This window comes from Eschrichtius robustus, chromosome 5, assembly GCF_028021215.1.
Source record: "Eschrichtius robustus isolate mEscRob2 chromosome 5, mEscRob2.pri, whole genome shotgun sequence".
NCBI classification, from domain to species: Eukaryota; Metazoa; Chordata; class Mammalia; order Artiodactyla; family Eschrichtiidae; genus Eschrichtius; species Eschrichtius robustus.
Window position 1 is genome coordinate 66691422 of NC_090828.1, and position 72089 is coordinate 66763510.

Sequence of the window (72089 nt, forward strand, 5' to 3'; positions counted from 1 at the left end):
CTTCCCTAGCAGTGATTTTGTGTGTGTGGCTGCAAATGTCAGCTGCTTGTCAGGGACTCCTATTCTTGAAGCTTTGCAGAGGGGGGGAGTGGGCTGTGGTCTGTCTGCTGTGGTCTGTCTGCTGACTCCCTTGGGAATAGAGAACAGGTACATTCTTATTCTGTGATTAGATGTAGAGAAGGAGCAAATGACTTTTCTGTTAATCAACTAAAAACAAAGCCACTGAAAAATATAATTTCCTTCAAAGTTTTCCTTCTAGTATGCATGAAAAGTCAATATTTCTCTCTTTAACTTAATTACAATGATGCTTTTTCTTTTGGTATAATCCCTTAGACCTATTATGCTGAAAGAGCATCCCTGTCTTCTATGATTTAAGTTATTTAACAAATTTCATAACCTATTTGGCAATAAATGATACCACGCCCAGGTAGTGTCTCTCCCCAATTCTCCCTTCATGATACTGGAGTGAGGAGAGGGTAGGGACCAAGGGAGGAGGGTAGTTTATTTTATGCCATTGCACTGGAATTTAAAAGTATCAAGGTGATTTGGGCTGACCTTGGAGGCTCTGTAGGAGACTAGGGTCCTCAGCTGGGCTAAAGAGGTTTTGGAGAAGTGAAGAGAGGGAAGAATATTGTATCAAAAGATATATGGATTTTCAGAGGTGGGAAGCTGAGTGTGGCATGATCAGGAGATGGTAAAAGATCTGACTTTTCTAAAATAAGGGGGCACTCTACTTCCATATTTCTGAAGTAATAAGGTTTTAATCATAATGAACATCCTTTACATAAAGGTTTGGTAACTAAGATTCTTAGAAATAGAAAATGCTAAATTGTTTATTTTTTTACTGTTTGTCTTTGTGATATGATTCTTCTAGTGATATCATCATTGTTTAGGATCTTGAATGATTGATACAAAGTGGCTTAATAAAAGTCAGAAGGAAATCATTACAAATGGTTCAACAGATGAAGAGCTTGATCATCACAGGATGGTTTGCAATAGCAAAATTTGGAGACAATCTTTATTATCCATAATAAATGACTGATTAAACACATCTATACAAAAAGAAACCATGCAGTAATTTAAAAATAATCTGTAAAAAAGTGAATTTATTGATGTGGAAATATATGTTAAGTAGAAAACTTTGGATACAAAACAAGACCCCCCAATGATATACTTTTTATTTTAAAAACATGTCTCTATCTCCCTTCATATCTCACGTTCTGCTCCCCCAACTTTTTCCAATAAAAAAAGATATCTGGAAAGATATATAACAGAAAAGGGTCTGGTAGTTAGTACTGCTTTATCCTCATGGGAGAAATTTTGGATGTTTCAAAATTCGTCTGCATTTTCTGATTTTTCTATAATGAACATGAATAGCTTTACAGTTTAAACAATCATTTTACAGAAAATAGATAAGTTGAGGAAAAAAGTGAGTCAGGGATACCTGGAGTACTTCTCTGAGGTCAACATCATGCAGGACTGTCCCCATCTTTTCCCACAGAATATCCTTTGGTGCCACTATCAGAATTTAGAGCTGGCTAGATTGAATATAGCCTGACTCAGCATAGTTTTGTTTTTTTTTTTGCTCTTATGCTAATGCTTAAAAGCTTGAAAGTCTGCACTCTACTCAATACATTTCATCAAATATTTATTGAGCACCTACTATGTGCCAAGCATTAAGGATACAAGATTAACAAGACATAATTCTGTTGCAATTTAAGTCAATAAGTGCTGTCATAGAAATTTGTACATCTTGGAAAGTCCCAGATGGTTGTTCTGATGATAGCCTACAGGGGAAAAAAATCATAAGCAAACCTCATACAAGACAATGTCCAAGAGAGTTCATACTAAAAATAATCAATCCATGTTTTCACTCATAATATTTTAAGCACAATGTAGAATTATGCTGACTCATTATTTTAAAAAAATACCCACATATTTGTGGCTCTTCATTATGATACCAGCATCATTCTCCTTTTAAATCAATAGCCTTTCAATTCTTTTAGTAGAAATTATTTCAATCTGTTTAGTCTTTGAGCCAAAACTCTCAATTTGACTTTGAGATCCTGAACTGGAGACTCCAGTTCCCACATAAGGCAAAATTGTTTTTAAAAGTTAAATCAGGCAGTACGTTTCAAACTAAAGTTGCTAAACCCTGGGTAACCATAAATTAAACAATTAACAAATCCAAAACATTTAAAGTTGGACTTAGTGAATCTGAACAATTTCACTAGTTACATTATATATTATAATTTTTTGAATTAAAATTTCAATCTTAGTTAAGTAATTTACATATCCTCATATTTGTTTTCCATTGCTATTCCTTTATCTAGAGGACTTTTTTTTTCCCCCTGACAATTATCATGGCATTTACATGATTCAGTGTGTAAAGGAATTGGCAATCACATTATACCATTATCTTATTTTGTGGAATAGAAAATGTAAGCCCAGAAGTAACTCACAGGAGTGTTAAGTTTCTTTGCATAGCGCCTTATGAAACATAAGTATATGATAACTGGTAACTACTGTTATTAGAAGCTTGTCCCTCAGATTCCTAGTCCATTACTCTTACTTGCCCAGATTATTTCTCCATGTTGTTTAAAGTATTAGACTTGTACTCTGCTCAAGACACTCTGCATTATTGGTTTTTTCATGGTATTTAATGGATCTATTTATTCATTTAACAAATATTTATTGACTACCTACTAAGTGTCAGATACTGGTCTTGGCATTAATTTACATGTTAACAGAAACGATTAAACAGTGAGTATTATTTTAAACCCATATAAACGAGCATTTGTGGTTAGTCCTCTGTGTGTGTGTGTGTGTGTGTGTGTGTGTGTGTGTTTTCCTGCGGGGGGCTGGGGGGAGAGAGAATGTCTGTCTTCCTTCCTGTATAAAATCTGTATGGTTTTCTATCTTAACTGCCATTTTATGCCAAGCATGTAGTATTAAAATAAGCTTGTTTCTAAGAAGCATGTCTACACTAAGTCTCCTGGGTTTTATTTTATGATGAAATACTAATTTCCCCTTTATAAAACAAATTCTTTATTCCATAATTTTGAATAGGATGATACTTTCAACTGATTGCATTTAGTACATTAAACATTTCAGCATGACAATATTTTTCTCTGGGCCTGCAGCATTTTAATTTTATTATTAAGTAAATAACTTTCATTAATTTTAAGACTTTGCTTTCAGAATGAAATGAAATAGTACACGTAACGCTAATAGGTATGCCAGACACAGAAATATTGTTTTCCTTATTTAAATTATCTGTCTTCATCATAAAACTGACAGTCAATTTTTAGTAATTTCTGATTTTTATATTTTTCCTGTTTTTTTTTCACTCATGCAGCATTTTGGTCCTATTTGCTTGTTCTCTCTTTTTATAGGTCTCCCCTAGCTTCTCGTTTCAGTTATTATTTGGCTTTACTAGTCTTGCTGTCAATGCATTTCAGTCCTTGGATTCCAGATTGCTATTCTATATTCATCTGCTCTGTTCTGCTTTGTCAGTGAAAATTCTGGCTCTTTGCTTGGTGGGACATCAAAAATGTGATAGGCTTTGGCTCCTGCTTCATTTAGGGATGAGTAGTACAAAACAAGAGATACAGATACTCCTTGATTATACATTTAGGATTTCTCCCAAATTTCCCAAAGACTAACACTCTAATCTCCATTTAAAAGCAAACAACAAAGAAAGTGGCAGAATTTTTTTAAGAAAGAGGAGGGTGGTGTGGAATTTAGGTAGTGTTTTTAGCTACGGCTCTACGGACAAATATTATCCAGTTGGTATGGTAATGCACATAAGTAGCTCCTGAACTTTTGGGGGGAAGAGAGGGAGAGCTTAAAAATTGCAGGTAAGTACTGATATTAAAATGTCATAAAGATATAATAGTTCCTTGATGCTTGCAAAGTAACCATAATATACAAACAACTGACTAAAGTTTTAAATCCAATTCATGAGTGTAATATAAAATAGTACTGTGGATGCTAAAACCAATGTCAGACTAGCTGAGTCCTAAAGCTACACCTGTTGATACTGTACTAACCAGTATTTCCAAGCCTCAACTTTAGGTCACACATAACACTAATATACCAATAAATGGGAACCATAAGAGTATGTGTCAAAATACAGAAGGAAGGCCACAGGCAAACTTTACGGAAAATCTGCCAACATGTAATTAAGCATGCCACTAAAACATTTGCAGCTCTTTTCGTATTTATATTCCTGTGAACATTGAAGATAGAGCCAAATAAATTAATAAGTTCATAGGAAAGTAGAAAGGTCATTTTAAGTCCTGGTTCCGGGTGTGTCAATGTTTGTTCAGAACGGCAGAAGGAAGACAAACAGAAAGGAATTAAATTTTTTTTTGTCTTAGAAACAACGGCAAACCCCACCATCTCCCTAGAGTCTGCGTTCTCACCTTCCCAATAGATGTTGGGTTTAAGCACACCAGCAGGAGAAGCAAGCCCTCTCTAGGAAACCACAGTGTCTTTTCAAACAAGGACCGCGGGTTTTTCTCTATTGTCGCTGCTTTCCCTCTCATCTGGGAATTGGTTTGCCTTTCGATAGCAACTCAGGAAGGGGTGGTGCCCCCCAAATTCGCGAGGCTCTGCCAAATACCAGAGGCTCTTCTTTGGACGAGGGAGGCTCCTCCTTTGGACGTGAGGCGCCCCTACCAGAGCGCGCGCTTGCAGAAACGGAAACCACTAGCTGCGCTGAAGTGAGTCAAGTGATGAAATCAAGACTGCATGGGAAGGAGGCTCACCCAATAGCTCACGAACCTAAGTGGTGACAGACGCTGCTGAACCCTGCTCGTGGAAACCCTACGAGCCAACCACTGCTGCCGTCATGAGGTGGTCCTCGGAGGCACGGGGCCCCCGGATCTCCGGGCAGCGCACCCCTTCATCTTGGCAAAACGCAGAGGAAGGGAAGTGTGTGTGAAGGAAATCTAGACCCTCTGGTTCCCTAAGGACCCAGACCGTGTTCTGGTTACAAGGTGACCCCTACCACCAGGTCAGCGCAGGACTCCCCCGGGCAGACGGGCTGAGGCTCGCCTCGCGCCGAGAACCAGCCTCGCCTCCCGCGGAGAGAGGAGCCGCGCAGCGGCCGCGCCCGGCCCGGGACGGCGCCCTTGCCCCGCGCGCGGTCCTCGGTCCTCACCTGGAGCGCTCAGGTAGGGCTTGGGCGGGGCGGGAGGCCGGCGCGCAGGCGCGGGACGGGGGCCTCGCCCCTGCCGACGTCGCAGGCTGGAGCTCACCTGGGAGACTCCGAGAGGAAGTCGAGCCTCGGTTCGGCCTCTCCCTGGCAACGCCGGAGGCCCAGCGGGAAGGCAGGAGGCGGCGGCGGAGGAGGAGGAGCTGGACTAATCGGCAACTGTAGCGACAGACACCGGAGCCGCCGCCGCCACCTGCACCTGGCGCCCGGCCCACGTCCAGCGCCCGCCCGGCCGCCACTTCCCGCCGCCTTGCCCTGCCCACCCGCCAGGTAACTCGGCGGGCCGGCGCTCGGGTCGGGGCGGGGGACCCGTTGCCCCTGGGCAGCGTCGGAGGTGTGTGTGTGTGTGTCGGGGGGGGTGTCGGACAGACGCGGAGGCTCACGTGGCGGAGAGACAGGGAAGGTCCCGGTGGCCGGTTGGAGATGGTCTCGAGAGCGATGTTTCAGTTGCCCCTCGGGAGAAGCCGAAAGGGACTCCCGAGACCGGGGAGGAGGTGGCGCTCCGGGGGTTGCCCTGTCCTGCCTGTCACTCGCAGTGCCCCCTGTCGGTCTCTGTAAGGAGGCTTCAGAAAAGCCGGACCCGGGCCGAAGTCCTGGGGGCCCCGAGCTGGTCCCTGCGAGGGTGGCCGAGGTGGGGGTGGGGGGGTGGGAGGGGCAGGGCCGGGCGCGAGGCTGCGGGCTTCCTCTCGGGCTCACAGGTTGCTGGTCTCCTGCCGCCCCGGTGCGGGGGCCGGAGGGGCGAGCCCGCGGCGAGAAGGGCACGGCTTGGCCAGGCAACTTTCCCAGCCGGACCCCAGACCGTCCTAGGCTGGAAACCGCGGCCGCCCGAGTCGTTCAAATGGTTTCCGAGTGGTTCGGAAGGCGCTCTGCGGTCGGGACGCGGACATCCTTCTCTCTCTCTCTTTTTTTTTTTCTGGTCTCTGTACTTTTCCGGGTGCGCTCCCTAAGACAGAGCTGCGCCCACTTTCCGGTTTGATCGAGAAGTTATTTTCTTCGTGGCAGGAGGAAATCTAACTGCCACTCACCAACCGCACACCATCTCGTTGAAGGACCTGTTGACTAAACGCCCTGCCTATCGCGGCTTTGGTCTGCCTGTGGCATATGAGTCAAAGGTTCAAAAAAACTGTTTCAGAAACCTGCCACGTCTGAACCTGGGTGTGCCAGGCCCAAATTCCTTTCCCTGCCTAATTAGGCTTTTCTGAAGCCTAAGAATTGAGGGTGAAACTGGTGCTTACCTTAGACTTTATTTCCTTTTCTTTCAAAGCCCATCAAAGCACTTCCTTCTCTCTCAAATATTCATCCAAACACCTCACTTCAAATTTATCAAATAACTATTTCTGTTTTTAGAACTCCATGGAGCTACCAATTTTTCTGGTTTTCAGAAAACCTTATTAAGTGAACATAACTTGCTGTAAAAGTTATACCACATAATGAAGACACTTAAATTCAAATTGTATTGTTAAAAAAATCATTTATTTGAGAATTTCTGGTTGTGGGAAAATCTGTTGCTTCTTTTACTGTATATTTTTCTTTGAGTTTGTGTCTAAAATACATGAGGTTAAAGTCATACCCTACAAATAGACTTCTTTAAACTTAACTCTTAATATCTGAAGTCTAGCATACATATTAGTTAAAACATTCTGAAGAGCTTGTACCAAGCAGCTTTCTTTTTGCATTGCTTTAACTAACATTTTTACATCGAAATTTTAATAATAAATGGCAATCTCACTGCCTATATTTGTTTAGTACTACCTTTGCTAATTTTTAAAAATATATTTTAAATTGCACACTTAACATAAAATGCCTTAGGAAACACATATAGTTGTTTTTTTTAAAGGTGCAATCAAAGTTAAAAAGTCAACTGCAGCACAATAGGACATAATTATTTATGATACCTTTAACCAGTGCTTTCTGTTTTTCTGAAAAGAGCCTCACCTGTCCTCTTAATCTTGTCTCCATACGGAGAGATATATGTGCTAAATACTATTTAAAAATTAGATGTAGGTATTGCTCTCTGAGTGTAGGGTATTAATTTAATCTTCACTGATTATTGGGCCAGATGTTATTAGATTACCCTTAATTTTAGGGAGAAGTGTAAATGTAACATATTTGCGTTAGCTAGAGTAACAGGGTGTCTCAGTTAAACTATCTGTAAAATAGGAAAAATAATACTTCCCTAGATTAAGATAATGAGGACTTAAATCAGGAATCTCTTCTAGCCCTAGCCTTCTTAGGATCCCCTTCTCACTTTGGATATCTAATCAACCCATCCAGTTTGCGATAAACTGAAGCTGAGAGAGATATTCTAACTTCAGTTCACCCAGCAACTTAGTGGTAGACATGGCATTATTATTTGAGTGGCTTGACTCATGACTCATGTTATCTGTACTTTTCACCACCTACATTCTCATTTATCATAAGATGTTTACCTTGTTGTCTTTCATATAGTTTGTAAGGCCTTTGTAATTACAGAATAGTCAATTGTTCTTTGTCCAGCTCTGATTTACCCTAATTTCTACTGTCCAGATGATGCCTGACTCCAGGGAGACTGAGTGAGGCCATCATTCTTCACCTGTCACTGTGGATCACACGTGTATAGAAGATGCCATGTGGACTGAGATTTTTAATCCTTTCTTGGTATTTCAGAGCCACAGTTAAATTTTTGAGTCAACTCGGACAACATAATTTAGTCTTCTGATCTTTTATTATATTGGCTTAAAATATATTTTATGAGGCAGCAACCCAGGGTCATCCTTCCATTTGCAACACTCTAGATTTTTGGTTGGCAAGCACACTTCCTTAACATCAGTGTTTTTTAAACTTTTTTTTTTTTTGGACTGCAATCCTCAGAAATGCATTCTATTCCTCAACACAATACACTCAAGTATGTGTGTATATAAATGAAACAAGGTTTACAAAACAATACTTAATCCTACAGCATGGATGTTCTCTATTATTTACTTTTAAAAAACGTTGGTCTTAAAACACTACATTGATTTTCATCGATTTTCTGACCACAATGGGCTGGAACCTACAATAAAAATAGCGATATCCTATTGAATTTACATTTTTTTTAAGGCTGATTTTTCTGCCAGTTTACTGTGTCTTACACACACACACACACACATCCATGCATTCACAGGATAGAAAATCAAACTGTACTTTAAAAAATATATAAAATTATATTATAATCCTTATTAAACATTTATTGGAGGGCTTGAGACTCTAGGATCTGGTGCTAGACTAAAACTCTCAAACATTAAGAACTGTGTGAAATCTTATTGTACATTATTGTATCTTAAATGGGTTCTCAGCATATTGTAGTATGTTTGGGGATAGGAAAAACTGAAAAGGTTTTTCTGAAGGGATTTTGATGGTAACTATTGAAGTTACCAAGTATAATCTTGATAAAACCAAATATTATCAAGTGAAAGTTTGAGAGAGAAAAAGAATTCTGTCCAGCTCTATTATAAGTTCTAAATTTTATGGCTGAGTTATAATGCTGGGTGGAGTCTGAAAAAAATCATTAAACAGGCAAGTTTATTACTTGGTTTGTAGTCTGTTAATATTTATTTTTCTTTCACTATGAGACAAATATGAGACATATTGTGGGAATCATACCACTCACCCCCCAAAAATGATTGAGAAATTAAGAAATTAGATCCCTAGGACCTGTAGGGATGTAGGCTTGGAAGCTCTGATTGGATGATTAAGCCTTCCATAGAAGCTTTTAATTTTAACATGCCTTCAGATTCCTGGTGAAAGGAATTTTTCTCCAAAAGAAAATATTGATGTATTTAATATTTTGGAAATGATCAATGCCCAAATCATCTTCAGACATATTCAATTTTCTGGTCCATAAAGTGTAAAAATACATTTGGTATGCCAGATCTTTTATGATTATAAAATCTGATTGAGAAGGAAGTATTTTTAATCCCCTATCTAATTATGCATCTAGTTAGTATCAGAATAATTAGTTTTATATGATTTGGGTAATCTTAACACAATTAATATACTGCCAATAGCAACAATGAATTCAAATCAATGCCAGCAAAGGCAAAAGACCAAAGTGCATTAACTTATGGCAAAGCAGAGACAAGTAGGACTCCGAATTCTAGGTCATTAGTGACTACTGGCAATTAGATGAAGTCTCCTTCAGTCATTCTCTGGGTTGGGCTCATATTTTTTGGCACTAAATAGAGATTATTTTCCCAGCTACACTTTTTTCCCTATAATTGTTTCAAACTGCCCAAACTAGTTTGCTCATCTCATCTATCCCATTGCCTGCTGGACATCTTTAAGATGTCATAATTACCTGAGATTTTACATGTGTAAACCAGAAACTTTATCCCATCAAAACAGCAACAACAACAACAAAAAACAATGTTTTACTTCCTGTATTTTATTTATGAGTATTAGTACATTTACCGTTTCTTATCCACAATTCCAAAACCAAAAAATCTCTGACAGCAAAAATTTTTTTGGTTAACTCATTTTTCAGCAAAACTTGAATGCATTTGCTGTAAAACCTGAGAGAACTGTCAGGAAGCTATTTATCGTCTACTCTGCTTGGAGGATGTGTCTTGCTGCAGAAATAGTTCTGTGTTTGATTACATGGTACCGTCCCAGGCCCTGCTGGGGGGTACACTGTTATATTGGGTGTGTAAACCATATCTCCTTTCTAACATCCAAAATATTCTGAATTTTGAAACACATTAGGCTCCTGGGATGTTGGAGAATGGGTAATGGATCTGTACTACCATCCAGGTGTCATGCCAGAAATCCAGAGGTCATTTTTTACTCTTAACTTCCACAACTATCAGATCACCGGGTCTGCTCAAGGTTTTCTACCTATTTTCACAAATTCCTCTCCTACTTCTACTGCCTTAGTTCAGGGTTTCGTCAACTTTTGACTTTGGTACCACAGTCACCTGCTACCTGACATCTCAGTGGATAGTGTTAAGCTTAAATCCATCCTCAGCAGAACCCCTGAGGTGATGGATCTCTTTAAAAATGTAAACCTGAACTTCTCTCTCCTCTGCTTCAAGTCATGTAGTGACTTTTCATAGCTCACAGAATAGAGAACCTATGGCCCTTAAAATGGTCCCACAGTATATGACCCTTGTTTAACTGCGGATTTATACTCCGTAAACCAAAATTTTTTATTCCAGCAACAGATTTCATTGTTTTTTTCTATTGTTGTTGTTGTTACTCTCCACCGCTGAGAGCTCCTTTCCTCTTATCTTTATAACTTTTTCCGGTTCTTAAGAGTCAACTGAGGTCTCACCTCATTGAGGGCACTGCACAACCCAACCAACATTCCTCCACATACACCTGAGCTGGGTGAGGTATCCTTTTATCATGTGACTTACATATGTGATATAATACAGTCTGCTTTTTCACCTGTGTACACATACACAACTTATAGATTATTTGCGGAGCATATAAAATTTCTCTTTCCTCTAAGGCTATTGTAGAGTAAAAATATTAGAGTAAAAGTGGCACAGGAAGGGGAGAGGCATTGGGCAGCAGCATATTTGCCTTTTTTATGGGCAGCAACTGCAGAAACTGGGAAGTAGGAGACTTGTTTCACGGTACTTAATTAATTAGGCTATTTAATTTAGGTTGCTGTTACTTCCATCTCATTCCTTTGTGATGTTATTTTTGTGCCTCTGTTCCAAGATCTGGGTTTTACCATTTAGAAGTGAAAAGTTAACTTTGTGATTGAAATGTCTTACAGCTTTTGTTTGCAAATATTCTACAATTGAGTACATTAGTATTGGTGAGAAGTTTAGGAGGTCAGCTTTTACCTGAAGAATATAATTTAATTAGACTAGACCAAAAAAAAAAAAAAAAAAAAAGGCAAAAGATTCCTTCCTAGGAGTCTCCCTTCTCCAAGTTCTGTCAGTTTTACCTCTTAATTAGTATTTCTCAAATCCATTTACTTTTCTCTATTCCTAGCTCTATCATCATCTTTTGCCTGGACTTTCGCAAGGTCCTCCCTGTTGCCTATCTGAACTTCTTTCTAATTGATTCTTCACACTGCACCCAGAGGGATCTTCTCAAAATATTTGGTCTTGTTACCCCCTGCTTAACAGGATAAGTCAAACCCCTTAACGTGGCCTGAAGGCCTGGCATGATTTAGTTCCTGCCCAGAGCACACCTCTCGCATCATCACTCTCTGTTCTAGTTCTATTAGCCTTTTTTTTTTACTGCCAAGTTCCTCCTGCCTCTAGGTCTCTGTAAGCGTCATTCTCCCTGCCTGGAACTCTCTTCCCTCCCATTTTGGCCGATCTAACTAAAATTTATCTTCAGATTCCAATTTAAGCTCTTACTATGACTGGAGTTTTTCATGGGTCTTCTCCCCCTTCCAACTATGGATTAAAGTGAAGATTGTAGCCTAAAGAAATAAAGTCCTACTTAGTACCTGGGAGTATTAACTTAAAAAAAAAAAAAAGTTTCCTCACAAAAGGAGCAGACTTTAATATGTGGCTCATATGTTTAAAAAATATTTTAGTTATTAACACCTTTATATTTTTATCAAGTAACAGTAGTTAATATTTATTGTCTTAAGAAGTATTAGTCCTTAGTTACTGTTTTACTACTGAGCAGTTATGTGCCAGGCATATTTTAAGCAACTTACATGAATTAATCATTTAATTTTCAAAGCTGCTCTATGAGGTGCATATTATTTTCCCCCTACTTTAGAGATAGGAAAATTGAAAGAGTAAGTAATTTGCCTCTATCTACAAGGCTAGTGAAATGTCAGAGCCAAGATTCAAATCTAAGCAGTCTCATTCCAAATACTGTACTTCCCCCTGACTTATATGTAAATAAAATTAAGTAAGACTATTAAACATTTTACAACAGCAACAGAAATCCACTCAACCCTCATCTCCCCCAGTCCTGCTACGTAAAGGCAACCACTTTCACCTCTTTTAGATGTTTCTTTCCATATTTACCTTTTGAAATAATATGCTTATACTGCTATTTCTTAAAGTATCAATATTTGACATTACCTACTGACTGTCCATTATGGTAGATAAATATTAAGCTTTTTCACACACATACCCCTTGCCCTCCCTTTCTTCACCTCCCAATAGATGTTGCAATATAATTCTCACATTCCGTTTGCATTTTAGTATGTATTTATTATTGTGTAAATCTTGTTCGCTGCTGAGCCAAGCACGTGTATTATGAATATGGTTCCTTACTTGTAGAATTTTTTAAAATCGTGGAGTTAATAATAAACTCACTTAAGAAAAAAGAATGTGCTTAGTTTTTCCATATATGAATTTCTATTTCTATATAATCCATCTCTTTCTCAGTAAGATTTTTCCACATAATCAGACCTATCAGATTTATGGATCCCTTCCTGGAGCTCTCTGTCCTCTTGTTTCTATTTGAACTGTTGCTTTCTAGTCCTGTTCCACAGCAATTGTTTGGGATTTTTCTTTGCTGACATTTCTGACGGAGTTCGTATTTCTTAGATACGTTGACTTCTGGTGTTTATTTACTCCCTAATGTGTATGGAACACCCCCCCCCCCGCCCCCGCCACCGCCCCCAGTAGCCCTTTTCCTTTCGCTGTTGCCCTCTGATACACCGTTTTCCTCTCTGGAGGCAGCCAATTTTTTTTTTTTAACAAAAACAATATGTATATATTTTCTCTGTTTTTGAAATGCAAATAAAGCTTGCTTTTTAAAATTTAATTATTATGGAATTAACACCATATCAGCATATAAAGTTGCTTCTTTGTTTTTAACTTGGCATACTATTCCATCATAGGACTCTATCATAATTTATTTATCTGGTTCCCTTTTGGTAGATTTGTAGGCTGTTTCAACCTACAAATGATGTTAACAAAAAGTGCTTTAATGTGCAAGCTTACACGTTGTCATTTCACTTGAGTACTAGCATATCAGTGGGATAAATTTCTAGAAGTTATTCTCATACCTGATTGATACCTTGACAGAGACTGGAGTAGTGTGAGACCTTGCATGTTTGATAATTCTGCGTCAAATGGGATAAGAGTAAAGGGTAAAAGAACACCTGGTAGTAAGTGGGCCCTTCTGGAGGACAATTAATAGTGCAGAGAGGGTTTCTAATGCAAATTGTTGTCTTTGAGCTTTTGACCATGACCTTTGTTTTTTCAATAATGACCCATCTTTTTGAACTTTGTCATCACCTCCTTTAGTGTTCATGGCTTCTTGCTCCATTATTTTAGCTCCAGGTCTACCTCTGCAGATAATCCAGAGTAGAGAGCATGTCATTAGCTGGTCTTTTTCAACAAGTCAAGAACCCATATTTAACACACTTTATAATTTAACAGCATTCCCAGCCTCCACATTGATTTATTTGTTGAGTTCAGCTAACTCTACCTTCCGAATCCTATCCCAAGCCTCCACACCCCTTCTACTCGTCTCTCACCTGGATTGCTCTTAATAGTTTCCTAATCGCCTCTAGCCTCCTCTCTGGTCTTCCCACCCCCCTCCCCCCAGAAAAAAAAATCCATATTCAGCACAGCTTCAAGAACAATCATTCTAAATTTCAGTTCTCATTAGGTCATCACCCTGCTTAAAATCCATTAAGGCCTCTCCCCTTTGCCTAAAGAATTAAGTACAAATCCCACAGAATTAGGTACCCCTCCCTTCCCTGTGTGGAGCTTGGCATTCAGCGTGTGTCTCATAGGCCTCAGTGTGTGGTAATTGTCTAGGTATGGTCCTGATGAAAATTATCCTACTTGAGGCTGGCTGTTGAAAGAAAAATTAAAGAGCCTGACATTGGTTTATTTCCAACTGAAACATATATTAAAAGGGTCTTTTCATACTTTAACCATGAGGAGTGGGTAATGCAGAAATTTCAGATGGTAACTGGATCAGTGGCGGGATATTGTGTGCTTCAAATTAGGCGCATGTCTACCCTAATCTGAAAGGCAGACATTGCTTTTGTGCATAAATAAAAAAAATAATGTTATGGGTGGAGAATATATTTTGTTCTTTTACATCTGGGGATGTGGCAGCTAATGGAGAAGGGATAAGTAAGGGAAATATATAAATGTTGAGATGGGAGTCTTTTTGAATTTCTAGACTGGGGGATTGGCAACTACAGCCCTTGGGCCAAATTCAGTCTACCACCTGTTTTTGTAAACAAAATTTTATTAGAACCAGCTATGCCTTTTCATTTATGTATTGTCTATAGCTGCTTTTGCACCACAAAAATAGAGTTGAGCAGTTGCAATAGAGACCATATGGCCCATAGAGCAAAAAATATTTACTATTTGGCTCTTTACAGAAAGTTTGCTGACACTTTCTAGAGGGGAATGCAAGTTGAGAGGTGGAGAATGAGCATTTACTCAATGAGCTCTGCATAAACCTATAGAAAGGTGAATGCAAAGTGATAGCAATTTGAGCAAGCAATCTTACTCCCCTGCTCCCCTATCCCTTAATGCTATGAGGCCTCAAAAGGAGAATAAGTGGGCAGACATTGTCTACTACTAGTGAGTTTTGGGACTCCTTCAAAAAAGGAATGTTTGACTGGATTTATTGTATGCAACTTGCACACCCATCTTCCAACTATATTCCATGACAAGGCCCAGTACACACTTCCTTCATTAAAGTATTGAGAAAAAACAATGAGGGAGCCCCTGCATTGGTGAAAAAATTCTGTAGCTGCTCTCCTTGGTAGCCCATTGAGATTGGCTCCCTGATTTCAGTGGAGATGGTGGGATCCCATAGTAGCAGAAACCAAGTGGCAGCACTCAACTAACACAGATGAAGTAGGTTACCTGTACAATAATGGAAAGCAGGGACATAGGTGTAATCAGAAGGCATTGGCCCACAGATGGTTCTGTGGGTAAAGTCTAAGGTAAATTCATCAGCAGACTTCTCGTGGCAGGTAATGAATGAAATAGATGGCAGTCTCCAGTGTCACTTTGTGTATATAACAGGAAAAAGTCTAGGTCTGGTAGCAAAAATGTTGACTTTAGTTGCCACAGTTGAGAGTCATGACCTTTCATCCAGTTTCCAAACCCAAGTCAGTTCACAGATCCAGAGCCATTTGATTGAAGTGGAGGCCTGTTCCCCTTGAGGAAGAACACTGAATCACTGCCTCAAGCATACACCATAAACCCTCCTTTAAGCCTTCCCCAAAGGGACCTGTAGCCATTTGTTAGATTGCACTTTGGGGAAAAGGAAATAATCAGACCTTTCATACTTTATTCCTGAGGACCCAAAATATCCTTGTGGTCCACCAGTCAAAATGGGGACTTAGAGTGGCCAAGGAATAGATGGAGTCTTAGCTCAAGCCTGACTCACAGTGTGCCCAGGTGGTCAGAAGATCCACTCTGTGCTTATTTCCCCAGTTCCTTAAAGTATAATTGGAATAGACATACAAGATAACTGGCAGAATCCCTATATTTGCTCTCTAAATCATGGATCTAGGACCATTGTGGAAGCAGAGCTAAGTGGAAGACCTTAGAACTTCTCCCTTCTAAGACAGTAGATCAGAAGTAATGCCATATCCTGGAGGGAATTGATGAGATTAATGCCACCATCAAAGATTTGAAATAAGACTTGTGATGTTTGTCATTCCTCCATTTACCTCACTTATTTGGCCTGTGTAGAAGTTGGATGGATCTTAGAGAATGACTGGACTATCATAAACCTAATCATTGGCTGATTCCAAATACTATACAGCTGACCTTTGAACAATGTGGGGATTAGGGGCACCAACCCTCCGAGCAGTTGAAAATCTGAATATAATTTATAGTTGGCCCTCCAACTATGTAGTTTCCCTGTATTGGCAGTTCTGCATCTGCAGATTCAACCAAACTCACATCACATAATACTGTAGTATTTACTATTGAAAAAATACACGTGTAAGTGGACTCATGTAGTTCAAAGCCATGTTGTCCAAGGATCAACTGTAGTTGCTGACCCAGATACAATGTCTTTACTTGATCAAGTCAGCACAGCCCCTGGCTTTTGGTGTGCGGCTATTGACTTCATGAATTTACCAGGACTACCAAAAGCAATTTGCCTTTTTAAAAAATTAATTATTATTGGAGTATAGTTGCTTTACAATGTTGTGTTAGTTTTTGCTGTACAACAAAAAGTGAATCAGTTACACGTATACATATATCCCCTCTTTAAAAGCAATTTGCTTTTATTTAGCAGGGCCAACCATATATTGTCACAGTTTTGCCTCAGGGTTAGTTAGTTAGTTAGTTAGTTAGTTCTTCTGTTCTAGAAATCTTAATCATCCCAACATTCCACAAAACATCACACTGGTCTACTACTGATGATATCATGTTGATTGTCTCCAATGAGCAGAAAGTAGCAAGTACTTTAGATGTCTTAGTAAAGCATATGAGAACCAAAGGGTAATAATCCAGCCCCACAAAAATTCAAGAGCACTTCAGTAACATTTCTGGATATTCAGGGGTCCCTATGCTCAAAAAGCCCTTTTGGATTTTGGAGGTGACGTATACCACATTTGAACATGCCCCTTCAACCTATCTACAGCGTAACCCATAGGGCTGCTAGTTTTGAATGATGATCAGAGCAAGAGAAGGCTGTGCAGCAAGTCCAGGACACAGTACCTGCTGTGCTACCAATTTGGCTCTAAGATATAGCAGATTCAATGATTCTCTAAGTGTCTGTAGCAAATAGTGAGGCTGCACAGAGCCTCTGGCAAGAACCAATAGCAGAATCACAATGCAGATCTCTGAGATATTGAAGAAAATCTCTAACTTCTTCAGCTAACTATTCACCCTTTGACAAACTGCTTTTGGCTTGCTACCAGGTAGATCCTGAATACATGACCATGGGGTGTCAGTTTATCATGTGGACCAGGCTTCTCATCATTAACTGGGTGTTGTCTGACCTACCTGGCCACAAGGTTGGCCATGCCCAGCAGCAGTCTGCCAACAAGTGGACATGGTATTGTTGGGGAGGGGGAAATATCCCCCTCTACTCCTCTTGAGTTCTGTGGCTGGACTAATAATAAAACTGACACGAGAGAGATTAACAGGAATAAAAGAAACACATTTTAATTCGTGTGCCTGGAGTTCTCATAGCAAATGGGACCTAAGAAGTGGCCAGAGCAGGCAGCTTTTATACTTTTTAGACAAACAATAAATTTGTGAGGAATTGACAGGACAAAGAAACTTAGGCTTTGGGTGCTTAGTTAGTGAAGAATCTAAACAGAGTTTGGGCTTGGAGTAGTAAATTAAAGAAGTAATAGAGTGTTTGTTTTTTTTTTTTAAATACAGGCTTCTTGGCCCCAATTTCCCTGTCTCTGGCGATAAAGGTGTCCTTCTACCTCCAGATGCAGGGAGTGCGCTGTTCACATGAGAGATTTATTTCCTGCTTTCTGGGAGACAGGAAGGTCAAAGTGTCCTTCTTGCATCGGATGTATGCCATTGAGGCATATTTTAGGGGAGGCCTGCCCTGGGCCCCAGTAGTATGTAAGAGACAGAGCTTGGGCAGCTCTGGAAAGAAAGTACAAGTAAGTCATACGAGCAAATGACTCAGACTCCTTTGATAGCAACTCCTGTTGTATTGCCTCTTTTCCTCCAACCCATGCCTTTGGCCTCTTGAGGATTTCCTTAGTCTAGTTGATAGAAGAAGAAAAACCTCAAGCCTGGTTTACAGAGGAGTCTACAGGTTATGCTGGTACCATTCAAGAGTGGACAGCTGCAACACTGTAGCCCTACTCATGAGCAATTGTGAAGGACAGTGAAGGAAAATTCTACCAGTCAGCAGAATTTTGAATAGTAGATATGATTTGTATACAATATCTGGAATGAGAGAGGGCCAGAAGTAAAGATATATAATGGTCCATGGGCAGTTCCTAATGGTTTGACTGTATGGTCAGGGACTTGGGAGGAACAGGGTTGGAAGATTGGTGACAAGGAATTTTGAGGAAGAGGTATGAGGATGGACCCTTCAAAAAGAGTAGACCCTGAAGAAATTCATGTCCCATCTTAATGCCTACCATAAGACATCTACTGCTCTTAATAATCAAGTGGGCAAAATTACACACTCTGTGGATGTCAGTCAGCCTTTCTTCCGGCCACTCCAATACTTATTCAGGGAGCCCACGAATAGTGGCCATGGTGGCAGAAATGGAGGCTATGTGTGCATGGGTTAAGCAACGTGGACTTCTTCTTTCTAAAGTTGACCTTGCTAGCACTACTGCTGAGTTCCTCCTAGTCAATGAGAAGCCAACATTGAGTGCCTACAGGCACCAGCCAGCCACTGGGTGGCAGGTTGATTATATATGACATTTTCCATCATTGAGGGAGCAGATTTTTCCTCATTAAAATAGACAAATATTCTAGATATGGATTTGCCTTTTCTGCCAACGTCAACAGCACGGAATGCCTGAGGACAGGGTAAATTCAGAATGCGTAGTGGAAGAAGGAAGACATAGATATCAGTTATGGCCTTGTGGCCAATTAGATAAATGAGGATTGTAGTAGCTTTGCACATTTTTCCTTTGCTTTTTATATGTATGTGTTTATTTGTATATGCTACTAATTTTATTCTTTTCTTCCCATTTTCTTTCTTTTTTTTTTGGCTGCACGGGGTCTTTGTTGCTGCACGCAGGCTTTCTCTAGTTGTGGCAAGCAGGGGCTACTCTTCGTTGCGGTGCACAGGCTTCTCATTGAGGTGGCTTCTCTTGTTGCGAGCACGTGCTCTAGGCGCGCAGGCTTCAGTAGTTGCAGTTCGCAGGCTCTAGAGCACGGACTCAGAAGTTGTGGCGCACGGGCTTAGTTGCCCCGCGACATGTGGAATCTTCCTGGACCAGGGCTCAAACCCATGTCCCCTGCATTGGCAGGCGGATTCTTAACCACTGGACCACCAGGGAAGTCCCCCTATTTTCTTTTTAAAAAAATATTACATAGAAGTTGTTAGAGGTTACAGTTTAGTCTTTAGGTGACAGAATATTAGGTGGGACTGTGACAGAATTTGAGAAGTAATTCACATAGTCACAACAATGCATACAATGGCTGTTGGCGCTCTGTGTCTCCTCATTTTGAGGTCTCCCCTTCACTGGTGAGAAGGATGCTTGCGTCTTGTTAGGTGGAATATAAATTCATTCATAGGTGTAGATGCGGCAGGAGATAGTAAATAACAATTACTTTCTTATTGTCCAGGAGTTCAGATGTGTGGCAGAGAGGCTGAGTCATCAAAAGGGCAGACTGTGCTGCTTATCAATTTATTTTCTCTCAGCTCCAAAGTCATTCTGTTTGCCTGCTTGTAATGATGGAGCTGGGCCCTGTAAATATTTCTCCTGAGCCTTTTCAGTAGAGGACACTGGAGGGACACTGAAGGTAGAAGGAGCTTCTCTTCCTGGTTTCAGGGTGGCTCACTAGCCAGGTTCTTGCTGGGCATACTTTTCCTCTACTGCCCCACATGGTTTTCTCCAGTGCTAGGTAACTGCATGGCACAGCTTTCTCTGGAGTTGGCACCTTCTTGCCCCCTGCACTTTCTCCAGAGATTGACTTGTGTACTGGCTGGAGCCACAGACATCATGGACCTATTCCCAGCCGAGGTCACCGCTCCCCATACTCTTTCTTTAGCCCTACGCATGTACGCACTGGGAGCCCCACAGCACTGGGTGTCTAGGGAGCCCGCTGCCCAGCTTTTATCTCAGGTACCAGCCTGGAGCTACACTGGCCCAAGATGCACATGAAAGTGCACTAGACTCCTACAGAGGACAGCTTTTCAACTCCATCAGCAGCCAGCAGTTTTCCTCAGCACCTAGCAAGTTCCAGGGTTTGACACCTCTCTCTGAATGGCTTCTTCCAGGATCCAGAGGGAGTATCACCAGTGAGGCATCTCTGTGACTCTTCCACCATCAGGGAGCCAGTGCTCTGCCATCTCCATTAAGATCTCTGGATCTCAGCCCTCAAGAGGGGATGGTTCTTCCTTGGGTCTTCATCTCAGCCTTAGGGGTGGCGGTTGCCCCTTACATCTACCACTCCTGTGTTCTTTAGCATTCCTGTTAACTCTTACTAGCCAATGCCCTGTTACTCCAGTCCTCTCTTAATAGTAGATAAAACTTTCCTTGTTCAAATCACTATGTAGTTTCTTGGGGATGGCTAATCCCAAAGCCATCAACTATGTTTCAAGGTAAATAGTTAGACGGACAGATCTTTCAAAATGCAGTGCTTCTGCCTGGGGGAAAAATCAGTTAAGTGGACAATCTGTGGAACCCCTGGAATCACTCCAGTAGAGGAAAAATTCCTCTACCCTCTAGTATGCTGTAAATAATATAGTATATCTTTTATGTGTTATGTGAAATTCATTCATAGGTGCAGATGTGGCAGGAGATAGTATGTGAGCCTCCCTCCCCACCTACCCTGTTACCCCCATGGGTAAGTGTAGCTCTGTAATTACTTGTTTGTTCCAAACTGTAAAGATAGATTGGCTGGTCCACAAATCAAGATCCTGTCTACAGCCTTTCACCTAAGATAAAGTTAATGGAGATATTTATCTGACCAGGTGTGGCCGAGAAGTTGGATGTCAGACCATGCCCTTTTCCTTATTAACCTGTGCCTTACAGTTGCTGGAAGTCAAATCTGTCACTAGACTTTTTGTCTCATAACCTGAAGATACCTAGGTTCAGAAGTCATCCTACTTTATGACAAAAGTCATCCTACTTTATGACAATTTCATGCATTTAGTTGGCTGCTGGTGGCATTTTCCAGCCACCCAGAGCAGCTTTACTTGATCTTTAGCTGGGATCTTTGAGGTATGTCCGCTGCATGTGGCTTTCTCAATGCGGTTTGCCTTGCATCAGTGTCTGTCACTTGTCATACATCCGGAAGTTACTTCCTCTCAGAATTGTTGGCGAGGATGTGAACGTGGACTAAAACATTATCAAAACTAACAAACCACAGTAGCAAATCACCATGAAATTTGGTCCCACCAATAAATACAAACAGAAATGACTTCCTACCACTGCTCCATTCCCTAACATTTTCACCAGCAGATGAGGGGCACTTAAAATTTCTGCCCAAGCACTTAAGGGTTTATTATCAGGGCAAGTTTTGTTTTGTTTTGTCTTTAAGTTCAGTTAGAAAATCCAGATGATAATACATAGGAAAGACCCAATGAGTATTAATTCACAGTAGTGTACTTTTGTTAATCTACAATCTACACTGTGATTTGAGGGTGTAGTTTTGTAATTTCTTGCTTTGTGTAGTTATTCTTAACTCTTTACAGCATGCTTTAACGCAAGTTGTAAACAAGTCTCACATAACAATTAGGCTTTGTGCCAATTAAATTCAACTGGAACCAGACCTTAAATCCCTGGAGTTGTAAAGGTTTATTGTCACAAACACAGAAACAAGAAATGGAGAGAACCACTGTCCGCTTATTTTAGTAAATGTTACTCTCATGTGCAGTTATTAAGTTCTACGTTTCACTGCTTTAGAAGATTTTTTTAGGTGGAATTTAAAAATTAAAGTAACAACTAATCTTGCAGTGTGTGCTTTTTCACGTGAAGGGACAATCATGACTATAATGATGGATGATGGATCTTATCTTGATGTTTTCCCACCTGAATCTTCATTTAAACAATATCCCCAGATGATTTATTGCCACATCATAGTTTAAGAAGCCATGGTCCAGATACCTGGAAGCACAGTTTTGTAGTTATATTATTTTAATTTATGAGATTTTGTTTTTTTTCTGTTCAGATGGAAGCATATTTTTACTCCTGAGAACAATTCACTGATTTTAACCCAGTCTCACAGACTGTTAGAATTGTGCATATTGTTTTAACCTTTCAAAGTATCATTTTGTGGATATCTTTATTTATTATTAATGCCTTTTTGTAATGTCTACGTATATACTAAGATATAGATTAATATTTTTTAAGACCAGAAGTTCTCTGAATTTTAATTTTTTTCTAACATTAGACATTTATAGGGATTTGGAATTTAGAAAATCTCCGAATTTTAATTTTTTTTTCTAGTTTTAAACAACTATTTCATGGTATTCCCTTCTCTTCTTCTGCGAATGTGATCTTTTATAATTAGCAATTGACCATTTTGGATAGGTGTGTTTAAAGATTTTAGAAAGAGTACAAGAGGAACAAACCCTTTGTCTGCTAATCATTTCTAATGTGCAAATACAACATTTCTAATGTGCAAATATCCTGAGCTTGCTGTTGTGCTGAGTTTTTTCTTTTAATTCTCAAACTTAATAATCCAATTAGAAGTTGGTTTTGGAGAGATTTGCTTTGTTTCGCTGGCTGTTTTTTTTTCTTCTTTTTAACATCTTTATTGGAGTATAATTGCTTTACAATGGTGTGTTAGTTTCTGCTTTATAACAAAGTGAATCAGCTATACATATACATATATCCCCATATCTCTTCCCCCTTGCGTCTCCCTCCCTCCAACCCTCCCTATCCCACCCCTCTAGGTGGTCACAAAGCACCGAGCTGATCTCCCTGTGCTATGTGGCTGCTTCCCACTAGCTATCGGTTTTACATTTGGTAGTGTATATATGTCCATGCCACTCTCTCACTTTGTCCCAGCTTACCCTTCCCCCTCCCCGTGTCCTCAAGTCCATTCTCTAGTAGGTCTGTGTCTTTATTCCCATCCTGCCCCTAGGTTCTTCATGTCCATTTTTTTTTTTAGATTCATATATATGTGTTAGCATATGGTATTTGTTTTTCTCTTTCTGCTGTTTTTATATTGGTCTTCAAGTTTGGCAAGTAGTGTGGTCTAGGAACATGGTATTATTCCCAGGAATAGAAATAAAGAATCCTAGTTAATTAATTAGGATTATCTCATTAATTAATTAGTTCGGATTATGTCTTTTATTGTTCAGAGTCTCAGTTTTTCCATGTTTATGATGGGAATAAAATATTTTAAAAATGATTTTAAAACATCATAATTTGGAATATAACCTCAATGCCTCATTTATATCAGCAGTTAATCCCTTAGACTTTTCAGGAATCCTTGGGTCATTCTTGCTTTGGATTTTTTATCTTATCCCTCCATGTCAAAATAACTTGCTCAATTTACATCAAGAGTTTATTTTGAAAACCTGTCTTTGGAGTATTAGAAATTAATAATGTGGTTGCCTTTGGTTAGATGCAGTCCTTTTCTTTTTTTTTTTTAATTTTTTTTTTTTATACGGCAGTTTCTTATTAGTCATCCATTTTATACACATCAGTATATACATGTCAATCCCAATCGCCCAATTCATCACACCACCACCCCCACCCCCCACCACTTTCCCTCCTTGGTGTCCATACGTTTGTTCTCTACATCTGTGTCTCAATTTCTGCCCTGCAAACCGGTTCATCTGTAGCACCTTTCTAGGTTTCACATACATGCGTTAATATACGATATTTGTTTTTCTCTTTCTGACTTACTTCACTCTGTATGACAGTCTCTAGATCCAGATGCAGTCCTTTTCTTATCAGGTGCTAATTTTGCCCAAAGTACTGTTACCTGAACCAGTGATGCTTAACCCTTGCCACCCTTTAGAATTATATGGAGAGTTGAAAATAACAACAAAAACAGGGCCTAAGCCCCATCCCTAGAACAACAAAAATAATTATATACTTTAAATGTGTACAACTTGTGCATCATGTACACTTCAGTAAAGCTATAAAAAAAGTTTCAAAAAGTCTCTTTTTAATAATACATAGCGATCCAAACAGTTGGAGTTCCTTCCTCTCAATAAAAGCCACGATTGTCAAAAATAAATGAATAAAAATAATAAAAATAAATAAAATCGAATTCTGTAGAGATGGGGCCTAAGGCACTGCAGTTTTAAAGAGCTTTCTGCTCATGTGTATCCACAGTTGAAGACCACTGATGGAGATGCTTAATGTTGAGTGTAATTTATCATTAATGGAAGGCTGATATTGTACATTAGCAGCAAAGAAAAGCCATACACAGTCCCTGGGGGATCTATGTTGGAATCTTCAACTGATCAGCAATCAATAAAAGAAAATTATTCCCTTAGAAATAATCTGAAAAAAGCAAAGCATCATGTTCCTACTTTAGTAGACTCTACCACTAAGCAGTCTCAGTTTTTAACCTACCATTGTCAAAATCTACAGTCTCATCCTCCTCGATCTTTATTTCCAAAAACATGCTCTGAAAATAGTTGTTTTTTTTTTTTTAACTCATTTGTCCAGAAAACCTCACTTGAGGTGATGTGAGGCTATCTGTAGTTTTTTTCTCCTAGGTTTTCCCCTTACTTCCTTACATTTATAGCATCGATTCTTGACTCCTTTATAAAGACCTTACTTCAGACAACTTCAGTGAAAATCTCAGGATTTTACATCAGACCTGAGTTGGAATACAGTTGGGGACATGCTGGTCTTCCACTTAAACTGAATGACCTTGGCCAAGCCACTCAATCTATTTGGCTCTCAATGTTTGTCAGTAAAATGGGAATAACATAAACTTTGCAAGATTGTTGGAAAGACTAAAAGAGAACTTATGTAGTAAGTGTTAAAAGTATCAGGGACCTAATCAACATTTAACAAAAGTTAACTATTTCTGTTATTTCTGATAGTAAATGAAATCTTGGTCTTCTTTTATCCCTTTTCTAGTCAACAAACATTTATTAGGTACCCATTACATCACCAACATTGTGGTAAGTGCCAAAAAAAACAACCATGAGTAAGGGAGATACTATTCATGTCCTTTATGAGCTTGTCTTGACTCTCTCATTAGAGATATCCTATACTAAAACCTAACTGAGGGCTTCCCTGGTGGCGCAGTGGTTGAGAATCTGCCTGCCAATGCAGGGGACACGGGTTCGAGCCCTGGTCTGGGAAGATCCCACATGCCGCGGAGCAACTAGGCCCGTGAGCCACAACTACTGAGCCTGCGCATCTGGAGCCTGTGCTCCACAACAAGAGAGGCCACGATAGTTAGAGGCCCGCGCACCGTGATGAATAGTGGCCCCCGCTTGCCGCAACTAGAGAAAGCCGTCGCACAGAAACGAAGACCCAACACAGCCAAAATAAATAAATAAATAAATAAATAAATAAATAAATAAATAAATGACTTAAAAAAAAAACAAAACAAAACTAACTGAGTGACTCCCTTAAATAGATAAACATGCACACAGTATAGGATTATTACCCTATTGATGAACTCCTCTAGTTTATAATGCATCCTTAAAAAACAACTCTCTTCCACTGGCCTCATTAATTCAATCCTTCTTTCCAATTCCCCATCCTACACACAGATATGATTTCTGGCATAAAATGTTTTGGAAAACCCATCACTACTGTAGAAGGATCTCATTCTGGGGCTTCCCTGGTGGCGCAGTGGTTAAGAATCTGCCTGCCAATGCAGGGAACATGGGTTCGATCCCTGGTCCAGGAAGATCCCACAGCCGTGGAGCAACTAAGCCCATGAGCCACAACTACTGAGCCTGCGCTCTAGAGCCCACGAGCCACAACTACTGAAGCCCGCGTGCCCTAGAGCATGTGCTCTGCAACAAAGAGAAGCCACCGCAATGAGAAGCCCACACACCGCAACGAAGAGTAACCCCAGCTTGCTGCAACTAGAGAAAGCCCTCGCACAGCAATGAAGACCCAATGCAGCCAATAAATAAATAAATTAATTAATTTTTTTTAAAAAAGAGAAAGATCTCGTTCTGTCATCTCCTTCTACTCTATACTTTCCTGGGACTCTTTCCTGTTCTATGTTGTGTTAAAACATTCTAAGGAGACCAGCTCATTCCTTCTCAAATTCCTAATCTAGCTTATCCTGGCTACTGAGGAAATTTAGTATCACTAAATAGCACTGGAGAAGGGGATTTTTGATGGTTGTCTCAGAGACAGAAAGGAGGATGAACAAAGGTTAATTTATATCTATTTATCTGTTGTCAAGCATGAATATTTTATGCCAGAAATCATATTTGTGGGTAGGATGGATGGGGAATTAGAAAGAAGGGTGGAACTAATGAGGCCATTAGAAGAGAGAAAGGTGATCAGGTTGTATTTCATAGGTTGGGAAACCATTATCCTATGAAAAGTCAACATTTTGGCCATCCTTAGCTCCCTGGAACCTCTTAGATCATTGTTGCCCCGTTAGTCTGAAAGTGTCCTGAATCCTAAGCCCTAGGATCTTGGGGGCATGACTACAACTAGCCTATTGGATTCTCTGCCAAAGTTCATTTCTGGTTTGCACTAAAGCCCATTGGACCAGGTCTCCTGAAGTTTACTTTTAAAGATCAACCACTGTCAAACAATTAACATCTCTCAAGGGTAAGATGTAGATTGTATCCACTTGACATGGATACATTATCTGACAATCTATTCTCCCTTGATTCTCCTTTGTTTTGTTTTCTCATTCCTTTTGCTCTTTCTTTCCAGTTTCTCTTTTTTCCTCCCCTAACCCTTAATTGTAGCTGTTTCTCTGGCCTTCTTTACTTTATATACTGTAGGTGAACTCTTTTGTACCCCAAGACTGTCAAAGTTCATCTTTAGCACAGAGCTTTTCCCTAATTTTCAGTCCTATGTATGTTTTTGCTCATGGGAACTCACCTTGGAAACCGTACCAGCACCTTAAATTTGTCATGACCAAAACTGAACATCCCATCCCAAATCTTTCTTCCTATATTCCCTGCCTTTGTCAATGTCATCACTCTACCCATCCACCTCCCATTCTTCTCTTTCTCTCACCAAGTCCTATTCGATCTCATTTCTTGGACTCTCTTGAGTCAGCCCTCTCCATCCTTCCTGCTCCCCTCAACTCTTTGGTATACATTACCTTTACTGGGGCCGAGGAACCTGTGATTTTTCTAAAACATAAATATGATTACAATCCTTCCTTAAAATCATTCAGTACGTTCCATTCTATTCATTCAGGACAAAATTGGTAGATTCCAAATTCACTGTGTGAGCTGGTCTTTAACTGACCTTCCAGCCTCACCTCCTGCCCTTTCCTGCCTCATTTTTATGGGCAAAACATCATAAATGAGGTCTCTGTTGGAACCAAAGTGTCCAGTCTGTACTGAAAACATATAGAGCAGTCCAATTAGAAATAGTATGTAGAACTAAGTTTTCAAGTTCTGCCTATTTTGTTTATTCAGCTTCAAATTTTTTGCTAAAGACCAGAGAATCCATCTCAGAACTTGGTTTTCTTATTTTAAATTTAGTGATAACTTTGGAAAAGAAGTTAAATAAAGTGTTAATTGTTACTCCTCTAAAGGACATTTTCCTTAAAATGTGTTTAGGGTTAGGGAGCAAAGGCATTTTCCTTGCCCTTTTGTCTCTGCTAATTACTTGACTGACTATAATGGTGCATGGTATGTAATCATGTACTGAACCCTTCACATTACGTTTCTTTAGGCATCATGAAGAAAGTCCGTCTTCACTGTGATTCAGGCAGTAGTGAATGTCCTCTTTTACTTTTTGTTTCTTTTGCTCCTGATGGCCCATACTAGGGTTTGGTAAACATGCTGCTCTGTTCTTAGGATCAACTGCAAGCAGCATTTTGTCACACCAGGTACTGCTTTTATAACTTAATGATCTCTATTGCCTCTTTAGAGACAATTCCAAGTGATGCTCACTGCCACTTTTTTTTCTATTTCTTATTTTTTTTTTTTGTATTTGTGTGAGCTATTGAAAATAGCTGTTATATAATAACACATTATCTTAATTTTCCAGTCTTTATTGGTTCTGTTAAACTCAACAAGTGCTATCAGGTGAGCAAATTTGGGAGAATGCCAGTTTACTTGGTGATGAAGCTGCTTTATCATCTTAATTGATTTAGTTGAAGTTCATAGGTTGATGGTGAACTTCTTAAAAGCCACAGTTTTAGATGTATGCCTGACAGTACCTGTCAGTGTACCTTTGCTTTCTTATGGATTACCCCTTTCTTTACAATCAGCTTAATGAAGTTCTATAGCCCCTTGGTTATTGAGCTAAGATTTTTTTTTAAAAACTCAAAATATAGTTATAAAACTCATTTATGCATATTACATGGCAGATATTAGGCAGAGTTAACAATGTATTTTTTACTGGAGAGAAGTCTCTAATATTTTATAACCCCAATAGATTATAGTTAATGATAGCAACTGTGTTCTTCCAAAAGTGTAATTTTCTTGAGGGCAAGATATCTTTGTATTGTTATTAACCATAAGAGTACATTGTTTATAGCTTATGTTCAGTTGTTGGCTGAGTGAATGAAGTGAACCATGCCTATAGGAATGAATAGCTACTAATATGTCATTTCTGTTTATAGGTATTGCAATTTAAGGAAACCTTCTTGCCAGCAAATCTATGATAAAAAATATACATAACAGAGGAAACTGTAACTGTTATTTGTCAAGTGACAAGCTTTTAATGTCAGAATGGCTCACCTAAAACGACTAGTAAAACTACATCTTAAAAGACATTACCATAAAAAGTTCTGGAAGCTTGGTGCAGTAGTTTTTTTCTTTATAATATTTTTGATTTTAATGCAAAGAGAAGTAAGTGTTCAATATTCCAAAGAGGAATCAAGGATGGAAAGAAACATGAAAAACAAAAACAAGATGTTTGATTTAATGCTAGAAGCTGTAAACAATATTAAAGATGCAATGCCAAAAATGCAAATAGGAGCACCTGTCAGGCAAAATATTGATGCTGGTGAGAGACCCTGTTTGCAAGGATATTATACAGCAGCAGAATTGAAACCCGTTCTTGACCGCCCACCTCAGGATTCTAATGCACCTGGTGCTTCTGGCAAAGCATTCAAGACAACCAATTTAAGTATTGAAGAGCAGAAGGAAAAAGAACGTGGAGAAGCAAAACACTGTTTTAATGCTTTTGCAAGTGACAGGATTTCTTTACACCGAGATCTTGGACCAGACACTCGACCTCCTGAGTACGTTGAAGAATATTCATTGTTTAGTGTTTATCAGGAGTGTTTTCAGGGGAGGGGCATTAGTTAAGGAAGTTGCTTGTTCTTTAGCCACTTTGAGGCAAAGAATCGGCAAATACCATTTATTTAACCTGTCTTAATTATTTTTTGCTTATTGTTATTGAGGCTAGATTTCTATATCTGTGTTTAGTGAGGCATTGCAGATGTGAAAAATTATCATCTTAGAAATTAGAGAACTGAATTCTAGATCTGACCTCTATAGAACCACAAGGAAATCCTTTATTCTTAAATGCTTTAGTTTTCTCATCCATTAAGGAGGAAATATGGGGTGGATTTTATGGGAAATGTGGGAGGTGGAGTTGTTTCTGTTGTTCTGTGTATTGCTATAGAATAGAAATATTAAAAAATGTGCCAAGATTTTGGAGCTATGATAGTTTATGAGCTAAGTCATAGACTTTGTGGCTACTTTTAGTGCTATAACTACATTTCAGAATGTCCTGTGTTTTGTAACCTTTCTTTTAAGAGACAGTATTGTTTTAATTACTAATTCAACTCTGATTCTTTCTCTGGAGTTTTGTTGAATAAGCTCCTGTATTTATAGAGTTTTCTCCCTTTCGCTTCTGAGAGGCCAACATTGCTTTTCATTGTTACTTTGTTTACATGTTTATCTCAAATATACAGTATTTTGATTAAAATCCCCCCCAGCCCCCGATTCTACTGTGCTGTCTCTTTGTTCTTAGTTAACCATCTTGTTATCTTTGAGGTAGTGTTCAAATGCTCTATTTGAACTGAAATAGCTAAAATGAATTTCAGCACTTTCAAACAATCTGTAGATTTGTTAAAAGTGCAAGATAGACAAACTGTAAGCAAACAGTGCTTACATATTTCACTTTCTAGTTATAAGAGAATTAAATTTATAAGTGAACCTGAAGAAAAGTACTTTAGTAGACTTAGGTCTATTGCTTCCTTCATATTTTTCTAGGTTTATGATCATGAATACCTGCTCCATCCTCAATATTGAAGCTGTGTAGATTAGATTTCTGTTGCTCTATTCTAATCTGTGTGATTCAAGGTTAAATTGCTCATCATTTTAAATGAATGTGTGAAGAAACGAATGTAAAATATTCTGGTTGTTCTGACAGGGCATAGTATAGTTCCTTTTTTATGCTAATAGGTTAAAATGCAATATGGCCCTTTACTGATTTTGGGAGCGGTCTTGATTGAAAAGCAATCCCCATCACAAATCAAGAAGCATGATTTTTATTCTTTGACATGACAAAGGGAGCTCAGGATAAGCCTTTTCTCCAATATAGCTTTGAGAAACTGCAGTAATATTCAATAATGATAATCAATATGTAAGTGCAAGATAGCTAAGCACACAAAGAACCTTTTTTTTTGGACAGGAATGTGTACCTAGAACTGTGAAGATTTAATACTTTCATACTTTAAATTTAACTTATATCATCAAGGAACACATTTTCTGAAGAACTGCTAATCTTTTACGTGCTCATTAGAAATATAGATCATTTCTCCCAAAGCCAGATGGTCTTGTGACTGATAATTTAAGCACATTTCTATATGCCAAATTTTTCAAATGGTTTGACTGGGGATCTGTAATCACTTTGGCAAGTTATTTGAATTTCACTACTTTAAATGACATGTGAAACAACTTTTAAACATAAGTTGAGCATGCTAATTGTTTCAAAATAAATGGGGTTTATGAAATCATACTGTGAAATTTTTATTATCACTTGCATTGATGATATAACATGACACTTTTACTTGATATTAGTACTTATCAGTTAAGCAAATAAATCCTTGCTTAAACTGAGGGAAAGCCTTGTGAGATTAAAGAGATAACACTTTATTAGTGTGAATTTTTGTAAAGTGTCATACTTTAAATCTTCAAAACCTTTTTATAATTCTATATTAATACTATATTAATTAATCATGTGGCAAGTAAATATAGGAAAAAATTTTTTTAAATCCCAAAACTCCCTCCCCAAAGTGCTTATAAGACAAAATTATAAAGTTTTTTCCTAAAAAAGAAATACTATAGTATGGAGTTTTTCATAATTTTTACTTATACTTTTATGTTGGCTTATAAGACTTTATATATTAAAAATACAAGCTTATATTTAGTCATTTGTTTCCGTGTAATTTTAACTTGAAGATAGATAAATAGGTAGTTTGTGTTTGGACTTCATTTTTAATTGATAGTTTATCCAAAATTCACTTTAGAATAAGTCATTTGCTTTCATCTACCAGTGAGGATGAATGTGATTATTTTCTTCGAGCTATGCATGTATGTTAACACTTTAAAATCATGATGGTCCTAGAGAGCAAAATCAGTTTCACCTTCCTCCTCTTTTCCTACTCAGTGGTGTTGACACCCTCTCAATATTTTATCCCTAATTTAATTCCTTTCTTATCACTACAAATATTTCAACCTAAAGACGTCCTCTCTGGAAAGGATTTGAAACACATTCATACTGAGGTATGGCTGTAAAAGTAGTAATTAATGAGAGTTTGTAGAATATCTCTTTTAGGCTGGCTTTCCCAGGCCTCTAGTACCATTCTGGGGGCTCTGGTTTCCCCATTGGCCCTGGCAGGGCAACCAAAGTGTGCTGGGCTCGTATCTCCATGAGTGAATGATTTACTTCCTTATCTTTGGGTTTGAACAGCACTGTTTGATTATTCACACACAACTTATAGTGGCTTTTGACTGTGTAGGAGGATTTTATAATCTGTTGTCTAAAATTGTACAACCATTTATGGTTATCAAAGATCCAGTTATTTTACTTATTTATCTTTACCATAGACCACACATGTTTTATGTCCCAGCTTCACTCTGTTTGATTTTACAGTGTTTTGAAGCCCTCTCCTATATGTTATTTCATTTGATCCTCACCTCAACTCAGCAGGTGAGGGACTGTGGTCATCTCCATTCTCAAAGGCTGGAGATTGTACAGACCCACACACACCCCAATGGCTTCATATGAAGATTATTTTCATTGAGGATGACATTGCTCTCAAAATGAATTCAAGATAAATTTATAACTAAAGTTTTTAGTGAATGAGTAATACCACTAATCAGTCAAAAACTATTTAGGGTCTCTCTCCTTACTGGAGCAAAATCTTTAACACAGCATGGCATGTTACATATGGTAGGTACTTAAGTTTTTGCTGAAGGAAATAGGCTTTATAGTAAGCAATTTTTTCCCCTTTTGGTTCAGTTACAGGTTAAGGAAATTGATTAAACTTAGAAAATATTACATTCCTAGGAAAGTATCTAATTTAAGGTAATCTCTACAAAGATGAATATTCATTTAATGATTAAAAATTTCACATGTTAAGAAAAATGCATGATTTCTACAAGGAAAGAAAAAAACTTGGTTTGTATTTGAGCAGTTACAAGTATTTGCTATTTTTACAGGTTGTCTCACTTCTAGGTTATTTTTCTTATTTAAAATGTTATTTGTATTTAAAATTATATTATGGAGAAAGCTTACAATAAAGCATGTTTTAATTCGTGACATGTGATCAATATCAGTGGACATGATCTCTGGGTGAGTGGTCTATTTGTAAGAAATTTTGTTTTGATCTATTTGCCTTTATATAGCATTAAGATCATCTTACATAAAAATAAAGTATCCACTATCATTTCTATTGTTTTAAAGGTTTAAATAATGATAATTTAGTAATGGTAGAGCTGTGAAATAAAGTAATAAAATTCATAATTGTTCTTCTACTTTGACTTTTTCTAGATGTATTGAACAAAAATTTAAGCGCTGTCCTCCCCTGCCTACCACCAGTGTCATAATAGTTTTTCATAATGAAGCATGGTCCACGCTGCTTAGAACTGTCCACAGCGTGCTCTACTCTTCGCCTGCCATATTGCTGAAGGAGATCATTTTGGTGGATGATGCTAGCATAGATGGTAAGAAAGCACATGCAAATTAGATTGTTTCCTGAGTAAATCCATGTGGCGTTGTCCAAAGTCTATTTGGGTATATTGTGCTCTCTGTATGCCACCTCAGATCTTGAATATAGTGTCTTGGATGCTATATATGATGGATGAAGGGAGAATCCAAGGAAGTCCATATTCAAATATTTTGGAGTTCAGAAATGTGTGAAACACCATTATTTATAACTTTGTAGTCCTCAATGTGAGACTTTTATTGTAAGACATAGTGGTTAAGAGCACACACTTGAGCCTTGAGTTAGGCTGCCTTGATTTGAATCCCAGTTCTGGTCCTAACCAGCTATGTAACTTGGGAAAGTTACTTAACCCCCCTATACCTCAGTTTCGTTATCTGTAAAATGGGGGAAATGCCATATTTCATCAAACTTATTGTATAATGCATCATTAGTTTACATACCAGTAGAATAAAAGACGCTTACAGCCAATTAAACGAACATGTCATTGCTTGTAAGAAGTATATAATTATATAGCTTAGAAATGAGGGAATACATAAGTAGTACATAATCCCTAGGGTTGTTTTAAAGATTAGAAGAATTAATATAAATAATATATTAATTAATAAATAATATCAAAGAGTAGTTAAAAATTACTGAAGAGCTACCACATCCTGTTTTATTTTGGCGCTTTTAAATATTCCAATACCATTTACAAAGCTAGCCAAAATCTTTAATGAATTTTCACTTAATTTTATGTCAATAATCAGTTGCTAAGTTACACATTTTAAATTGGACTCACAAGGATAATCAGACAAATACTATAATTTGCTGAGTTTTCAAACATTACAAGTATTTTAAGTACCAAACAGATACAGATTATTTCAATGATTGCAAAATTTATTCCTGAATGAGCCCAAGTTTGGAACTAGATTCCTTAAAGTCAAATTCTAGCTCCAGCACTAATGAGCAGTTTCCTTATATCTGTAAACTGAGGATAACACTCTCCCATCAAATCCAAAGCACCATCTACCGTAAGGTAGATCATTACTTTACAGACCGTGAGAAAAAAAACCCCACTACCTATTAGGTGACATGTCATCAATTAATTATAAGATGTATCCAGACTTTAGACGTGGTTGTAAGTGAATAAAGCATAACATTTTTAACCTAATGTTTCAACCATTTTAATCTTTTCCTTTTCTTTCCTAATCACTGTCTACATAAACATATAATGTTTATCTAATTATATCCATGTCAGAAATCTAGTTTTGAAATCTGACATTTTCATGTAACATTATTAGCCTGTTTCTGTTACCTTCAAAACTTCAGTTTTAATGACAAAAATGGACTAGATACATTTTACTTAACCATTCACTTTTATTTACCCCTTAGCCTTACTATATGTAATACTACAATAAATATCCTTGTGCTTATGTTATTTTCCTTTGTTTTTGAATTATATCCTTAGATAAGTTAGGAGAGGTAGGACTGCTTGGTCAAAGGGTCTGAGTATTTTTTATAATTCTTTATAGCAATCAACAATAGATTTGGAAAAGTTTTCTTGGCGAGGGCTATCTTTGAATAGTAGTGTAATTTGTCTTATTGAATCAGTCAAAGAACTATCTAATGAGTTCCCCACTGTGGAAAATGTGTCCCTAATTACCATAGAAGAGCTTGTGCAGTAGAAACCATACTCCCTGACTTCAATTTGCTTAAGGAAAAGCAGCATAAATATGTAGGTAATCAATTAACAGATAGCTAAATCCCAATGATAGCAAACAAAATATAATTAAGATTTTCAGAGCATAGACCATGTGCTAGTTAGCCCTTGTCTTAAATGTTTTATTTGTACAATAATCTTTCATTGTATCCTCCTAACAATTCCCTGTGAGGGTTAGTCCTATTAGCCCCATTTTTTCTATTATCTCACTTTGTAGGTAAAGAAACCGAGGTACAGTAAGGTAAAATAACTTGCCCAAGGTCACATAGCTAAAAGTAATGGTGCTATAAATCAAACCCAGGAAATCTGATTTCATGGCTTTGTGTTTTTAACTTCATAAAATTAGGGTGTGGATGGGGGCTAAATTTAAAGGGCAGGTAAGAATTTATAGGAAGTTCAGAAGTTGTGGGTGAATAAAAATTTCTTAACATATGGACAGTGGGAGGGTTTATTGAAGGAATCTGTAGTGACTCCGTTTTAAAAATCAACTCCCATTAAGACCTTTAAAATGTTTCTGTTTTATAAGTTGCTGCTCTATAAGTCTATGATTAAAGCAGAAATAGCTATGATTATATTTTTAAGACAAATTACAATCCTACTTGTCTTTCAGAGTATTAATTCTGAGGTACTTAGAAGGTGTTAAACAAGTTAATCTGTTACTCTGAGACGATTTTTCCACAAAAGTTATTCCTGGAGTCTTACCTCCTTCATGAATGCTTAAGCTTTAAATAAGCAACTCTCTTATCTGCACCACTGGAGAATTTTTAAAAATATATAATTACAGATAAAGTCAAAGTCACCTGCAATTGCTTCTGAAATCTGGCAAAAGCAAACATCTACCCAGGATGTTTGCTGGCGTTCTCAATATTCCCAAATCTTTTTTGAGTCTGTGCTATGGGTCCAAGAAGGCCACTTGAAGAACTGCATTATATACTCAACAAAGAGTCAAGAATTCAATGGTGAACAAGCAGGCTTAAGACGTTGTTTAAAAATATGAACAACACTTGACTGACTTGATTGATGTGTTTTTCTTTTACCTGCTATTTTAACTCTTGCTTAGTATGTATGTCATCCAAATTGGAATATTGAGTATCTTAAATTATACACACCCATGACTAAAATTTTGCCTGTTTCTAACCTCATTCCTGATTTACATACTCTTTTCTTCCTTCATATTTTTACTGGAAAAAATTCTGTGTCAGGAGACTCTAGAGCTTTCAAAAATTTTTTGCTGACTCTTTGTAGAAATATTCCCAAACTGCTGTAGCCCTGGATTTTCCTACTCATCTTTCTCTCAAGATTTTGGTCTTAAATTATTTTGACCACTGCCTAAATATCAGAGAATTTTTTTGATACTTGACATTTTTCTATACATTTGCAGATTTAAATGCCAATTTAAATAAGAATCAAATATCTTTTTGGCCAAATTCAGTTTCTTTCACTCCTTTGTCCCTTTTCTCTGGCCTCTAAATGAGTCTTCTTAACTCCTGGGGTCTATTCCTGTGGAAGTCTCCCCCCGCAAACACATTGTGTTTACTGATATGACATGGGCAGGATAACTATGTGTGGTAATGTCACGCATTATAATCGTTCAAAAGTTAAGATCTGTACATATAATTTTTGTTTTCCAATAAGAGTTGAAGATATAATTTTTGTCTTAAGGATGGATGTGCACAACTGTTAAGATTATGCATGAGGAGGACTCATTGCCCTGTGGTTTCTTTATTAGCTTTCATATAGATGAAAATATACTTAGAAATGAGTTAATCTTGATTTCTTTTTCTTACAGAGTACTTGCATGGTAAACTAGAGGAATATATAAAACAATTTTCTATCGTAAAAATAGTCAGACAAAAGGAGAGAAAAGGTCTGATCACTGCAAGGTTGCTAGGGGCAACAGTAGCAACAGCTGAAACACTCACATTTTTAGATGCTCACTGTAAGTATACATGTATAGACATAGTTGTAACATTTTCCCTCCCCCTCCCTCTAATTTAAAAGGTAAGGAAGCCTTTTCTTTAAATGCCTAATTGCATTTTCTTTAACATCATTTTCAGCTAGTGATTATAGCAGTGACAGCCCAAGCAGATTACGGCTCTGGGTAGGAAATTCCTTTCCCTTATTCAAAGATCTTACGTCCTTTTGTTTGAGGCTCCTTAACTTTATGGCCTCCAGTGACCAGCTTCCCCAGCGAGTTATCCATGCCTAGGATTTTTTCATATGCTCATTTTGTCAAAAAAAATGTGGTTTTCCTTATTATTCTTGATTACTACACTTTGAAGTGAGTGCAAGTTTTGTTTGTTTAAGTGTAGTCAACCCTATCATTAAACTTTGTCCTAGTCCTAACACTTTTACTTTTTATATTTCAGTTCTTTTTTTTCCCCCCCAAAGATTCACACGCTCCTTTTTGTGCCAAGTGAGAGGCGCCCCTTTACAGCTTCTGGTATCTTTCCCATGAACGTTGTTAGTTTTTGTTTGTTTTTGTTGCTGCTGGGTTTTTTTTCTTCGTATTTTAATTTTTTTTCAGTGTCAGTGATTTTAAATAAAGTACTTAAACAGTATTTTTAGAGTCAATGTTTAATGTACATGTTAGGTATTACTAAAATGTCACTTATTCCCTCGAGCTCTAAGTTTAGTGAGTTTTACTCTTTGTATGAGTGTTTAGCTTTGGATTGGCCCGCCTTTAGCTTATGTTTGACCAAGCAAATGGTTTTTTTTTTTTTTTTTTTAATTTAGCAGTGTGGATTTCTTTTTTTTCTAATATTTATTTATTTATTTATGGCCGTGTTGGGTCTTCGTTTCTGTGCGAGGGCTTTCTCCAGTTGTGGCAAGCGGGGGCCACTCTTCATCGCGGTGCGCGGGCCTCTCACCATCGCGGCCTCTCTTGTTGCGGAGCACAGGCTCCAGACGCGCAGGCTCAGCAATTGTGGCTCACGGGCCCAGTTGCTGCGCGGCATGTGGGATCCTCCCAGACCAGGGCTCGAACCCGTGTGCCCTGCATTGGCAGGCAGATCCTCAACCACTGCGCCACCAGGGAAGCCCCAGGCAAATGGTTTTGAGCATACGCTAATTGTTACAGAAGGGCTTTTGGATTTGCTTGGGTCTCTTTAGAGCTTTCACATTCAGTATTCTCTTAATACCCGGCATTTAAGAAAGGTCTAAAGGTAATCCAGGAGAGGTGTTTTCAAAAGGAAATGGCTGCTTCTCCAGCATTCCCTCTCCTGGTCCAAAATTACAGTACTGTCAGACTGGGCATTCTTCCCCTCCAGGCAAATGTGTCTGATGGTCCTCCTGGACCATGACTGCCAAACTCCACTGAATGATGGGAAGCCCTGAGTAGCACTGTACATGCCGCATCTCCTGAACTCTATGTGTGATGTGAGACAGCCTGGCCTGGGGCCAGAACCCAGACCTTTCATGCCACTCCTCCACTCTCTTTCATTAGGGCTGGGCAGGTTTGAACGGTGCTTTGTCTCCAACTGCTAAAATCAGAATATTCTGACTCCTTTACTTGCATTCTCCTAAGACCCTGTCAGAGAAATGAAGATTTCAGTTACTATACCTTACTCAGGGAGACAAGTTTAAGTAAATCAGAACACTTCTGGAGCTAGGTGGTATGGATCAGCAAAACGTTATCCTTGATTCATAGCCCATTTTAAAGAGAAATACACAGTCTGAAACTTAAATATATCAGTATCATTTTGCTTCCATTGTAAGGTTAAAAAAATCAGTCATTTCCTAACTATGCTTAATCTTGTCTTATATTTTTCATCCTACTCTTATCTCACAAGAAACCTTTAAGAAATCTCCCCTATATAAATGTTCAAAACACTAATGACTTGGTTATTCCCATTTCTCTGTAAACCCTCTTCCAAAACACAAAAGGAAAAAAACCCTGAGTGTTTTCATTGAATTAATTAAAATTGTATTCCTTCTAGGTGAGTGTTTCTATGGCTGGTTAGAACCTTTGTTGGCCAGAATAGCTGAGAACTACACTGCTGTCGTGAGCCCAGATATTGCATCCATAGATCTGAACACGTTCGAATTCAACAAGCCTTCTCCTTATGGAAGTAACCACAACCGTGGGAATTTTGACTGGAGCCTTTCATTTGGCTGGGAGTCACTTCCCGATCATGAGAAGCAAAGAAGGAAGGATGAAACTTATCCAATTAAGTAAGATGATTGCTCTCAAAGTCTTATATACAGTTCAAGTATTTGAATATATATGCATTCTTTGCTTTTTACAGTAATTTCTGCAAAGGTAATTCACATTAACAAAATAAAGAGTACACATATTCTGTATGGAAAGAATAGGAAAGTCGTTTATATATTTATGTACTTGTTTATACATGATGTTACTGAGTAGGAAGTAGAATTAAGTGAGCTCTTATGTCTTCCTTATAATCATTACTTAAGAATCTTTTTTTTTTTTTTTGGCCGAGCCGTGAGGCCAGAATCTTGGTTTCCTTACCAGGGATCGAACCCGGGTCCCCAGCAGTGGAAGCACGGAGTCCTAACTACTGACCACCAGGGAATTCCCTTGAGAATCTTTTAAGTTTGGTTAGAAGACACAATAATTTTGTTCTGCTAGAGAAGGATACTTAAAGTACTTCCTCCGCATCCCCCAAAACTTGACTTTGAAGATAGCATTTTTAGTTTTTATTAATCTATATAAAGACTTGAAATTGTCGTCTCTCTTTAATTTATTTGTACATTTGATTCAGTTGCTCTTAAAATATGTTTTTTTTTCTTATTTGGTTTTTATAACAAAGTTTGACAATGGATTATTTTTCAGAACACCCACTTTTGCAGGAGGACTTTTTTCCATATCAAAAGACTATTTTGAATATATTGGAACTTACGATGAAGAAATGGAAATTTGGGGAGGTGAAAATATAGAAATGTCTTTCAGAGTAAGTTTATAAATATAGCGCTCATACTAAACAATGAAATATATATTTCTAGTTGGCTGATACAGATTATCATGGATGAATGTAGTCTTTACTTTTTGTGCTTTCTAAAATTTAATTGTTAGAAATTTTAGAATAAATATATTTCCTCTTAAAGTGTAACTAAATATATTTATTTATTGCTGCCAGTGTAACAAGAAGTATCAGTTAAACGCCTGTGTCCAGGCAGTAACACCAATTAATGCACTTGTAGCTACTGAATTCCAGCCAAGATAAATATAATTAAATCTAGTGCTTCAGGAAATTGGTTGATTGATTATCAAGCGAGTCAGAATGGAAAAACATTTATGTATAATTTTAAAGGACATTGAACTTAACTCTTCAGATTAAACGAGCTTTTTTTCCCTCTACATATTAAAAGTTAATATGAGAAATAAAAGAAAGGTTTTGGATGGTCTCCACATGTACATATTTGATTTCATGAGTTCATTTTCTACAATGATTTTGTCATTCATTTCTTATCACTTAGGCTGGAATGTAGTGGAAAAAGAACTGAACTAGGAGTTGGAAGATTTAAGTTTTGGCTCTGGCTTCATCACATAATGGCAGTGATGATCTTGGCCAAGTTTGAGCTGCTTAAGGGCAGGGGTCTTGTTTTATTCATTTAAATATTCCCAAGCCCCAGCACATGTTGGATCTCAAGCAGTCTGTTGAACTGAACATATCACCAAGCTTTCTCACTTGTTTAAAAAAAAAAGAAAGAGAGAGAGAATACAACCACTGCCCTAATATTAGCACATATTATTAAACATGACTTTTAGATTTTTCATTTATGGCAGAACAAACTGTCAAGATATCTAAGTGAGTAGGTATTGATTTAGCGATTTGCCATTTTAGAGTTAATGCAAATAAGTTTTTTTGACCCTCTATCTCTAAATAGTATGAAGTTTTTATAATGATCAAGTTTAATAGATTGTGCTTTGGTAATAACGATTGTCTGGAATTTGTTTCTTGGTCACAAAATTGAATATACAAGAGATAAATAGAGTCTGGGCTCACTTACTCCAAGTCTGCTGTGGAAGTCAAATGCAGAAGAGCCATTGGTCTTCTGTGGATACTAGAGAGCTTGCATAATTTTTGCAAAAAAAAAAAAAAGAAGAAATTGTGGACTTTACTTTTATGAGAGATCTGAAATCACTATTTTGTTAAAGTAATTTCTGAAGATGTGGGGTTGTTTTGTCTCTTGTGTCTGTACCATTTAAAAATAGTTCTTTATCTTTGAGAACTTAAGTTGAACTGGCAGTGAGCAGAGACTATTTGTAAAGCTGCAATAAATCTCTTATTTTGTTTTTATTAGTATCTTAAAGGTGAACTTAAAAGCAACACTTTGATTTTCCTAAAATACTGTAAATTTAAACAAATATCATTAATTATCAGGTGTGGCAATGTGGTGGGCAGTTGGAGATTATGCCTTGCTCTGTTGTTGGACATGTTTTTCGCAGCAAAAGCCCTCATACCTTTCCAAAAGGCACTCAGGTGATTGCTCGCAACCAAGTTCGCCTTGCAGAAGTCTGGATGGATGAATATAAGGAAATATTTTATAGGAGAAACACAGATGCAGCAAAAATTGTTAAACAAGTAAGTTAGGACTAAATAATTAAATTACGATAAAAATCCACAACAAGTTCACATGTCCTTTTACCTGTTTGAGTCAACTCAAGCATAAAACATTTTTTTAAAAAGTTATTTTTAAAGCTGGGCTTTTGAGCTCAAAAATATATAACTCATTGATGTCAGTTTTCTTTTCTTTTCTTTTTTTGAAAAAGTCAAGTAAACTGCATTTAAAAAGTTGAGACATTCTACCTGATGTTACCCTTTTAATATGGAAGATATTTAGTTTTTGTAACTGCTTTGGTTCAGTATTTTACTCAAAGAAAATAAGGTTAAGTGGAACTGCTTTTAACTGGTTTTAGGTGATGTGATTAGCACCTAAATCAAGGTGCTAAGTGGCATTTTGAACTGGAGAGCTAGACAGTGTCAGAATGGGACAGGAAAATGAACCAGAAGTATCAAGCTTTCTTATTTCCAGTTCTGGTTCCACTGCTCCCTGGAGGGGTGACTTTGGCAAAGCCCCTTGAGACTGTGAAATGGTTATGGTGCTTGTTCATAGGGTGGTTGACAGATTGGCCAGACATGAAGCATGTGCTCCACCACGTTTCTTCTCTCTCCCTCCCTGTCTTGAGATAAAATACTTGCCTGTCTCCCAGAGCAGCTGTGAAATAAGGAAATAAGTGCTAACAAATGCATGGCACTGTGGTTGTTATTGACCTGTCCTAGATCAAAGCTCTGCAGAATCATCATGCCTAATGCATTAGAACTGAGTCCCAGCAGTTTCAATATTGGATGTGGTAAATAAGCTAGACAGTTTAAGGACATGCTTCGGCGAATGGCACCCAACTCTTTGTAAGAAACAGTGCCGATCTGCAAGCAGGTATATATTGGGATTAAAGGGCATCAACATTTCGAAAGTCATAAAGAAAGATCTGGTTACCTCATTTCGCTTTTTCTTTGGTCTCTGGTATCTCCCTGTAACATGTCAGTACCATGCAAAGTCAGAGCACTACTGGGTCAGATTGCTAACTTTTTACCCAGGGCCACCAAAACAAATCGGGCAGATTGTGTACTGCACAAAAGTACTTGGCTAACCAGGCGAGTGGATGCTAAATTCAGCTTATGCTCTCTTGTCACCAACAAAGGGGCAAGTGAGCCAGCAAACCCTTGTTTTTAACATAGGGCAAGTAGACCCATATGGTAAAATGCGTAAGCTACCCAGAAGTCCTTCAGAGTTTCATACTTTTTGCTAAAACACCTGCGTTCAAAACATTGAAGGTGGCAGAGAAAATATTTTCCTTAGTTGAACTGATAAGCTTGAGTATTTACTTTTTCATATATTTAGGCACCCACTGTAATTTTTCTTTAAAAATTTGCCTGTACCAAATACCTTTTCAATTTAATAGTGCTTTTTTTTTTTTTAAGTTTTCTTAGTCCTTTTAAATAAGGTAAAGGAAAATAAAATACAATTGATTAAAAACTTGACTTTTTCTACTAAAACATTGTTATTGTTAGGATATTATTAGAAGATGCTGTTAGGAGTAAGCAACACCCTTAAAACTAGAAAAAAATATTCCCAACTGCGTTGCTTTTTGTGGTCTTGACTGGAGAAGAGTTATGTTACATCATGCACCGTTAGCACTGTTTCTCTATACCTGCTTTCTCACACCACACTTTACAGACCACTTTTGCGTATAAAACTAGGATCAGTTTTGGATGCCCCCACTACCATTTTTTGCCTTCAGCATTTCGCTAGGGATCTTTGTCCCATGACAGAGGTTTGTGGCACAAAGGAAGAATAAAATAGCACTAGGCCGGCACTGCAGTGGTCCCTGATTCTCTTTGAAGCCAGAAGTGAGCAGCCAGACATACTTGTTGCCTGAATGAATGGCGACTGTAGTTAAATCGCATCTTACATTTTGGCCCAGAATTTTTTTTTAAAGACCTAAGTGTAAATACAAATAGTAGCATTCGAAGTACTTTATCAGTGCTGTTTTAATTAAGCATCCGCCTTCACGTCTCATCTTTCTCCAGAAGTCATTTGGTGATCTTTCAAAAAGATTTGAAATAAAGCACCGCCTTCAGTGTAAAAATTTTACATGGTATCTGAACAATATTTATCCAGAAGCGTATGTGCCAGACCTTAATCCTGTTATAGCTGGATATGTGAGTATTTTCCTGTTCCTTTTTACTTGGTAGACTCCCTGCCACCAATATTTATGTGGTTCAGAAAAATTGCTGAAATATTTTCTGTTTTATTGCTTTTGAGATTTTACATTATTATTATTAACACCACTTCCTGAAATTAATTGCAAAAAAATATAAACCACATAGATTTTTTAAAAAATTTATAACTTGAAAATTTCCCTTTAGATTAAAAGTTTTGGTCAGCCTCTATGTCTGGATGTTGGAGAAAATAATCAAGGAGGCAAACCATTAATTTTGTATACGTGTCATGGACTTGGGGGAAACCAGGTGAGCACTGCACTAAAAATCCTCCCTTCTCTTTAGTACCTACAAACGGAAGTAAGTTGTTGCATGTTTTTCAGAATTCCTAGATCAATTTTATGTTCAGGTAAACTGGTATGTGAAATGTTTTTAGATTAAGTTTGGCAATTCATATAGAAGTTGCAGAGTACTTTATTTTGATTTTCACTCTGCCTCTGTAAGCAGTTTGAGGTTGCTTACCCATTTAGTAGAAAGGCAAGTGAGAAAATAATAGAATAATGCCATTTGAAATGAAAAACAGGATCTTCTATGTGAATCTTTGATGTTGCATGCCTATTAGCATGGTGATTTTGCTAAATTATACGTAAAGGCTATATTTAACTGGATTTGACAGCAAATAACATCATGTTCATACTGTATTTTTGTGGTCCATGATATTAAAAGTTTGATGGAGATACACACACACACAGATATATACAGATACATATACATATATGTACCTATATGTCGATGATGTGTATGTATATTCATATCTTAAAATTTTCCTTATACACTATATATTAGAAGAAAAAATAATTATATAAATAGTTACATTCTTTTGGAAATAACACTGGACTATCCAGTAAAAATTAAGGTTTTGAGCAATGAGAAATATTTCCTCATTTGTAAAAATCCTATCACTAAATGTAAATACTTATAAATTTATTTCAGGCCTCCTCTAGCATTACATCTATTTTATCATAAAACTTGAAGATATATTTTATACATTGTTTTGTCTGTTTTTCTCCTATCATTGCCATAAAGATGTTTTTATAGTTCTGTCTCTAAAATAATTTTTAAATTATAAATAGCATATAGCCATCTTTTAGAAATTTGGGGATGCTGAAGTAATTCACATATTCCTTCAACAAGTATTTGTTTGGCGCCTATAATGTAACTCACACTCTTATAGTAGGGAAAAAGCCAAAGTCTCTATCTTGTGGAGCTTGTATTCTAGAAGGAAAGGAAAAAATAAATATGTAATTTTAGGTATAAAGAAAAATAAAGCAGAGTAGGGGGATAATGTGTGTGCAGGGGGGGTAGTTATTTTCGGAGGTTCAGGAAGACATTTTTGAGAAAGTGACCTTAGAGTAGAGGCCTGAGGAGTTGGGAGAGGAACCATGTTCCAGGAGGAGAGCATCTTGGCAGAGGACGCAAGGCCAGAGGCCCAGCGGCAGGGAAAAGGAGCAAGCATAAAGCCAGTGTGGCTGGAGCAGAGTGGTCCAGGAAGAGAGGGGTGGAAAATGAGATCAGAGACATGAATTAGGGGCCAGGTCATATAAGGCTTTGCTGGCCTCGTTAAGGAACTTGAATTTAATTCCAAGTGTGACAGAAGCCACCTGAGGATTTTGAGCTAAAGAATTATATTTTCTAGTTTATATTTTAAGAAGATAACTCTGGCTTCTATCACCCTGACATAGCCATTGATTTTATTTTGATTTATTTCCTTTAAATGTTATTTTCAATCAAGCATTGCATTTAAACTAGTTTGGGAATTGTAGTTCCTTGAGTGCTAGATGTTTTTGAGATATCATCTAACTCGATCATTTCCTCATGTTCCCTTCTACTGTTTTGACCAGATAATGATATTTTTTTTATAGCATAAAACTCCATTGTAACAGTATTGGACTATGCCAAATGAAAATAAGTATTTTGATAATGTGACTAAATTGACTAATATACTGGTGCAGTGCAGTTTAATTCATTATGGCTTTGTAACACAATGCTTTGCCTCTTACCCTTTCTCTTCCAGTGTAGTTGTCCTGGTTCTAAGTTAAAATTCTCTCCAGTGTTCTCAGTTAGACAATAACATACTCTTTGGTTGTCTAAGTATCTTCAACTATTCTCCATTCCTTATAACTTCCCTCTTAATGGTTTTTAAAAAATAATATGAGTAATGTAAAGTTCTGGTCAGCCTTTCTTTTCATCTTTGAAATCCTAAGGTTTATCTTTCTTAAAGAAGTACAGCCAGAGTGCTGTTCTCGTGATCTAAACCCATTTTTTTTCAATATCTCCATCTGAAGAGCTATCAGTTATAAACATATTGTATTTGTGGAGTGAGATAAATTAAGTATGAGGCTAAGACCAGGGGAACTCAAGATTAATTCAGCTAATGTTTGTGGAGTGCCTACTCTAATATACATAAAGGGTTTAGAACAGTCCCTGCCTAGCACATAATAAGGGCTCAATAAATATTAGTGCTAAGACTAATTATTTCACTATTGAAAATCAATTATGTTCACTCATTTTTTCTTTGGAATGTCAACATTATGAAGTATTTGATGTATAATGGATGTTATTACTAGATACACTGCCTGACTTTGGTCTATGGTGAAGTCAGCTAGCTACACACACAATTCCAATAGAGTGCTATGAAAGTTATCTCTGATGGACTATGGGAAGCCTGAGAAGAGTGTAATTTTGTGCATAGGACAAATTCAGGGAAAACTAAAGAAAGAAGGTAATATTTGAATTGGCTTTTGAAGGATCAAAAGGAGTTAGCTAGGCAGAAAAGGATCCAGAAAGATATTCTAGGGAGTAAAGCAAAGTGGAGTTATGGATACATATGTTCTGCATTGGTAGAATTGTGTGAAAGGAGCATAGTGTATAATTGGGACAATGGTTGATGTTAGACTGAAAGTGGAAGATTTCACGTACCAGTTAAGAAGTGTGGACTTTATCTTAGCAACAGTAGTGATTGTGAATCATTAAGCAGGGAATGTAAGGGATCAAATCAATGTTACAAAAGACTAACTGGCAGCAGAGTGGACTGAATTATAGGAGCAGAAATTGGAGGTACCTGGAGGTATTGCAGTAGAGATTTTGAGTGCCTGAACAAAAGAAGTGAGGATGTGGAAGTAAGGATGGGTGGGATGGTAACATCTGAGAGGAAAATTCAGTAAGTCTAAGGGGCTACTTAATTGGACATGTGGAAAGAGAGAAGCATCAATAATAGTAACAATAGCTAAAAATGTATTGAATGCTTACCATGTACCAGTTATTGGTCTAAATGCTTTACATGTATTAAACCATTTATCTTCATAACCCTATGAGGTAGGAGCTATTAAATTACCCATTTTACAGGCAAGGAAACTGAGGCAGGAAAAGTGTCATCGTGTGCCCCCCGCCCCCCACCTTCGTGCGGCTTGCAGGATCTTAATTCCCCAACCAGGGACTGAACCTGGGCCATGGCAGTGAAAGCACCGAGTCCTAACCACTGGACCACCAGGAATTCCCAAGAGTACCCTGTTTAAATGTTTCTAGTTTAAATGAAAATGCCATTAATTGAGATGAATAAGAGAGAAGAAACACTTGTGGTGAGAAAGAGGTAGTTAATGGGCTTGCTAAACGTTTCCAGGCTCTTTTCTGTGGCAAACCTATTCTAGCCTCCATCCTACCTGATAGCTTACAATTTCTGACATGGGAAGGAAGACAATACCTTCGTAATTAAGTAACTATCTGTTGGTGATAGGCTGGAGAAAGGCTATAATATCTTCTGTCCCAAAAACTCAGGTTACGATTCTGATACTTACTTCATTGTATTATTTTGGTGAAGTACACATGACTCCATTATTCAGTGAGCTGCTGATTTTTTTTTTTTTGGCCGACAATTTTGCAACTGAGGATATAGAGTGCTCTCGTCAGTAACAGCATTCTTCCTTTCACAGTACTTTGAATACTCTGTTCAACATGAAATTCGGCATAACATCCAGAAGGAATTATGTCTTCATGCTGCTCAAGGTGTCATTCAGCTGAAGGCATGTGCTTACAAAGGTCACAAGACACTTGTCACTGGAGAACAGATATGGGAGATCCAGAAGGTACCTCAGTACAATTAATTCACCCCTTTATGTAATCATTTTGATTAGCTCTAATTGCTTATCTGGGAAAATACATGAAACATACTATATTAATATTATCTGTCAGAATTTCTGTCTTTGTTAACTTTGTCATTATGGATGTCTACCCATGTGGTAAGAAAGAAGATCTCTATGAATTAAATACTCTTAGGAGCAAAATAGTTGTAAAATATCTTAGAGCATGATTTATGCAGTTCAACATGTCTGTGGATTATTAATAATATTTGTTCGTATATGTTTTAGAATTTCTTATGATGCTTCTTGTGACAGTCATACTTTTGTTTTCCTGGCAGAGAAGAGAAAAATAATTATTTTTTCTTACCTAAAGTGATTAATTCCTTCCTTCCCTATTTTAGTACTTTTTCATGAATCTAGAATTGAGAGAATATGTGAAAGGTTTTTTTCTGTTTTTAAACCTATGTTTTAAAGCTTAGCTGGAAACTAGCAGTTCTTAGCTGAATATTGTTTTGTGTAATTCTATAACACTATAAGATGACTTTTATGACAGGATTTTTTAGAGTTTGTCACTTATAATTATATCAATGAAATATTTTTTATTTGAAAACTTGATTGAGACCTTTTTCTGCATACCTCTCCTCATTTATATAACACCTTCTGTGAATTGAACAGTGGTGGCATAAATGATGTTGCCTACACCAAAAACCAACAAGATTTTATCAGACATAGTAGATATTAGAAAGATTAAAAGTTAACAATGGTGTATATTTGTTATAAAGTGTTTTTATATTTCTCCATTAACTTTGAGTTTTGAAACTTAATGTCTGTTGTATTTCTTTTTATTCTAGGACCAACTTCTATATAATCCATTCTTTAAAATGTGCCTTTCAGCAAGTGGAGAGCATCCAAGCTTAGTGCCATGCAATCCATCAGATCCACTCCAAAAATGGATTTTTAGCCAAAATGATTAAGTGTTCCTTAAAATTAAGGAGTTGAAAAAGGAGATATTCTTTCTCATAAAACTGTGACTAGGCATACACTGTAGTTTTTGAAAATTATGCAAAAGCAGCTAACTGTAACTTATTCCAAGTGCATTTTTCTTATTTATATCTTAAAATGTCTATGTAGCACCGCTACAGAAGTCCCTTAAGTTTCCATTTCAAAGCACAATAGCTAGTAATACCAAAGACTATTTTGAAATGTCCAGATGCAGAGGAAAAGATGTTTACAGTATGATGAAAATAATTTTCCAAGTAAAGTGATGTTTGTGTGCTTGGTACGCTTGAGAATATGCATAGCTACATTCACACACTCACAATTTAAAATTTTTCTTCTAGTTTTTTTGGGGGGAGGGAGAAAGATTTGATACTGTATTTTTTTAACTACATAGAAATGGATCAATGAAGGTCAAAAATTGGCCTTTGTGTAAAACCAGGAAATTTTTTATAGAGCTAGAATTTATTATATAAAAATGCAGGTAAACTTCTTTTGCATTTTGTTAACTTATCTGTCAAATATTTCCTTAAACATGAAATTAAGTGAATAAGGAGAAGACTATTTTTAACACTTCAATTTCTTGGCAAATTTAAAAATATTTCTTAGTCTAAAGTTCACTTGACTTGAAGCAAAAGACTTAAAAAAATAACTATACTGTGTGTTTTCCCAAAGAAATTTTAAAAAAACCTCTAAGTCGCTATCTGTTAAAAAGGTGTCTTTTTCCTTTCTGTTAGTCTTTTTTCCTATCAAAATTCACTAATCTTGAATGTTTATGAAATTGAATTTCAAATGCAGAATACTTGACTCATTTAAAGCAAAAATTTTTTTGTTACTGATTCAATTATAGATTGTCTTTGTAATGAATTTTTTCACCAAAAAACCTTATTACTATCTATGGAAAACACAATAAAACAAATTCTTATCACTATTGTAACTATTTAAGTTTTTTTAATTTTTTGGATAAAATATATAATTAATAATAGCTAGGGGAAGCATGAATTTTGTATCCTGAATTTCTAAGCACCAACTGCAGTCATCAGATATTTCTGAAGGGAAAAAACATTTAATAGTAATGGCATAAAAAAATGGGGAATGGAGAAGATTCTGTGTTAGATATTTAGAAAATTTTGTACCAATTTCTGATAACTTTCCTTAAGCATATGAGAGAGTAATTTTTTTTAAATGTGATGCTTACTGAGAAGATTTAACAATTTTTGGTCATTTTATATATAGATCTATTCTTATTGAAGAAGTAATGTATGATTGACTTTATGTTTTAAACCTGTCTTCAGTTGTACATAAGAAAATATTTTTAAATTATTGGCTCCATCTTCTCATTGTTTGTACTTTGAACTTACATTAAAAAAAACTCTGCACTCTTTAATTTATTACAGTGCCAACTTTTATTTTAATTCAACTGATATTTATTGTGTGTCTAACTTTGTGCCAGAAGTTATGGTAGGCATAGTAAGACTAGTATTGCCTTCGAGCTTAGGTCTTATGGAGCAGAAAGACAAATAATTTTGAAATAGCACAGTGAGTGACATTATGATGTTATATTTTATGATGCAAATGACAGTTCACTATTCATATTGAATATTTCTTTAGTAAGTAAAGGTATTTCTTTATTACTTTTTCTAATACTAATATGTATTCTGAAATATACACTAGAGCCCACATACATGTATAATTTCTGTTTCTCAATTCATTAACTCTAGAGTGAACATCCAGGAGCAAATATTGCTCTTAGAGTTCATTGTATCTCACAAAACAAAACAAATCCCCAAAGGTATTTTATAAATTATGAGCTTAAGTCAAGCATATTTAAAAAAACAACCAAAAAACAAATCTGAGCTCCTTCTGTGTATTAGTCATGTATCGTCATGTTAAGATCCAACCAAAATCTATATAGATTAGGTTGATTTTATTATGTCTTCATTATATGCATTCACAGGGAGAATCCTTTTTACCTGATTTGGGAGCCTCAGGCTGTTGCTCAAGTGTCATATAATTCATTTCGTTAAGAATTTGCCCTTCACGTAGAAGGTAGTATCTTTTAAAATCTGAATTTTGAAACAGTGCTAGCAGGAAGTTATTTATGGAATCTGGTTGCCATCTACCTGAGAGATTTGAATGCGCTCAAGTGTGAAACTGTGGAACTCTTGTTCAATTTGAAGCTACCTGGGAAATGGTCTAGTGGCTGCAGAAGACCTGGTATGTTGCCTTCATTCCAGAGGACCAAACCTACTCAGGTAAACCTTATGGGTGTAAAGCCGTGACGTGACCACACAATTAACCACAGCAGAAAATAAGCAGTAAACTAAAATTGCTTATTACTACAGCTGTTGGTAATGAACTTTTAAGTCCCCGTATTGACAGAGAATTGGCCTTACTGTTGATAGACAACTTAATTAAATACTATGTGAACCATCAAAATATAAGTTCAAAAAGATAGGAGCTACTATTTCTGAGAAAATAAGGTTGGGTGCTTTGAAGAAGCTAGAAAACAGTCAAATTATTTTTAAAAACGCTCCTAAGTTATGTGTAGATAAGAATTAGAAAAGAGAAAGCAAAAATCCAATTGCTTCACAATTGACCTTAAAGAAAGCAAAACGAAATAGTGTGGTTATGCAGGAAACTTGTTGCATAATTCTTGTAAACCAGTTCATATTCTTATTTATTTAATGCTTCTTGTATACCATTCTGTTATTTCATGAATGCAATTTTTCTTTTATTTTGCTAAGAATATTAATGGAATTTGAAAATTTTTGTGTTTTCATCTACTGTATTGACTGTTTCCTCTGAGCTACATTTTTCCCATATTGTTTTACTTTCTGCATTTCACAATGGATACTTGCCTTAAATGTCTGGTGATTCTTTATTGTCTGTTTATCTTTAACAGAGAATCACTGAATACTTATTAGAAAACTTTGTAGTATGGGGAGGGCTTGTTGATTGTGGTCTTTCGTAGTAGATGACGTTATTGGGACTCTTGGTCTGAGAAACAAAATGGCTGGTTAGATCCCCAGAGAAGAATCTTCCAGTCACCTTCCTGGAGGGTATAGACCCAAATGTCGTTGGGAGAAGAAGACTGGGGGTATGTTTTCAATATAAGACTCCTGTCCTCAACTGTGCTTTGTGTTATGTTACCTGTTCTAGATACCCTCTCTGTTTTACCCTCTCCAATGAGTGAATCTCTCAGCTTCCGCTTGAGTACAGGAGAGGAACTAGGGGTCTAAATGTCCGGCAAATAGACTTTTAGCTAGTCCTCCTCTTTCGACTCTATTTTCTCCCTCACTTCCAGAGGCACCTAGTACCACCAGTTCTTTATTATTTCAATGGACTTGCAGTGTAAAATGGATTACTGCTCTGTTTTCTCCACTGCTAGCTTTGAATTAACCTTCCTTCATTCTGTTGACACTCACTACTAATTGGTTTGCTTTCCAAACTCTGAAATTTTGTCACTGAAACTCTTCTCTTTCTTCCTATGAATTTATGAATTTTCTCTATATCTTTACTGTCATTTTCATAGGAGTTTGGATGTTACCAGAAGAGAATGAGGGTCAAATCTAATAATGAAAAACTTCCATTCATTCTTCAATGACCTCCAATCTACCTCTGTCACTGACAACTTCCAAGTTGCCAAATCCAATATGCCTTTTCCTGTCCTCATACAACTAAGCACCGCAACATCTGAAATGATTGACTACAACCTCGTTTTTTAAAATCTTTGAAACCCTTTTGTCTCCAGGCTGCTCTGGCACCACATGCTTCTATCTCCAGTCCTACTGCCCTTCTCCAAACCATCATATCTCACATGGAGTAAGATGATCTCTTAACTAATTTCCCTGATTTTTTTTTTGTCATTCTGACCCAGTCCGTGCCTCTTTCCTGCCTCATCTGTGACCAGGTTTCTCTGGCTCACTGTGCTCCAGACACAGCAGTTGCCTCTTCCATTTGTCTCATGTCAAGCTTGTTCTTGTTTCAGAGCCTGTGCTTTCTTTGTCTGGATGCTCTTCACAGCGGTATCTTTTACATGCTTCAGGTCTCAGATCAAATAACATATTCTCAGAAGGGATTACCTTTATAAAGTAACTTGATCACTACTGCATCACCCTGTTTATTTCCTTTATTACATTTACAATTGCCTGAAATTATTGTCTTATTTTATATGTGAACTTGTCTTTTATCTCCACTAAGTGTCAGCTTCAGGAGGGCAAGGTAAGAAACAATGAAATTCATGTCACATTACAATTTAGGTAATGTGTACATCTTCTACATAAAACCACTCTGTATTTTAAACACAGAGTGGGTGCCAATGAGGAAGGGCTATGAGCCTAGGAGTGGACGATGCGGAGGAACAATGGGCAAAAATAAAAAGAACCACAACAAAGAAAGGATTTTGCTTGGACTGATGAAGATAGATACAAATTTTTTAAAAAATCTTGATAGGAAAAATTATCTGAGTCTATACATTATTTCTTCAAAAGATGTTTTACAGAGAACATAGATTTATGTATAAAATCCTATAGTACAAGAATAATGGAACCAAAAAATAACAGTACTAATTCACATAGCAAACAGTAAATTTATGAAACTCATTACCTAAAGAGTTTATGTATGTGGAAATTTTGCGTAGATATAAAATAAACTCAGCAAAATTGATGGTTGATCAATTCACAATTGATAAGGAAAGGTAAGATGTTTAGCATGTTCCCAAGCTTTGAGGGTGACACAAAGGCTGATAGGCATGTCCCCAAACCTATCCCTTGAGCACATCAGTCACAGATATGTTAGCTATGAGAGTGTTTTTTTCTATTTAACAGTTTCTTAATTTTAAGGTATTCCTTTGGAACCTCAGCTATCCATTGTGTAAATTATGGAGACGTCTATTTTTTTTCCGGTGGATATTTTGAAAATGTCTCCCCTTTTAAAACAACGTTAATTGTGAAAAACACTTTTCTTTGAAAGTATGAGAGGAATCCAAGGTGTTTAAAAAAAAGTTACTTTCAATGACTTAAAAAAAAAAAAAAAAAAAGACCAAATAGGGGCTTCCCTGGTGGCGCAGTGGTTAAGAATCTGCCTGCCAATGCAGGGGGCGCGGGTTCGAGCCCTGGTCTGGGAAGATCCCACATGCCGCAGAGCGGCTGGGCCCATGAGCCACAGCTACTGAGCCTGCGCGTCTGGAGCCTGTGCTCCGCAACAAAAGAGGCCACGATAGTGAGAGACCCACGCACCGCGATGAGGAGTGGCCCCCGCTTGCCGCAACTAGAGAAAGCCCTCGCACAGAAACGAAGACCCAACACAGCCAAAAATAAATAAATAAATAATTAAATAATTTAAAAAAAAAAAAAAGACCAAATAACTTCTACTTATTTGTAAAATTTTGTTAACTGGAAGAAGTATTATTTCGTATTCTGTATTAGAGTGCTTTTATTATTTTATTTTTCCATCAGAGTTCTTAACTCTGGATGACTTCTGTGGAAAAGGAATTTGTTGAAAGGGTACTGAGTAGGTTCACAGAATCATTTGGAACACTGGAGTTAACGCTAGAAAAATGGGCAGGACAAAGCAAAGCGTGTCGCTTTGAAGCTAAAATCGTGCTGCAGAAGGATGCTGGTGAGGATGCCGTTTCCACTACTACCGAACACCAGAGGAACGGTTTGCCCCTCTTAGTCACCTGGCATTGGCACTGGCCACTGCTGACACTGGCTACTAGATGACCCTCCTGCTATAGTTGTGACTGGATTCCCGAAGTTACTGCCATGGCTGCTAGTGTGAATTCCCACTGCCAGTATCCAGGCTGTTCATGTGCCCTCCCCGCAAGGGAATGGAGCTTATTAAAGTTGGTATCTGGCTTTGGGGCTTCTGCAGCAGAAGGCAGCAATTTCACAGGCATAGGAAGGGAGTTCAGATGCCAGGGAGCTAAAAAAAAAAAAAAAAAAAAAAAGACAGATGACTTTAGAACAAATCCTAGGATTTGTAAACTATAACATGATTTCTTTCCTTGCTGTCTTTTCCTTTAAAGTTTAAAGCACACATATTTAAATGATTATACATATTATATGTATGAAAATGCTTCCACTTAATCATATTGTGAGCACTTTCTCGCTGTCCTCTTTTTTTGCATCTCAGGTCAAAGATATTATATTTTGTTCATTCCTGTGCTGTGTAGAGTTAGATAATTTGTTTTGTACCAGTAGCAATTTTTAGTTTGTCTTATAAACTTAAGTTTTTATTGAGACATGACATAATTTATACACAATAAAATGCACAGAGCTTTTGTTGTTCATCATAATGTTTTTGAGATTCATCCATGAAGTTTTATGTATCTGTAGATTTGCCTTTTAACTGCCAAGTAATAGTCCATGTATGGATGCACCATGCTTTGTTTATCCATCTTCCATTGATGGACATTTCAGTTGTTTTTAGTTTTTGGCTATTTTGAACAAGAGTTCTATGAACATTTACGTACAAGTCTTTCTGTGAATGTATGGTTTTACTTCTTTTAGATAGATACCTAGGAATGGATCATAGATTTGATGTATGTTGTATGTATGTTGTATTTGCAGCCTTTTTGATTTTAGGCATTCTAGTGAGTGTGGACATGTATCTCATGGTGGTTTTAATTTTTATTTCTCTGATGAGGAATGATTTTGAACACCTTTTCATGTTCATTTTGGACAGACATATATCTTTTTTGTAAAGTGTTTAAGTTTTTTGTGCATGTTTATTGAGTAGATTTTGTTATTATTGATTTGTAGAAGATCTTCATATATTATGAATACAAGTCCTTAGTTAGACATACGTATTGTAAATATTTTCCCCCAGTCGGAAGCTTGATTGTTTATTTTCTTAATGATGTGTTTTAATGTACAGAACTTCTTTTTATTGAAGTGTAATTTTTCACATTTTCTTTTCTGTTTCTTGCTTTGTGTGTTCTAAGAAATCTTTACCTGCTCCAAGGGTGTGAAGATATATTTCTATTTCTTCTAGACACTTTATTGTCTTAGCTTTTATTTTAGGTGAATAATTCATCTTGAAATACTTTTTATATATGGAGTGATGTAGGAGTTTGAGATTTATTTATTTAATTTTCATAAGGATATCTAGTTGTTCTAATATCATTTGTGAACTTTCTTTCCCCAAAGAATTGCATTGGTGCCCTTGTTGAGAAATCAGTGCACTCTGTGTGTCTATTTTTGGGCTCTCTAGTCTATTTTGTCTAGATCTACATGTCTTTCCTTATGGCAATACTACACTATCTTGATTACTACAGTTCTATAATAGGTTTTGAAATCCTGTAGAACAAGTTGCCCAACTTTATTATTCCTTTTTTCAAGATTGTTTTGGCTATTCTAGATTCTTTGTCTTTGATTTTATATCCTGTATTTGCATTTGCATTTATCTTGTAGGCTGCAAAGTTGCTGAACTTGTTTATTAGTTCCAATAGTTTGTTAGTGAAATACTTAAGGTTTTATGTACATAAGATTGTGCCATAACTGAATAGAAATAGTTTTACTTTTTTCTTTCCAATCTTTATGTGTTTTGTTTCTTTCTTGTCTAGGTGCTCTGGCTAAAACCTCCATTACAATGTCCTTTTTATATATCAAAATATTTAATTTGCCGATCTTTGTTAGGGATTTTGTATCTATGTTCATGGAAGACATTTGTTTGGAATTTTCTTGTAATGTCTTTGTTAGGTCTTGTTATTCAGGTTATGTTGACTCATAAAACTACTTGGGAAGTTGTTTCCTCCTCCTTTATTTTCTGAAAGACAATGTGTAATAGAAATATTATTTTTTCCTTAAATGATAGGATTTACTAGAGAAACCATCTTGGCCTGGATTTCTTTCTTTCTTTTTTTTAAAATTTTGACTCCTTTCACCCATTTTACCCCCCCCCCCCATGCTCTATTTCTGGCACCTCAATCTGTTTTCTGATTCTTTGAGTTTGGGGGGGGGAGGGGTTCCATGTATATGTGAAATTGTACAGTGTTTGTCTTTCTTTGTCAGACTTATTTCACTTAGCATAATGCCCTCAAAGTTCATTCAAATTGTTGCAAGTGGCAGGATTTCCTTCTTTTTTATGGCTGAATAATATTCCATGTGTATATATACCACATTTTCTTTATCCATTCATCTCTTGGTGGACACTTAGGTTGTTTTCCTGTCTTGGCTATTGTAAACACTGCTGCAATGAACATGGGGGTAGAGATATCTTTACAAGATAGTGATTTTGTTTCTTTTGGATATATATCATATGGTAGTTCTAATTTTTTGAGGAACCTTCATACTGTTTTCCACAGTAGCTGTACCAGTTTACATTCCCACCAACAGTGCACAGGGATTCTCTTTTCTCCACATCCTCATCAACACTTCTCATCTCTTATATGTCTGATGATAGCCATTTTAACAGGACTGAGGTGATATCTCATTGTAGTTTTGATTGGCATTTCCTTGTTGATTAGTGATGCTGAGCACATTTTCTTGTACCTGTTGGCCATTTGTATATTTCTTTGGAAAAATGTCTATTCAATTCCTCTGCCTATTTTTTAACTGTATTTTTTTGGTTTTGTTTTGCCTTCTTTTGCTGTTGAGTTGTCTGACTTCTTTTACATATCTTAGACATTAACCCTCTCTTCTTAATGAAGGGTTAATTTAGTGTTCTTTAAGTATTTCAGCTTTTCTTATATCAACTTTGCTGTATACTTTTCAAGGAATTAGTTTATTCTCTCTAAATTGCAAATTTATTGGTATAAATTTATCTAAAACATCCCCTTTATCATCCTTTTAATATCTGGAAGATTGCTAATGATGTGCCTCTTTTATGCCTGATATCAGTAATTTGCACTTTTTTCTTATTTTTTTGATTAGTCTTGCTATATGTTTATCAATTTTATTAATTTATATCAAAGAACCACCTTTTGACTGTTGATTTTCTTTATTTTTCTATTTTCTGTTCATGTATTTCTATTCTTCTTATTGTTTCCTTTTTTCTATTTAATTTGACTTTAATGTGTTCTCTCTCTTTTTTTCTTTTGGCTTTTCAAGATGGAAGCTTAAATAGTTGATCTTAAATCATTTTTGTTTAAAAGCTATAAATTTCCCTTTTTTACTTTAGGTGCATCTTACAAATTATGATGTGTTTTCACTCAGTTCAAATTATTTTCCAATTTCCCTTGTGATTTTTTTTTGACCATGGGTTCTTTATAAGTGTCCTGTTTAATTTCCAAATATTTGGAGATATTCTAAATATCTCATTACTATTGAATTCTAGTTTATCTTTTGTGACCAGATACCATACTCTGTATGGTGTCAACCCTTTGAAATTGATTGAGACATTTTATGGCCTAGCATATGATCTATCTTGGTCAATGTTCTGTGTGCTCTTGAAAAATAATGTAAGTTCTATAATATTGATTAGGTCAAGTTGGTTAATGCTGTTCTAATCTGCTGTAGTACTACTGATTTTGGGGGGTGGAGGGGCTCCACTATTTTCCTGTGTCCATTCTAATGTTAACCAAGTTAATTCTCTATTTTGGGACACTGAATTTTTTATTTTTAGCATTTCCATTTGGATCTTTTAAAGTTTCCATTCTTCTGAATTTCCCAATTGTTGATGCGTATTGTCCACTCTTTTCACAAATTTAATGTAGCTGTTTTAATGTGCCTGTCTGTTATTTTCAACATCTACCCACTCGCTGTGTCTGCTTCTGTTGACTGTGGGTTACATTTTTCTGCATCTTAGTCTTTCTTGCTATTTTTATATTTTATGCTGAGCATTGTATATGAAAGAACAATGGAGCCCAAAGTAATTAATATTTACCTGCGGAAAAGAGCATGCTCCTTCTGTATAATTGCCAGAGTCAGAGACTTGGTCAATCTAATTTGTTGTTAAGCTGCATCTGAATTTTGTTACAACTTTAATAGGATTCAATTCATTACTGCTTAAACATACCTTGAGGGCAGGATTAAGGTCTTCTGTTTAGCAGAGTTTGATGTTTTAGCATCAGTGAGATTTCAGAGATCTCTTTATACTTTATAATGCAGGCACCTTTTTTCAAATCATGAAAGAGCTCTCCCTACTTTATAGCTTGGCTGTCAACCAAGCTTTGTGTTACTGGGAGTTATATTTTCTCTCTAGCACGGCCCACCTTTTCTGCAACTTGGGATACTTCTCTTTGCCTGCACCCAGTTTTCAGTGGGCAGCTGGTGAAGCCTAGTGCACTTGGAGGGACTAGGCTTCCCTTAGCTCACCTGTCCCGCCCCCATACTTATGTTTAAGATGCCTTTAGGATAACTCCTTCAACTCTACTGCCCCAACTTCCAATCTTTGGTGTATTGCTGCCTAGCACTTGAGGAAACACCTTGCCTGTTGGGGTGGGAGGCATATTTCTCAGCTCTCCTATATGCCCCCCAGCCTTTGTTAGGCTGCTTAGCAGCAATTTTTAGAACTGAAGTACTGATTTAGTTTCAATATGTTATTTTATTGAGAATCACAAATTCTTCATTTTCTATCCTTGTCAGTTATTCTTTTCTACCAGTGTCTTCTTGAAGATGACAAGACTCCTGTTTGAATGAAAGAAAAAAAAAAAGAAAAGATGTTCTCTGTCATGTTAAAAAAGCATGAATTAATATTTTTACATTTTTGTTGTACATACTAGGCAACTTCTCTACTAGTTTTCTTAAAAATCACATCAGTTTTAAAGTGCTATGATTCTGTGATCTTTGGGCACTTGCAGATGCTAAGGATGAAGAATTTTTACATTTTCCTTTCATAACGTATTTTTATAACGGATTCCTTAATTGAACACATTTTCATTTATTTCCACTGGAGATAATAAATAAAAATGTTTAAGAAATATCTTGTTAATCAAAGATGACACAAACAGATGGAGAGATATACCATGTTCTTGGGTTGGAAGAATCAACATTGTGAAAATGACTATACTACCCAAGCAATCTACAGATTCAATGCAATCCCTATCAAACCAAAAATGGCATTTTTCACAGAACTAGAACAAAACATTTTACAATTTGTATGGAAACACAAAAGACCCTGAATAGCCAAAGCAATCTTGAGAAAGAAAAATAAAGCTGGAGGAATCAGGCTCCCTGACTTCAGACTGTACTACAAAGCTGCAGTAGTCAAGACAGTATGGTACTGGCACAAAAACAGAAATATAGATCAATGGAACAGGATAGAAAGCCCGGAGATAAACCCACACACCTATGGTCACCTAATCTATGACAAAGGAGGCAAGAATATACAATGGAGAAAAGACAGACTCTTCAATAAGTGGTGCTGGGAAACTGGACAGCTACATGTAAAAGAATGAAATTAGAACACTCCCTAACACAATACACAAAAATAAACTCAAAATGGATTCGAGACCTAAATGTAAGACCAGACACCATAAAACTCTTAGAGGAAAACATAGGCAGAACACTCTTTGACATAAATAGCCGCAAGATCTCTTTTGACACATCTCCTAGAGTAATGAGAATAAAATCAAAAATAAACAAATGGGACCTAATGGAACTTAAAAGCTTTTGCACAGCAAAGGAAACTATAAACAAGATGAAAAGACAACCCTCAGAATGGGAGAAAATATTTGTAAATGAAGCAACTGACAAGGGATTAATCTCCAAAATATACAAACAGCTCATGCAGCTCAATATCAGAAAAACAAACAACCCAACTGAAAAATGGGTGGAAGGCCTAAATAGACACTTCTCCAAAGAAGACATATCAATGGTTAACAAACACATGAGAAGATGCTCAACATCACTGATTATTAGAGAAATGCAAATCAAGACTACAATGAGGTAACACCTCACACCAGTCAGAATGGCCATTCTCAAAAAATCTACAAACAACAAATGCTGGAGAGGGTGTGGAAAAAAGGGAACCCTCTTGCACTGTTGGTGGGAATGTAAATTGATACAGCCACTATGGAGAACAGTATGGGGGTTCCTTAAAAAACTAAAAATAGAACTACCATATGACCCAGCAATCCCACTACTTGGCATATATCCAGAGAAAACCATAATTCAAAAAGACACATGCACCCCAGTGTTCATTGCAGCACTATTTACAAAAGCCAGCATATGGAAGCAACCTAAATGTCCATCGACAGAGGAATGGATAAAGAAGATGTGGTACATATATACAATGGAATATTACTCAGCCATAAAAAGGAACGAAATTGAGTCATTTGTAGAGATGTGGATGGACCTAGAGACTGTCATACAGAGTGAAGTAAATCAGAAAGAGAAAAACAAATATCATATATTAACGCATATATGTGAAATCTAGAAAAATGGTATAGATGATCTTCTTTGCAAAGCAGAAGTAGGGACACAGACGTAGAGAACAAATGTATGGACACCAAGGGGGAAGGGAGGGTGGGAGGAACTGGGAGATTGGGATTGACATATATACACTATTGATACTATGTATAAAATAGATAGCTTATAAGAACCTACTGTATAGCACAGGGAACTCTACTCAGTGCTCTGTGGTGACCTAAATGGGAAGGAAATCCAAGAAAGAGGGGATATATGTATAGGTATAGCTGATTCATTTTGCTGTACAGTAGAAACTAACACAACATTGTAAAGCAACTATACGCCAATAAAAATTAATTTAAAAAAAGAAATATCTTGTTTTAGTGCACTGTATTTTTTTGAACTGTATTTTAGTTTAATTTAGTTGGACTGTATTTTCTATGCTTAAAATATTTTTTACCACTAACTCGCAGGCTTGAACACATTATTTGCCTACCTAAGAGCCTATAATGGTTTTTCACTCTCAGATAATGCCAAAAGACCCCGTAAGGAATATAAACATCTTTATAATTTGATCCCAAATCATATTTTCAGGCATTTCTTCTTCTCACTATCTTTATTCCAGTCACATATATCCAGTGTACTGACCTCATTATTCCCTGAAAATGCCCTTTCCTTCTTGTCCTTCTAACCTCCTTAGCCCCCAGCCCACTTCCAAGAGAAGGGAAAGGAAAAAGAGAGAAGAAAAAAGAGGTGAAGAGAAAACAACCTCTTGTTTTTTATAAACATTTCTTGAAACAGAGAAAAATTTATTTGAAGCCAAACTAGACCAGTTGTGTTTTTGATCAAATCTCATCTGTTTCAGTGTAGATGAGAATATAATAATACAGTGAATACATTTTAAAAAGCACAAGTCACAAGGGGCACTTTGGTAGCTTCGTAAATATTCCGTACATTAAACATTGGAAAAACATATGCAACATGGGTATCAGTTTCCTATTGCTGCTATAATAAGTTACCACAATCTTGGTGGTTTGAAACAACACAAATTTAATACCTTATAGTTTTGGAGATCAGAAGCCCTAAACAGGTCTCACTGGACAAAACATCAATCTGTTGGCAGGGCTGTGCTCCTGGAAGCTCTAGGTGAGAATCTGTTTCCTTGCCTTTTCCATCCTCTAGAGGCCACTCACATTCTTTGGTTTGTGGCTCCATTCCTCCATCCCCAAAGCCAGCATCTTCACATCTCTCTCTGACTGATCCTTCCTCTGTCCCTCTCTCCCACTTTTAAGAATGGCTATGATTACTTTGAGTCCACTGGATAATCCAGGATAATCTCCTTATTTTAAGGCCCGTTGATTAGCAACCTTACTTCCCTCTGCAACCTTAAGTCCTTTTGACATGTAACATAACATATTTAGAGGTCTTAGGGACTAGGACATGAACATTTTTGGGAGGCCATTATTTTGCCTCACACAATATAAGACAGAAGTTTGACATCTTGAATTACATAAGGACCTCTTACAGATCAATAGGAATTATAACACTAGCAGAAAAATAAGCAAAGAATATTCACAAATAATTCATAAAAGAAAAAGTAGAAATGGCTCAAAACTTAAAAGGTTTAATCTAGTAATTAAAGATATACAAATTAGAAAAAATATAGAAGACAAGTTTTTCACTAGCCACACTGGAAGAGAGGTTTGGTTTTTTTTTTCCCCCATAATTATGCTTAGTGTTGGTGAGGGCTGAGAGAAAAGGACACTCACAAGTTGCTGGTGGGAATTGAAATTGGCATAATCTTTCTGAATGGCAGTTCAGCAATGTGTGTTAATGGTCTTAAAATTGTGCAAACTATTTGACTCAGCAATTCAGTTTCTAGAACTTTATCTTAGGATAAAAAGAAAAGCTTTTGTAACTTTTAGTGTAAGAATATTCATCGGAATGTTATTTAGTGAAAGATTGGAACAATATAAATGCTTATTGGAAGAAGATTGTGAATAAAGTTTTGTATATCTATACTATGAAATAGTATATGTATATAAATTTTCTATATAAAATATATATCATGTAAAAAAATAATGAAAAATATTTATGTCTTTAAAATCATGGCTAGACTCTTCACAGATCCAATCTCCCCCCTGTAAAAACACCCACTATTCTGACTTTCGTGTTTATTTTCCTTTGTTTTTTATTATAATTTTACTATACATGTATAGATTCATATACAGACACTAAACATTACTGCTTTAGAAGTGTATTTATCAAGATGGTAAGACATCTACGACATACTGAATTTTTAAAAATCCAGTTAAAAATCAGTGTTCAGAATGATCTCATTTTTTGGGGGAAAAAATCTGGGAGGATATACAGTAATGTAATATGGTTAATTCTGGGTGGTGGGGTAGTATGTGATAATCTAGATACCTTATTTTTACTAATTTTTATTTTATAGATTAGTTAAATCAGTAAAGGTGCTTATCTCATAGAAAACTATGGTTAGTAAAGATTATTTAAAAGGCAGTGGCATTCTTAACACATTGTTCACCTTCTAATTATAAAAGTAAAAACAACTACTAGTTGTGTTAGGAAAAGTAGAAGATGATTACATCATACTTTTATTTACTTAGTACAATATACTCGTGTTTGGTTTAAGGCAAAAATATTTTTGTGACACCTTTATTTCATGCGCATCACTGTGGAAAGGTCTCCTTGCCTGTGCCAAAGACAGTACTGAAATATCTGTATAAGATGTGACATGCCTGAAGCCAGGAGAATGCAAGGAGAATTCACAGAAGCACTTTAACAGAAGAGGTACCTCCAATCCCCTATTCGTAATAAGGGCAGGGTAGCAAGACCACATATCCTGCCTTATGCTTGTCAAGTCTTGGTATTTAGTTTCAATGAAATTTGTACACATCAGTGAGTTAGGCAAACATTAGGTGACTTATTAAAATGAGTAAGATATGATCTATTCCCTCAAGGAGTGTCCAGTTCAACGAGGAAGTGGACAAGTGATCATATGATTACAGTTGAGGTAGGAGTCGGCACCTACCAAAGTTAGGTGTTAGAAGTTAGCACAGAGTGCAAAGAGAGTTACAGGGGTGTCCCTGCACACAACGGTGTGTGTGTGTGTGTCAGGGAAGTTTTACTGGAAGACATGCCCGGGAGCTGTACTTTGAAGAACAACCTAGAGTTAGCCAAGTTGACTGCCCTTCAGCTTCCCCCAGTAATCTGGCATTTATTCTTTGAATCGGGTAAAAGAGGGTCATCTTTCACCCACTCTTGAGAGCAGGAGGTGGGCCACGGTGAGCTTAGACGCAGAGAAGGCAGAGCTGGCCCCTCTCCTGACTTTATTACTTCCAGACCTCCACCTCCGGACTCACACCCCAGATGCCCTAGCTTTGGCAGTCCCTCCCTCCCGGTCTATTTTCCTCTGCTTTCGTGTTGGTGACTTTTGTAAACTCCCAGGGAAACTGAAGGCATGCTATGACAGAGAGCCTCTGTCAGCTAATTTTCTTCTGGGAGATATCCTCTATCAGGAGCAATATTGATCTTCTTCTTACACAGATAGGCTTGTGGTTGCTACTGAGTTTTTAAAAACTAAACTGTGCGTTGTTAGAGATAAATCATAGGTAGTAAAAAACCTAAAGAATAGCAAAAGTCAATGACTAACATGAAAGTCAGTGTTTACTGAGAATGTGGAAGAACAGGGCTGTGATTTGGAGGGGACACACAAGGACTGTCTAAGGTACATTCTGTTTCTTAAGGTGGGTGCTCAGGTGTTCATTTCATTCCTCTTGAAAATGAAGATTTATATTTCATACAGTCTTCTGTATTTATGAAGCATTTTATAATTAAAAGAAAAAATGGTTAGGTAAAGAAGGCAGGAGGGTGAGGATGATGGAGGGTTGGGGGTGCCGGCAGAGGTGGGGTACGCATCACGAGGAGGGTCTGCTTTGCTTACTACTATTCTTATTTTCTCTAAAATGGCCCTGTCGTCTCTAATATGTCCTAAAGCATTCATGATAAATATTTATCTGTGTAAGAGGCTTTGCTAAGCAAAATGCTTGGTGAATTAGATGTGGAGCTTCGAATACTTCAGAAGGGCCTACAGGATATGAACGCTGTAGAGCCAAAGCAACGAGCATTGAACAAACGCAGCATAAAAGGATTTGCATTGTGATCCGACCACAGAGCAAGTGCATTTTGGGAGTTATAAGGGAACCATGGGAATTGTGTGTTTATATAAAGTGGAGTTCAAAGGGAGTTGCCACGGTTTCAGTTGGGAAAGGTTTTGTGGAAGAGGCAGGATTGCTGGAGCCATTTAACAGAAGCAGGAGAGTTTGAACTGGAGGGAAGAAAATGTTTCAGGCTTTGAATTATTTGTGGTCCTGTTGCTATTTTGACGATTAGGGGAGCAGGAGCTGCCTGCCTGGTGATCTCCCCAGGCCTGCAATAGATTGTCCAGGAATGCTTCACTGTGGCTTCCACTCCTCTCTGGCAGTCCTTTCCCCAAACCACAAAACCCAAATGAATGTGTTTTTCTTCTAAATGGGCATGGCTTTGAATACGAAACCAAAATTTTTGGTTTGAGAAGAGTCAACGTTTTGATGGCATTTATATTTCTGGTGTTTATTTTTCAAGCAGCAGCAAAGATAAACTATCCTCCTCCATCTGTGCTTACATCTTCTATAGTTAGCTGAAAAGTGCTGCTCATCATGTTGATCACCCATTTTTGTCTGCTTGGTACTTACTTTTAGATCTGTTTCTCAACAACGGGAGTGTGCCCGCCCGTTGGCATTCAAACTCACTTTGTGATGGGAGCAGAGAAAATGTTACCAAAGGCCTTATGAATCAGTGTTCAGGAAGATGATTTCAGCATCCTCTCATCTAACTCTGTTTTCTGCCTCTTTTTTTTATGCTCTTGTCCCTTTTCAATGTCCGTCCTTCTCCCCCAAGTCCCAAGGTCCTCTGGTTCTTCTACCCTCACTCTGGCAAAAGGCTCCACATTTAGAAAGACTGATCAAAGTTCCCCCAAGAGAAGACTTGACATAACATATCACTCCCAACCTGTTGTGCGTCACAGGAGAATTTTGCCAGTACTGTCTAGAGGGCGAGGGACATACTTGTAAAAAGAAATTTAAATCACTGCTTAAAATTGGCCCTAATAAAGGAGTCAGTTTATTTATTTTTGATAGAAATTTTATCCATTCACGGTAGAGGTGTGATGGAATTAGTTTTATATTCTCTATGTAGAAAATGACATTAAAATATCATTGTATGGAGAGAGCATGCAGCTAAAAAATGTAGGAAAATATAGAGGCATATTAGTTAATTAACCAAGCTTATTTTTATTGATTTTATGGCATTTATGATATTTGTCAAGTTTTTAAAAGGTGTCATTTGTTGAGATTTAAATTCTCATTATGGGTATTTACCTTTGTACTCTATGTTCATAATTTTATGTTTTATTTTCATAACAAGAAGCTCCCAAATTGTAAAAGCTTCAGCCTCCACAACACTTGCAACTGCCCTTGGTCCTCAAGGAAATGCACAATTGCAAACGTGAAAGCTGAACAATAAACGAAGGTGACTTCTTTCCAAATCCACATAGGAAGATGAAATGTAGCTTCTCTTCCACCGTATTTATGATGTTTCTGGTTCTGCTTTTTAACCCACTTAAAAAAAAAGTGGGCTCCTGCTATCGTGTAGAACCATTTTTCCAAATAATCAAGTTCATGTTACACTTTTCAGAGCATCAGTCACCCTCCTAATTCTGAGCTGTGCATTTTGATTTACCGAAAACCTGCCCACTAGGCGTTGCCCTTGTGTACCCATTTTGATATAGTGTTTCCACAAACTGATGTTTAATAAATATTTAATAGGGTGTGTTCAGCTAAATTAGGTCAGCAGCTAAGGTGGGAGGGGAACAGTATTTTTTTTTTTTTTTAAATACTGGAGCAGCTTTGGATGTCGAAAAGCATTAGAAAACAAAGGCCCTAACAGGGTAGACAATAGTTACTGCCCTCTTTTTTTTTTTCAGGGGACTTCAGGAGCTGCCTTAAATTCCTGAAACTGAGGAGATGTTTCAGTCAATAGAAGCTTGGGTCTAATGCTGATCTGAAAACCCAGGGAGAGAGGCATTCTAACCCTCCAGCCTGTGTGCTTCAGGGGGTATGGGAACTCACCTAGCTAGCAGAGCGGATCCAAATCTCTGTGGAACATTGTAGGATTTAGTGGTGAAGGGACATCGTTTCTGCAACCTACACTCTCATGGTTCAGGAGGAAAACTGTTTGAAAGAGAAAGCAAAGATGATGAAATTTCACACAGGGGAGACTGGGTGAATGGTAGATGTAAATTTTCTGTATTACTCTTGAAATTTTTCTATAAATCTGAAATTATGTAAAAATAAAAAGTTAAACAATGACAACTACAACAAACTAAAAACAGAACAAAACAATAAAAAAAGCACTATGGATCTCCATTTTGACCCTACTTTTTTCCTTAGTATAATGAAAACACCGCCACAAACAATTTAAATAAAGGATTGAGTTCATCTCTCTTTATGGCACATATTACAGAAAGCTGGGCACCACTGAGTTTTTGGTAACAAATTATTTTAAATGCTGCCCACTTGAGAGAATTGGAACTATCTGTGAATGAAAGGAATTTGAGTCTTTTAGTACTCGACAGAAAATTTCACATTTCAATCCACGTAGATACTACCCCTCAAGTTTTTTTGAAAAGTGGGGTACAGATAGAGGTCCTAGCGTTCCTGCCTATATCCTGATTTCATTGTTGTTAACATTGTTCTTCACTGTTTTATAATCCCTAATTAATTTTATATATATGTGTGTGTGTTTATCTTGGGTTACGGCCTTCGTAAAACAAGATAGGTTCCATTGAAATGGTAAAAGGGTTATAGATGAGAGCAAGGTTTTCCAGCTAAGCTTAGCTGAGGTTTTTGCACTGTGCTGGAGGAACAAGTGTTCTGTTCACTAAGCTTAGGAGAGCTTTGACTGGGGTAGTGCCAGCCGACCTGTGGTTTGGCTATGAGGACAATACAGGCCAAAGAAGGGGGTACAGAGAAGGCAAAGGAAGATGCAAAACCACTTTCCTTATGGTGGACCCTGCATTCAGAAAAGAATAGGAAACACATTTTCCCTTTGTTTCCTCTTTTCTCACCTCTTGTGCCTTCTTCCTTCCTTCTCTCCATGACCTTCTATTTCCAGAACTTCAGACAGGTTTATTGAACTGTGTTTCTGCTATATTATTTTAAATAGACATTTAATATCCTGCAAAAAATTCTAAAAGTGTATTAACCATTTTCAACATTTACTACATCTCCTAAAAGATATTTATGTGGTTCTAAGCAACTAATCTAGAGGTAACTTTAGGAACAAAGACTGTAAACTAAGAAATGCTCTGTGCATTTTTACTTTTGAATCGAAACAACTTTTCAGTTTTTCACATACTCAGTTACGTACAGCTATGGAAGAAGAAACCTGACCTGGCAGGGAAATTGGGACTCTTTAAGTTTCATGTTCCATATACAACAGCATTTGATGAAGTGTGTCCCCAGCAAATTTTTGCCTTCCCTCTGCTTGATACAATAGATCTTTAGCAACTCATTCTTACAGTCCTGACAAAAGTTCCTATTAAATTACTTAGCATCATTTCTATCCCAGGAGTCAAGCCAACTGCATTCAGACTATCTTTAATGTTTAACTTTGTGGTGTTTAGTCTTTCTGGAAAAGAAGTAAAACATATAGCATCAATTTTCTATACTTGGTCAATCACTAGGATCCTTGAAGAGCTTGTTAAGCTGCAGGTCTCCAGGTTACTACCTGGAGGACTGGAGCAGATTCCAGAATATGCGTTCTCAAATAACATCTCCTTGTCTAGCTAAGTTTGGGAAACAACACCAATGGAAACAGGAAATTGGAAGGTCTCCAAATGGTACCAAGTCCCCAAGTCACTCCTACAGTGAAACAGCTTTTATTTATTTTTATTGACGTATAGTTGATTTACAATATTAGTTTCAAGGGTACAGCATAGTGATTCAATATCTCTATAGATTATATTCCATTTAAAATTATTGCTGTACAATATATCTTGTATCTTATTTATTTTATACATAGTAGTTTGTACCTCTTTATCCCCTATCCCTTTCTTGCCCCTCCGTCATCTCTCTTCCCACTGATAACCACTAGTTTGTTCTCAATATCTGTGAGTCTGTTTTGTTATATTTATTCATTTGTTTTATTTTTTAGATTCCACATATAAGTGATATCATACGGTATTTGTCTTTGGCAGTACCTCAAAAAGTTATACATAGGTTATCACATGACCCAACAATTCTACCCCTAGTTATATACCAAATGGAATTAAAAGCATATTTTAACACACACACAAAAATTGGTGCACAAATGTTCATAACAACATTATTCATATTAGCTAAAAAGTGGAAACGACCCAAATATCTATTCACTGATGAATGGGTAAAAAAATATCCATAGAATAGAATGTTATTCAACCATAAAAAGAAATGAGATCCTGATACAGTCTACAACATGGATGAACCTTAAAAACATTAAACTTAGTAAAAGAAGCCAGTTACAAAAGACCACTTATTGGATGATTTAATTTACATGAAATAGATATATCCATAGAGAGAAAAAATTGATTAGTGGTTGCCAGAGGCTGGGGAAGTGGAGAGAGAATGGGGAGTATCTATTAATGGTTAAAAGGTTTCTTTCTGGGGTAAAGAAAATGTTCTGGAATTAGATAATGGTGATTGTTGCACAGCTCTATGAATATACAAAGACAACTTTTAAATGGTGCATTTTATGGTATGTGAATTATATCTCAATAAGAAATATGTTTTAAAAAACTGTTACTCTAATGAGATGTAAATATTGAAGTTGCTATCTATAAATCAAGGCACTTAGAAGATTTTAATTATTGAACAAGGAAAGTCCGGGTGCTCGACTTCGATTAAACATCTTTAGTTATCCATTCCTGCCTCATTATTACTTTACAGAGTATCCATAAGCCCCAGAGTTAATCAGATCATTGTATTGAGGAATAAATAGACTGACTGGGGAGTCTTCATCATGATCCCTACAGAGCAGCTGTACTGACGCCACAAGAGTCAGAGGCCAACGTTCATCTGATGCCGAATAGCTCAAGAAGGGGCAGGACTTGACGTCGAATGAAACTTAACATTTAAGAATGTGAGGACTTAAGGAAGAGGGAAATACATGTGCCAAGGTAGTGAAACAGAAAATATAGGGCTTATCCAGGGGGAGAAATATGTCTCCTAGTTTGCTCGTCCATATGAGTGAGGATATAGGAGTACTGGGATAATGTGGAAAAGGTTGGGTTAGATTGAGGAGTTACACCTTGAGCGCCAGGTTAAAGAGACAGAACCAAACTAAGGAAATTCCACTTTTGTCCTGGACTTTCCACAGGTCTGTGAGTGAAGTTAGCTAATTTACTTCACGCTTTGTGCTCAAGGTTACTTTTCTATAATGGGAGGTATTGAAGCTGATTTCTACAGCTTTTTATTTGGGTATTAGTTTCCTATTACTGCTGTAACAAACTAGCACAAACTTAGTGGCTTAAAATAACATAAAGTTATTCTTTTACAGTTCTAGAAGTCAGAAGTCTAAAATCAAGATGTTGGCAGAGCAGCATTCCTTCTGGAGTTTTTAGGAGACAATCAGAGAATCTATTTGCTTGCCTTTTCCAGCTTCTAGAGGCTGTCTGCATTCCTTGGCTTGTGGCTCCTTCATCTTCAAAGTGCCTCAATTCAACCTCTGGTCCCATTGTCACATTTCCTTTTTAAACTTTGACCCTCTTGCCTCCCTCTTATAAAGGTCCTTGTAGTTACATTGGGCCCCCCTGGATGACCAGGATAGTCTTCCCAGCTTAAGATCCTTATTTTAATCACATCCGCAAATTCTCTTTTGTTATTTAAGCTAACTTATTCACATATTCTGAGAATTACAATGTGAACATCTTATGGGGACCATTACTGAGCCTACCATGATCACTAAGAACAGATTTACTGGAATCCTTAAAATATACAGATTTCAAATGGGTTCCACTCTAGACCTCCAGGAGTGGGATCCAGAAATATGCATTTTAAACAAACTTCTCCAAGTTTGAGAATCAGTGCTGTGAGAAAAGGCATGTCACTCAAAATTTTTGAGGACGATAAACTTGAGCTCTTTAAAATCATGTCAGAGTTAAGCTCTGTTGAGGGCTACTGAAGTTTTGGTTTACTTTTGCTCTTTTTTTTGGTAACAGAAAATTCTGCACAGAATTCAGATTGAAAAAAAGGAAAACAAAAGCAACTGGTTTCGGTGTGAGAGGATGGGCAAGCCTATTTTTCTAGTCTATGAACCAACCTAACTACTAAACTCCTTTGCTCGTTGGAGGAATCCCGCTTTAGCATACCTGCTCTCTATGGCATTACCTGCCAGGAGGGCAGCCTTTGGAACGCTGTTGCAATCTGAACTTGGACTTGCCCTGTTATAGCTCCTATGCACATGGAAAGAAATTCAGAACGAAGTTGGCAAGTCCTTTCTCCCATCAGATAATTACTCTTTTTGCACTACTTTCCTTCCAATTTTGCGTGTGACAGAGGCTTAGGGATCCTAAGGCTCAGAATGAAAAATTCCTCTGGTGTCATGGTTAACCAGTCTTCAGGAGGAGAAGCTTGTTTGTGTGAGATGGCTTCCTCATCTCCACATGGCAGTTGCCCCCAGCACATGTCCATCAAATGAAACACATCAACCAAGATGCCAAGGGGCTTTCTCCTGGACGCAGGTTCATGAAGTTCTAGCAGGTGGCTCAGCAGAGCCAGGTTTCTGCAACTTCCACACCTGGTAGATCAGTTCTCCGCCCTGCTGCACATTGTTATCACTTGACGGTCTTAAAACAAGCTATCCTTGGGCCCCATTCCTGGAAATTTTGATTTAATTAGTTTGAGAAAGATCCCTGGCATCAGTATTTTAAAAAAACTCTCCAAATAATTCTAATGTGAAGCCAGGATTGAAAGCCACTGAACTGGGGCATCTTAGATGGGTCCAGCTGGGGAAGTATCTAATCGTTACAGTCATTATAATGTTTTTAAAACTGGAGTACAGTTAAGAATTCTATTTTTGCTTGTTTGCAAAGCTCATTCAATACGTTTAAATACATGGCACTCACTTTAGTGATAATTAAGAGTTG

The 72089-nt window shown here is 37.2% G+C and overlaps 1 protein-coding gene across 5 annotated transcripts; it reads left to right on the forward strand.

Annotated features, from left to right (window-relative positions):
- Window positions 1-4656: 4656 nt before the first annotated feature.
- Window positions 4657-49770, forward strand: GALNT3 (polypeptide N-acetylgalactosaminyltransferase 3). 5 transcript variants are annotated; one of them, XM_068544962.1, is made up of 11 exons: window positions 4658-5491; window positions 28468-29091; window positions 32856-33028; window positions 36519-36668; window positions 38668-38902; window positions 39525-39642; window positions 41077-41277; window positions 43285-43416; window positions 43624-43725; window positions 47406-47558; window positions 48404-49770. In XM_068544962.1, exons 2-11 carry the CDS (start codon window positions 28577-28579, stop codon window positions 48524-48526), a joined length of 1902 nt encoding a protein of 633 aa, XP_068401063.1. In that variant the 5' UTR covers window positions 4658-5491; window positions 28468-28576; the 3' UTR covers window positions 48527-49770. The 5 variants fall into 5 exon arrangements, with proteins under 5 accessions (XP_068401067.1, XP_068401063.1, XP_068401064.1 ...); XM_068544963.1 differs by having other exon boundaries at window positions 4658-5180; XM_068544964.1 differs by lacking the exon at window positions 4658-5491 and adding an exon at window positions 17617-17729.
- Window positions 49771-72089: the final 22319 nt, after the last annotated feature.

What these genes read in the sequence shown, in the direction of transcription:
- GALNT3 (XM_068544962.1), top strand. Translation starts at nt 28,577, where the DNA reads ATGGCTCACCTAAAACGACTAGTAAAACTACATCTTAAAAGACATTAC. An exon ending in CCAGACACTCGACCTCCTGA is followed by an intron (nt 29,092 to 32,855) that starts GTACGTTGAAGA and finishes GACTTTTTCTAG; the next exon opens with ATGTATTGAACAAAAATTTA. An exon ending in ATCCTGTTATAGCTGGATAT is followed by an intron (nt 43,417 to 43,623) that starts GTGAGTATTTTC and finishes ATTTCCCTTTAG; the next exon opens with ATTAAAAGTTTTGGTCAGCC.